This window comes from Adiantum capillus-veneris, chromosome 11 (genome assembly GCF_014529385.1).
Source record: "Adiantum capillus-veneris isolate H3 chromosome 11, ASM1452938v2, whole genome shotgun sequence".
Taxonomy (NCBI): domain Eukaryota; kingdom Viridiplantae; phylum Streptophyta; class Polypodiopsida; order Polypodiales; family Pteridaceae; genus Adiantum; species Adiantum capillus-veneris.
This window is the reverse complement of record NC_140941.1, coordinates 139,088,908-139,160,996: the sequence shown is the minus strand read 5'-3', so window position 1 is coordinate 139,160,996 and position 72,089 is coordinate 139,088,908. Positions and strand designations below refer to the sequence as shown.

Here is a 72,089-nt window from a genome sequence, read left to right as displayed (position 1 = left end):
TCGATCAAAAAACTAGGCAGCCACTTTGATTCACTAATCATTTATAATAGATTGCAAAAAAAGGGTCCATGGATGTCGATTTTCAAAGATTTTTTATCTGGGAGTACACTGTAAGGCCTAATAAGCTCATTGGGGGTTGTCAAAAAAGTCCAGGTATGTATAGTCCTTTGGGCCATTTTCCCTCTCATTTACATTCTAGCCTTTAGAGAGAGAGCTCCGGGTTGTGGATTTTGGTGACCTTCCACGCTCTCCTATGCCCTGTTTGTTGGCTCTTACTCACTTCAGCCATGAGGGGTAAGTTCCTAGCTATGTCTAGAAGCATTTTGATTATCAAGAGTTGTAGGGGGCATGACAACATAGGACAATCTGGGAACTTTTGGGATTGAAAACACTAACACCGGCCACAACAAACATCCGAACTGCACCAAAAGTGAACCATGGGCTCATCACTAGTAGGGAAACACATTGCTAGGGCCAAATATGCAAAATGTGTCAGAAAATATGACCTAGTATCTTGGGTGCAGAGAATATGGAGGACCCAGATCCGGACCAAATTTCACATATATGTGGGGACCATCATTTAGGGAACTGTGGTGGGTTAAGGATGCATTAGAGGCCCAATCATCAGTGTAGGGAAAAAAATGACCATATCCTTACCACAAAGTGACAATTTGCACCACAACGCAAAATATTCATTCGTTTGACCTCCAACTCAAAGGGGGCACTCTATATGTTACATTGGATATTTAGAAACCTTTAGTGGGAACACAGCTAGTGGTTAATGACTCCAAGTCAAGCTTGGCTCAAAGTGCAACTATCAACCTAATCATGGATAACACCAAGTGCAAGAAACACAACCAAGGGCTTCAACCTTCATAATTAACCTAGTAGATGCTATATGGGGCAAGATTAGCACCTAAATTGCAATAATTTGTAAAAATTATCTTATGCGCACTAAAGATGATCTGCTAGGATGGAAGCATATTTTGCACATATTTCCACATTGGCATGATTCCCCTACCCCTCACAAAGCCTACATCACACTGTCACACTTCCTTCATGTACAACTACCCTCAAATGCACTTTACCCGCACCAAGTAGACTCAAGTGCCCAAAATTGACTTTTAGCCTGTCAAATCAAACCAAACTTTATGGGACATCAAGAGTCAACCCTCCACCACCAATCAAGGTGCCCAAAACACAAAATGACCCCAAATCAATCATTTTTATCTTAGGTGCACCTAAGATAAAAGTGTTAAAAGGGAGACCTGACTTGCAATTTGATGACACAAATATGTCCACAATGGTCAAATAAAGCACCTTGACAAGTTTCATCAACTTTGGCACAATATAACTCTATCAGTCACCAAAAGCTCAAAAAGTGGTAAAGCAAACAAAAATTTGTGCACAACTCTCACCACAGGTGTCCCAATCAAACTTTTTGCATATCAACAACAACCCATAGACTTTCTATGCATTCAGTCTCACACCAATTTGCATGCACCTACACCCATCTATATCTAAGGAACACCTAAGATAAAATTTTCCAAGATTGTGCATTTTAGAGCTTATTTCTGCCTTATTAGCTTTTCTACTTGGATGGGACTTGCTAGACTTCGTCTGACCAATCAGTTATATGATGCTCTGCCAGGTTCACTCTCATCTACTTCAGAAGCTCCAAAGAAGAAACCCATGAAGGAAAAAAATGCCGAGCTTCCAACATACCAGTTAGAGGAAGACTCCCTAAAAGAAGAAAATGTCACCTGGTTGGCAAAAGAACAGCTAGAAAGTCAACATGTCATTGTTTACCATGTCACTGTTTACCATGAATCATTCAAAAGCGCACAAGGATCCAAAGTGGAAGTTTAGATGTTGCCAAAGGAAGCTCAAGATCTTGTCAAAAAATAGGCATTCAGGCCACTTTGGGAGAAAATTGGCCTTAAAGATTACCTCAAGTGGGAGCCGTGCGGTCTGGACTACACAAGAGGGCTTATGAACTCTTACACAACATCACGGAAGAAGGAAGGGCAGCCATCTTAGACTTGAACAACTCTCCAATTGAGGTACACATCATAGAGGATCAGGTTTCCAAAGCCCTAAAGCTAAAAAGAGGAGGAAAACCCGTGAGAGACTAACAATTGCCCATTGATGTCATTTTCACCAATTGGTCAACCTCTTTGTCAAATCTAAAGCAAAGAGAGGTAGAGCTGGCGCTTTGGCTCTATCTTAGTACTTTCATTTCACTGCTAAGAGACCTCATAGATACACGGTTTCAAATCATGTCATGGCTTCCACTTTCACACAAGCTTCAAAGAGAGAACGATTTATAGAAGTGAACCACGCCGAATATATTTACACAACTCTCACTCATGTGAAAAATCCATAAAACATCACTTTCTTGGGAGCTCCAAAAGTTCTAACACGGATTGCTTACCATGCTATAGGCCAAGCAAAGCATCTACTGCCTACCCCGGAGAAAAATCTATGGCTACTGAGCAAGACTATTGAAGAAGAAGGAGTGCAGGCAAGAGCTCCACTAGTGGCGACAAGACTGAGGACAAGATTAGTCGATATCCCCAGCCAACAAACATCTATTGCAACAAAGACTGCAAAAAGCGACAAGGAAGAAGAAGAGATGGCGGAGGAGGACACTCCTCTTGAAAGAAAGAAGAGAGAAAAAGGGAAAGCTAAGGTAGATGATGCAAAAGCCTCAAAGCGTCCATGATATGCATTAGCAGTAGAGGAACCAACCCAGAAAGCAGCAAGAGTGGAAAGAGAAACGGCGGCTTTTGAGCTGGAGAGAGGACTAAAAGGGATTTTGAGGAGAAATGGAAACCATCTCATAGAAGGATCAAAATTTGAACCAAACACCCCATGTTCAATATGAAGGACGATCCTTGGGCCTGCTTAGAACATCTCTATCACCAAGAAGAACATCAATGACAGCAGGCCAAGGCACAAAAAAAAGATGATACACTGCCTAGAGAGGACTCACCTAAAGTACAAGTCAACCCTGCTGAAGAGGTTCCATATTTCTCTCCTCCAAGAGGACCACCACAACCGGAGGACACAACACAACCACAACCATTAGAGACAACTCCCATTGCTAGCAATATGGAAACAGAATTGGAACTGCCCAAAGAAACTACCAATGAGCAAGTGGATGAACCAACCATCCCAACAGAGACACCAATCACACAAGAAAACGATCCAAATGAGCCAATCATAACCAAGGACCATGACACATCAACAAATCAACCTAAAGCGAGTAGCACATAAGGTTGGAGAGTCTAGAATAGATAGATGACACAATCAGAAGATCGATGCCAAGAGAAAATACATTGTGAAATCATCTCAAGGACAACCCTACAATAGCCACACTATAGGGAACAAATGAGGCATATAAAGTGGTGGAACAAAAGGTTAAAGACCTTGAGGTGGAGCTAAAGCTAGAGCAAATGCAGAGAAGAGAACTCTCCATTGGATTTATGCATCAGGAGGAGAGATATCAAAAGAAAATTGACCAACTTAAAGCGAAATTGAGCAAAGCTCAAGAAACTGCCATGGCACGTGCAACCACACCAGGGGAAGAAAAAATAGATTCTTCAATGCAAGATAAAGACACACTACAATTTATGGACTTTGAAGCACCTACCGCCGAAGAGGCCAGTCTCCCGAGCTAGATATTTCTTATGATGAATTTGGACCCTCCGCTCAACTGAAAAGCTTAATTGTTGAGGAAGAAGCGACATTAAAGAAGCAGGTGGAAGAGGAGACTGAGACCATCTAGAATGAAGCCATGCAATGGGAAGAGCAAATACTACACTCCATCAATGTCAACCTCCTCACACCATCCAATATCAATGAGGCATGGCATCAACAAGCTCTACCTTGTCCCCTCATAAAGTTTGAAGTACTCCAAATCAAAGAGAGACTATTCAGTGATTTCAAGTGAACCCAACACTAGCACATCCAAAATGGTGGGATATCTAGCTAAACCGGCACCCTAGGTATCTTATTTTGTATAAAAATATGCCAACATATATCAAACAAGATCTTGTGCATAACTTGGTACCAAGAGTCAGAAGCTAGCAGCAACATTTTGTCCTCCAACAAAAGAGGCCCACTTTGCTCAACTACCCCAGGTTTCCACCACCCTAGAATAACCAGCCCACAGAAACATACATGGTGGAAACACTATCCTCAACCATTCAACTGTTTCTACAAATTTTGTATTTAGCATGCATCATGCTGGTAAAGATTACTAAAATGCTCATAACCTGCTTGAAGAGTTTTCATCATGCAGAGCAAACAGATGCAACATGGATGTCATTCCACGAAGTCACCACAGGCTTATGCTATGATTTATCGGGCCAGCCTTCAGAAGATGTGGTCCATGGATTCTATGCTAGGGTGATGTTTCTACCATCCTACTATATGTAGACATTTGAAGAAGCATTCTACACGGGCTTTTTCACTTATCGATCCAAGATCTTTGCCCCATCACCACCAACCTACGAGCATGATTTTTCAGTTACTCCACATTTGAGCATATAAACAAAATAACCATGCAGTTTATGTCCACTGAATATAAAGAACTCCACCTTAGATACCAACAAGGTCTTCAGAAGCATGCATAAAGTACTGCAGCAAGGAAGCCCGACAACTACTTAGCACCCTAAGTAGCTGTGTTACGAACAACACAGGCAAGGAGGGGGAAATGTTAGCTGCTCAGCTAACAAGAGCTAAAGAAAGAGCATCAAAAGAGACACCACTTATTTTTTAAAGCCAATTGATTGTATTAGACCCTTTGTATTATTGACAAATACCGTAGAGTCCAAAGCCATTGTAATATTATTGATTTCCAACGAGTCTAAAGGGGTTGAGGGTCTCTAAGTTGATTGTATGCGTTTTTAAGCTTTGTATTGAGCCCAAATAGCTAGGATTCCATTCTTTGAACCTTGACTAAGGTTTAAAAGCCAACTATTGTAATTAAAACCTAAGTTTTTTGGATAATGAAAGTAAGCGTTTGCTGCAGAAGCTCAACGTGAGTCTACTATTTCTTCAATGCCTCGAGTCTCTCTTGTATGGTGTTGCATTGCTACTTGGAGCATACCAACATGTTCTCAGGTGAAAGTTCTTCCATTTAACGCAAGTTTCTCGCAATAAAAGTGTATTTCTAGTCGTGCTATCTATGAGATGTTTATGCTTCCTACGCACAATACATGCACCAAAATTGGTTTTTAACTTTAGGGCGATAAAGCACGTCTAGAGGAAGTCGTAGAGTGCTTTGGGTACCAAAACCAGTTGACCTAAATACCCGGGGAGGTCACCTAATAAAAATGTAAACTATCATGTGAGTTCAACAGAAGGGAATTTAAAGTTCTTGAAACTTACATAAATATATATACAGAAGGGAATTATTTTTTCAAATTTGAAAAAAACTTACAGATTTTAAAAGAAAAGGGTACATTTTATTCTTAACAAAATTCACAGATAAGGGGTTTTACAAACATGTCTTGAACGCACGTGATATGGTAGTTTTACACATAGTGAACCCCCCGAGCCTAAATAGGTTGTTTATCTTATGCACGGTTTTGTCTGAGTGTTAGAAATGACATTTGAGTACATGAGAGCATTAAGGAAACTCTACCCATGCTAGACATTAAGTTTCTCTGCATTCAGAGACTTGTAGCTATGCCAAAACATCGGAACAAGCTTGCAATAAGGAAAGTAGTTTTTGATGTCTGACACACATTTGAAACTGAGCTAGGTAGGAGCGACTTAGACTTGGGTTTCTTGAGAGATTAGCTATCACTTGCAGCCTCCATGTACTAGTTAGGTTAGCTACGTCCCACGGATTGACAATTTTTATTTCTATGGTTCTCGCTTGGCTAGCATCGATATGGTGAGGGTTGGCAGCCGACTAATAGCATAACAACACCAAATTTGGTATCATGGATCCCCTAAGGTACTATGCAAGCACATTAAAATCACCCTTCATAGTATCAAATTGGATCCATAGTACTTGATTGGGTATTTTAATGTAAATTGCATGTACCAAACTGGATCCATAATACCAAATTGTAAAAAAAATTTGATACAAAAAAGCGCAAAAATTGGTACTATGCATCCACTTTGGTACTTTGCAGGATATACTGAAAGCACCAAATCTGTTTCCAAAATCCCATTTGGTATTATACTACCAAGTATGAGTGGTGTCCATGAGTACCAATTTGTTGTGGGTTCCTTAAGGTACTATGCAGACACACTATAAGCACCCTACGTAATATCAAACTGGATCCGTAGTACCAAATTGGGTTCTTTTTTGTACACTAGATAGTACCACACTAGAAACTTTTGTGCATACTATATTGTACCAAATGGGATACTTTTTGGTATACAAAATAGCTTCAAAATTGGTAATATGCATCTAGTTGAGTACATTGTAGGATACACTATAAGCACCAAATTTGTTTCCAAAATCCAATTTGGTATTATATTTCCAAGTGCAAGAAGTGTCAAAAAGTATCACTTTGCTACTATGGATCCTCTTAGGTACCATGCAGACACACTAAAAGTACCTTGCATAGTACCAAATTGAATACATAATACCAAATTGGATACTTTTTTCTTGATTGCATAGTACCAAATTGGAACTTTTCTAGATACAAAAAAGCGCCAAAATTGGTACTATGCATCCAATTTGGTACTTTGCAGGATACACTGAAAGCACCAAATTTGTTTTTTCAAAACCCGATTTGATGTCACACTACCAAGTGTAAGTGGTGCCCAAAAGTACCAAATTGGGATTGTGCATCTATACTTTTGGGCATTGCAACCAAAAAATTGTATTGTGCATCATGTTTGGTACTATGCAAAATCCAGAGAGAAGCACCAAATTTGGTGCTATGGAGGTAGAAATTGGTACTACAATTATTGCTGCCCAAAAAGTACCAAACTGGTACTATATGGTTTACAATGCCAAGGATTATTGGAAAAAAACTACCGCTTTGGTATTGTAAAGCCAAACATGAGTGTTGCCCAAAGGCTACAGATTTTGTACTTTTCCAATAGAAACCCCCGGGGCGGTCACTTTTTAGAATGTGTATGATATCAGTGAGTTAACCGGAGAGGATTATTAAAAGACCAAAATGTATAAAAATGTATACATACAGAGGGGGGTGGGGGTTTTTTAAATAGGCTCATAGTGTAAGTATAGCATGTATATTGGGGTATTATTAATTATCTCTTGAACGCACGTGATATAGGGGTCTTTTGATAAGTGACTGCCCCGGGTAGAAACCAAGGTCATTAAGGATTGCATTGCAAGAAAAACATATTACCTAAAAGTCATCTAGAAGATGTATGGGATGGTTGATGACACCTTTTGCCTTGATCTTGTGCTTAAAAATATCCTTTTTGTTAGGTAAAACTTTCATCTTGGATTTCTAAAAAGTGGTCACAAGATATCTAGTTTCACTTGTGATACTTGTATGCAGAGGCAATTGTATGTGGCAAGCACTAAGTGGAAACACTTCATCCTCATATTGCATTTCTAATTGATTACTTGCTACCCATTGATGAATGTTAGGGTAAACCCAACTTCTGACACCATGTGGGAAAGCCCTCTAGCTACCTAGGAAAGGATAAACATTGACATAATCCAATAGCAATAGGATGCAACCCATCTAGAAATGATTGTAAAGCACCAAGCCTATAAAGAGTCTACTTTCTAATCAACCAATTGTATTTTGAGTCCTATCATTTCATATTCTCTCTCTCTCTCTCTCTCTCTCTGCTCTTGCTCTTGGCATAACCTAAACCTAATCACCATCTCTCTAATCGTAACCCTAACACTATGATTATGCTAAGTATTCACCCTCCATAGCTTAACACTAATCATTGGTGATTAGGGAGTATGCTTCCACATCAACTAACTCATCAAGTGGTATCAGAGTCGACGATTTTGTACCTAGCCCTATCGCTTAACTAATCTCTATTTGCATTATCTTAATAATCCAAATCCCTAAATGCCACTTGGGCACAAGCATGCTCCACTACCCTTTGTGTAAAGTGTCAGCTTTGTCCTAGAGTACTAGAGTATGAGTCAAGGAGAGGAAAGGTGGAATTATCCCACATGCACTGATACAAGGCTGTAGAGCTACTTAAAGCTCATTTCATGAATGAATAAACACGTCTATTCTGCATTAAATCTCTCTTGTTCATGGTGAGCTTATAATGGCTTAGCAACAACTCAAGGTCGTGTTTATGAGTTCAAGTTAATTAATCTTGGAACCTATTCGCTTGAGTGATAACCTAGCTTACACACACTCACTTGTGTGCACGCTGTTTATATTTTATCCACCCTAGCTACCACTATCCCATTCCCTTCAAGTGGTATCAGAGCACCAAGTTATGCTAGTTAGGTTACTCATTACACATTTGTGTGATTAGCATTCTCTAATCTTTATTTGCATTAGCTCAATAATCACAATCCCTAATCACCACTTGGGCAAGAGCATGCTCCACTACCCTTTGGCAATTAGGTGAAGGGAAATTTGTATCTAGCATTGTGCATGTGCAAATTTTGGTGTACTTTTGTGATTGTTTCTAGCTTGCCTTACCGAGCTATTACCCCACCATAATCATAATTGACTTGTGCAACTAGTGTGTGTGCAAAGCTATTGCCGAGAGGCATCCATCAAGTATCTACTTGCTTTAATCAGGTAAGATACGCTCAATTATTTGGCCAATTAATCTTGCATGATTAGTGTTATTTTAATTTTTGGAATTCGTGCAACATCTCATGCTTATGTGTGTGTGTGTGTGTGTGAAGCCTCAAGCATTAAAGACCATTTACTTTTTAGGGAGTCCCCTTGTGAAAGGTTGCCGGCAAAGATCAATGGTGGTGAGAATTACCCAATATTAGGGGGCAACTTGCAAGGAAGTCAAAAGGTTTAAAGCCTTTTAAAGGTGGGCTTCCACACATAGCATATCCATGGCATGTGCTCAAGCCTATTTGACAAATGGTTTCTGGTCCACAAAGGGGAAACTACACCACCTGAAAAGGTCTGCCTCTATAGGTTGTCACCTGTGAGGATTTGAGGAAGACCCATCATCAACGCTCCACCAGCTCGATTGATGAGTCAAGCGGGTGCACTTGATTTGGCTTGACTAATCCGGGTGCACACACAGTTTTTCTCACCTTCCATAGCTTAGTCCTCGCCATTTCCCCAAAGTTGTGTGTAACGAGATGTTGATCAAGGCTCCAATTGCCCCACATTAACTACCTGTAGACTTCTGATCTAATTACCCGGCATCACCCTGCATGCTCATCCTCAGTTGGACCCCACACTAACTTGAACTAATGCCACCCGAGTGCTCTGCTGTTTACATCGTTGATGTTTGGCTACTACCTACTATCGGCCATCCCTCACTTGTCAGGTCGTATTGCAGTATTGCTGCACTCCCGGTTCACCTATCCTCATCAGCGTCACCCATTCTTGCGGTGCAACCTTGCCCAGTTGCCTTTGGCTTCATGATCCCCAGTGCATGCAACCACACTTGCGCTCAGTCCTTTGCTGGCCTGGCCATCAAAGCCCCGTTCAACCCTATAATTGCGCCGCCTGCAACAACTCCAGCGCCTCAAAATCTCACCGGAGCACAACCAGCGCCGCTATCTCCCGTTCCTAGCTGCTCGGTAGAGGTGAGCCCCATAAGCAGCAGTCCCATGATGCAGTATGGCCCAAGGTCCTCATCTTGGCAAGAGACCCTTCTTGCAGCCCAGCTCAAATAAAAAAAGGTGCTTGAGCCTCCCATCTTAGGGGGCGCTCCCCACAAGCCTTGGGGCAGCAGTTCCTGTGTGAGATTCAAAAGATCTCACCCCCAACACTCCATAAGCAAGGATAGTTTCACACAATACATAACCGGAGTTCAAAGTCTACACAAAGGCAATTTCCCACATTATGGCAATAACCCAAAGCTTTCCCATGTACCATTTCAAGCCCGATTCAAGGTTTGAACCCAAAGGCCCCAAGAGTTGAGCATCTCCACGAGATTTGAGAGAGGCATCTCCAAGCCAAATACGACAAGGGAAAATGAAACCGTGAAGGGTAGCTTCACTTGTGAAAGAAGTACTTCATGCAAATTCAAAAGGGAAAAATTCTCGTTAGAGCCGAGCAAAACAATTTTGCAATGTATGATTTTATATCTATCACCAAGGATATGTGCAATTGTAAGGAGCTTAGACACCGGCCTTTGAGAGTCTCCAAGTGCAAAGCCACTCCAAGGCACCATGGGGAAATTTGGGAATTTCACTTCAAGGGGACTAGGGAAAATCAATAACAGCAGCATTAGCATCCACGTTAGTTTTGGCATCAGTAATTTTTGCATTGTACTTGTTTTCAATAACGCTCTAGAAGCCTAATTGCACAACAAAAGGGGGAAAGAAGCATTTGTTCGAGGGAAAAGACCATAAAGCAATTGAAGACAAAGCATTGAAGAAGACAAAGGTGCTCTTGGATTAGAGCGAAGCAGACATTTTTTCACAATTGTGCTCTTGGATTAGAGTGTTGTTTTGGCTCTTGGATTGGAGTGTTATAGTGCTTGTCTCCTGGATTGGGGATAGTCTCTTGGATTGGAGATGTTATTTTGCTCTTGGATTGGAGTGTGCCAAAGATGTCAGTTTTTTCTTCAGTTTCTTCCTAGTCCAAACCTCAAGGGGAGGATTGCAAAGTGTGAGCTTTGTCCTAGAGTACTAGAGTATGAGTCAAGGAGAGGAAAGGTGGAATTATCCCACATGCAGTGATGCAAGGCTGTAGAGATACTTAAAGCTCATTTCATGAATAAATAAACACAATTCTATTTTGCATTACATCTCTCTTGTTCATGGTGAGCTTGTGATGGATTAGCAACAACTCAAGATTGTGTTTATGAGTCCAAGTTAATTAATCTTGGAACCTAATTCGCTTGAGTGATAACCTAGCTTACACACACTCACTTGTGTGCATGATGTTTATGTTTCATCCACCCTAGCAAGCACAATCCCATTACCTTCACTTTGGTGATTACGTGAGGAGTAATTTTGAATTTAGCATTGTGTGTGCGTAATTTTTTAGTATTTGTGCTCATTTTTAGCCTACTTCATCCCAAAATTGCTCTTATTAGAGCCACTATTGGCTTGTGCATTTTATGTGTGTGCAAAGTGCTCATTGGTGCCATTGTGTAGAGGCATTGAATGCCAACATTGCTCATGTCTTGATGTCCCAATTGAGTGCCCAAATTATCCTTGCTTTCAACTTTCAAATGAGTGCTTCATCACTACTTTTGGATATCTTTAGCCCATTAATTATGCCTCCCTAATTATAGGTGTGTGTTGAGATTTATTTTGTGTACACACTCTGCCAAAACCATGGCAGATTTACATTGTCTAATTTTGGTATACTTCACATCCAAAAGGCTTGGCTTAAGTGGCTAGGGTGTAGAATTGGGTTATTCTTTGCAAGGTTCGGGGGTCAACCCTTGTCAGTTTTTACTTCAAGAAACTCGGTAGACAGACACCAAGGGGCATAGTATCAAGCTTATGAGCCAAGGGCGGGTCCGTTAGCCGGGTCCCATCTTGCTAGGAGCTCCTACCCCCCGCACCCTACCACCCTTTATTGGCCACAATGTGCCTACCAAAGGTCAGTTTCCCACCACCTGTTGGCCACAAAGGGGAGACCAAGTTGGCTCCAAGCCCTCATTCTCACCTGCTGCAAAAAGTCAACAAAGGTAAATTGTCCAAAGCTTTGCACTCCAAACATTCAAAGGCACCACTGTAGAAATGTATAAAACTTATATGTGTATGACGACACAATACACATGTTGTGCACAAACTTAAATATGTATAAAATATTTGTGTCCAAAAGCACACAGGGGTTTACCTACACATTGAGTGTACGGTAAGACCGCTCATTATCATGAGCACAAGCACACACAAAAGTGCACAAAATGAAGTGTATATGTGTTTAACACTATTCAAGATGGAGATTACATCCTCAACACAATGGACCAATGAAGATAAGAAATAAGAAGATGACAATGACATGAAGAAAAAGACAACAACAACAAAATGAAGATGAAAGAAAGAACAACAAAATTTTACGATGACAAACCACTTTGCAGATTTGAAGATGGCATTAATGACACATATGGACTTCCAACATTAGGGCCACAAACACATACATAAAACCTTTTGAAAGCACCATATTTCTATTTTGACCTACCACCTAGTTGCCTACAAATCTCTAGGGGAGGTGCACATTTTGATCCTACACCCAATTGAAAATTCTCTAGGGGGGATTTTGTGACTTTGGTCTTACACCCATCTGACAATTCTCTAGGCAAGACACTTTTGTATTTTGGGTGCTACATTTGACTCACCAAAGGATGCCCATATATGAACACATGAACCACAAAACACATGAAATCTTTGTAAAACCCCAAGTTTGGCTTAAGGGGGCATTTGTTAGGGTAAGCCCAACTTGTGACACCATGTAGGAAAGCCCTCTAGCCGCCTAGTAAAGGATAAATATTTACATGGTCCAATAGCAAAAGGATGCAACCCATCTAGCCAATGATTGCAAAGCACCAAGCCTATATAGAGGCTACTTTCTAATCAATCAGTTGCACTTTGAGTCCTATCATTCTCTCTCTCTCTCTCTCTCTTATATATATATATATATATATATATATATTGTATGTATGTATATATATATGCTCTTGGTCTTGGCATAACCTAACCCTAATGACCATCTCTGACCTAAACCCTAACCCTAACACCATGGTTAAGCTAAGGCTTCACCCTCCATAGCCTAATGCTAATTATTAGTGATTATGGAGTATGCTTTCGCATCGACTAACCCATCAATGAACACGCAAGATAGTAACAATTTTGGACTAGTTCATTGACGTTGTTCTCTGATCACCATTGTTTGCTATCATCATCAAAGAGGTTCTCTTCACCAAAATCTCACTTATAGAGTGGGATTTTTTCAGCTGAGTCCATGTGTTGCAAATGCTGAAAAGAAGACTCAATTACACACATTTGAACTCCTCAGCTTGAAAAATGGTTGATGCATGAGCTGCTCTAGAATTTTCAATTGTTCTATTGTTGTTATTCCTTGGGTCTGCCGATGCCAACATCTAGACATGGCTTTGCATACTTCCATCATCATGTGTATATGCACACACACACACACACACACACACACACACACACACACACACACACACACAGAGCAGTAGAATCTCCTTCTTTACATGTTGAAAGTCCCATCCACATTTGCACCCACATTGATCCGTTATGGGACGTTTCAACAAAAGACTAAAGTATAAAACCTCCGAAAATTTTCACTTTTTTTTTTCTCCTTTATTTCCATTTTTCCCTGTTTTACTTTAGTCTTTTTCTACTTAAGGAACCCAACAAGCCTATGTGTTGTCAAGGACAACCAATTTGGTACCGTCATCCCTTTCTTTCAGGCATGAGGGATTTACTTTTGTGAGGAATGGACCACCCAACAACAAAAACATTTAATCAACTACCTCATCCAAGAGGAGGAGGAAACCAATGACCCCAAGTAAGAGCTCAAGCCAACAAAGGTCCAGGTGCTCAATGTGGAAAAAATCGTGTAAATCTAAATGTTCATACTATAATCAAATATTAGGGAGCTAATGAACAATTTTCAATAATTCAGACCCTAGAAAAGTATCAAGGTAATCATTTCACTGTATTGGGAGTGCACATTCTTTCATCTCTCTGAGATGCATTAAAAATTTTCACTTTGCGTGAACATCCTGATACTGACCTTACAATGGAATTAGCTATGGGTAGGAAAGTTCAATTTTACACTTCAATAGGTCAAAAGACTTTAGCTCATTTTAGAGTCTTATCCAAAGGATTCTATGATATAATTTAGGGATAGATTGGATTAAAGCAAATGATACTCACTTGCATTGTAAACATGCTTCAAAATGAGCACAACTCTAGGGTTACTACTACTGGAAAGCGAGGACAACTTAAACTTTAACTTGTGAGTTCAACTAAGTTATTGAAAGGCTATAGAAATAATGAGATAGTTTACATAGAAAGGCTTAACCTAGCAATGAAGAAGTAAGAAACACCCGAATCTGAGTGGCTGACCAAATTTGATGATATGTTTTGTGAAGAACTTTCACAATTACCACTTAAGCATGAAGATGATCATGCAATTGAGCTTATTCCGGGAGCTCAACCGATTGCTCGTAGACCATACAAGGTGTTAGTATCAGGACATTAGGAAATTTCAGAGGTCATTTGGAGGGCCATATGAAGAGAGAGAAAAATAGAGCGCGTCCAATGAGCACGAAGGCTACGTTACGTAGGAAAGTACGTGGAAAGACTCAAAAAATAGGAAAATAGCATAAAACTTTCACGAATCTAGGATTGTAGCATCGTAATTTCCTTCCTTTTACCGAGCTTTTAGGTGCTTGCATGTGGTCCCACTTCTGATATTCTCTTATGGTCATTAACGTACTGGAGGGTGACCATTAAGCCCGCACAAGATATTGGAATTCTAAAACACTTTCCCTCCATTAGAATGCTTTCAAAGTGAATCTCCCTCCACTAAAGCTTTTCTCTGAGAGCTATGGCGTCCACGTCTTCTCGCCCAAGAGGCTCCAGGTGTTCACTGTCTCTCACACCAACAACCAACAACTGCACTTTGCCTAGAAGGCCAAGTAGTAGCATATCCTCAATTACAATACCAGCTTCAATAAGTGCAGAGAACCAATGGGTTGGACAAAGGATAAACAAAGGTTCATGGGTCCTCATGCAACCAAGAAGACCCAAGAGGTCTAGTGGTATCAACGTTTACCGCTCAGCATGGAAGGCCAGAGTGTTGGATTTCAAAGTTGAAATCGGCAAAAGATCTGTAAAGGAAGTTCTTGTTCAGCATGTGTTTACCCATCCTGAGGTGATAGCAAACAGTGGAAATGTATCAGATATACATCAACCACGTTGCAATTGTAAGTAATCTTGACATGTCACCTTACTGATACTCTCATTATAACTTTTCTTATATATTTTGCAATGTTTCTCCCGCTTGTTATGAGCAATGTCTCCATTCTTCACAGCTCAATTACATTAGATTTGTCATTTGTACTTATTGATACTCTTAGTTTAACTCTTCTTATATATATTGCAGATGTTTATCCCTCTTCTTATGAGCAATGGGAGCCTGTGGAGTGCATAATAGGCCTCTTCCATGTTGTTCATGCCCACATTGGTTCTCTATAGTATTCAGGGAGGAGCAACAAAAGACTGGCTGATGAGGGAATCTTTTTTTATGACCACTTTTACCAACTCAGCTGAGGGAATAAGAATGGCATGTTGGTGAAAGTGCCTCTACCAACCGATTGGAACACTGTGGACTGGCCAGTTCCCGAGGAAACAATGGTGGAGGCAATGCGAAGTAATCTCTATAAGGATATACAAAGGTCTCTACGTAGCTCTATTCCCACCAAACTGGTTAGAATTGCAAACTTCTGTCCTGTTGCACTCTTCATAGAGCTGTTTCATAGCTACAACATCCGAGTTACGAAAACTATGTTCATGTGCAAGTCATTTCAGCAGTCATCCTGTGACAAACTTCTTGACAAAGGATGGTATGCAAGGAAGAGATTGGTTTACGGTGCGAGGTCGCGCTTGATACTCTAGTTGTCAAGTACATGATTGCAAGCCAATCACTGTTACTCTCGTTTTGGTATATGCGATCACAAATGCTCAACGGTAAGTACATTCCTATGGACCAGGTTTCTGCAGGTTTGGAAGATAATCCTGCTGTGGATGTGGAAGTGATTGATAAAGAGCATGGCCTACTGTTGGTGGTTACAATAAGGGAGCTATGCAGTCTTCAGTATTTGCGGCATGACATAATTGAAGAGTCAATGGACAAGGACCTATCAGATTTTTCCTTTTTCCTAGCTGGTCGTAAGGTGATGCGGCGAAGGGAAAAAGATATTTTGTGCAAAGAGTTGGATGGTCGGGTTGAAGTAGTGTCAATGTAACAGATATTCTTGTGAACCCAAGTGTATACAAATGACTTTCAAGACATGAAGTTTATTGAGCTCATTTTTCAATTGTGCCCTGTGAAAAAGTGTGCTTGAAATACATTTCTTTACCATGTCAAATCTCTCTCTCTCTCTCTCTCTCTCTCTCTCTCTCTCTCTCTCTCTCTCTCTCTCTCTCTCTCTCTCTCTCTCTCTATGTTAGACAAGACAAAGACATGATAGAAGAGTCATCTTAATTCATTAGAAAGTACAAACTCGTCCGTGAACAATGGACTGAGATACAATTTCTGTAAGTATGGAATCAGAATGTCTTCAAGGTAAAAATCGAAGGAATGCCCCTCGAAAGAAGGTGGTGAGACAGTTGTTCCCGGCGGATTTAGTTCTCCCTTTTCAGGAGTATCATCAATTAGTAGTGTATTAGTTGCATCAAAGGGTACACCGATTTGGCTAAACGGTTTGTACAAAAGAGGTAAGTGTGGTTTTTTAGGGTGGTAGTGGCCCTCAACGGTAACGCATTTTCTTTGATCATACAAAAAGGCAAAATCTGACGTGTGAGCGTGGCATACACTGCAAACTATTGCAACTAGTGGCGACAAGTTTTGCCTTTGCATTGAAGACCATATGGCAACTCTGAAGCGCGGAAGAAGAAACTGAATAAATTCCTTGGTTCCTGGACGAACCACGACTCGACAAGTTCCCATCCGAAACGTTTGCAAATCCTCAAAGGGTCCTCTGTCAACGAGAGGCACCCGCATCAGCAGCAATCCATTGACGTCCAAGATAATCAAACTCTGTAAAAGTTGACAAGTACATATAAGTAGTTAGAAGCTGAACATATTTTGCCATACTTGAATAGACATTACCGGAACAACCGTATCTACAGGTAGCAAGGGTCCATACTGGGTCTCTGTAGTGTTCATGTCGTTGTTGCTCTCCTCTGCTTTATCTTCATAGTCATCATTCACATCTTCATCAGGGGTCTCCCCCATGGCTCTTTCTGCCTCATTCAAGGTTTCCTCCAAGGTCTTTTCCTCTCCCTCGGTTGATCGGCTTGCCTCATACATCCTTGCCTGATCCATATCATTTTGCTCATCCCTAGGCCTGCTTTCCTCATCCATATCCTTTTGCTCATCTATAGGCCTGCTTTCCTCATCTTGGGTTTCAGCCATAGGCTCTTTTGGCTCCTCCACTGGCTGACTTGGCTCTTTCATTGTCTCCTCTGGTTGTACACTAGCACCTTCCATATGCTCATTTGACCTTTCCTCATCCTCGGCTCTTTCATCTTCTGCTGATATGACCCCCTCGGCCCGTTGTGATTCCACTGTATCGGATGTAGGGGTTTGTCGTGGTGGCACGTCATGTTTTGTTAGATCAATAGTGCGGTCATCCAAGCCGCTATCTTCAAGCTCTCTGGGGCTAGACATAGTAAGCAGGTATTGTATTAAACTTACCTGGTATCTTTGCAAATAATCATATGTGTAGTTTTTTAAAGCACTCTGCAAAATTGAAAGACCACATGGTGAGAATTCTTTTATAGACTAAACCAAAACTAACTGAATGCATTGCCAAATGGGTACCTTAGTCATGAAAGGTTTTAATGCAAAGTAGCTTTGCAGGACATATTCTGCATGGAGAAGACATCTCCAGCCGCAAGAATTTCCATCGGTTTGATTTGGGACAGGTACATCTTTGATTGGGGCCTTGTATAGTTCATACCTTCCACATAGCTTGCCATAGGCAAGCAACAACCTCTTTATACAACTGCACAAAGCAATGTCAAGATGTTAGCATGAGGCTTCAAATTTACATGGATATCTATAAGAAACACTTTCTGATACAAAACACTTACAACCTAATTTCAGGGTGGGTTCCTTTTATTGAATTGAACACTCACACTGCTGGTTGGTCAACATCAAGGCATATGAGACTCCAGTGATGGTTGTTCTCATATGGAAAGATGATGACAGTAACTTCCAGCATAGCACAGTGGAGAAACCAACTCTCAAAGGTCCCAGATGGACTGTTCTTTTGTCTAATAATCACTGACATTTGTGGATCAAGAAGAAACACCTCTGTGTGGGTGTGCAGTGGGAGTTGACTTTTGATCAGGCTGCAGAGACTCTACCTGAGTTAGCAAACCTATTATCTGAGTTTTCAAAGCTAGCAAGATAGTAACACTTACTTAAGACAAGCATAGATAATTGTGTCTGAAATATGAGCATTTGGATTCTGCAATAAATTAATGTCCACTTTTTCCAGAGCTAGCTTTCTGGCTCCATCTACAAATGGTATCTCTGCAAGCAAACCATCCTTCATTGAAAGTAGAGTTTCTTGATTGCTTGCCTCTATGGACAGGGTCACATTGCACTTTGTTTGCCTCTGGGACTCCACTGCTACTTTTGCTTTCTCCTTAAGCTCTGCTTCCCTCATGTCCTCTGTTTGGCGAGCAATAGTCTCTGCCCTTGCCCTTGTATTCACATCATGTGTGACATCTACAACTGTGAGTTGTGGCACTAGCTCCGGGGGGTATAACAAAATTTCCCTCATTTTCTTATCCTTGCAGACATTGGGGACCAGTAGTTTGTCATATCTCCACCTTATTCTTTTCAGTGTCTCACTATCTTTTTCCATTATAGTAACCCTGTGGGCATGGGCTGCAACAATGGTCATGTCACTGAAGTACTCCAGTAGGAAGTCCTCTGCTGGTTCCTGTAGAGCCATTAATGCCACCACCTTCCACCTTTTGGTGCCCCAGGTAGCTTCATCACATATGGACCTCACCATCCTCTGGAAGGGCAGCTTTGGTATGCATAAATCTACACATTTCTGTGCCTTTCTGATTTCTCTGAAAAGTCCCATGCAGGTTTGCAACTTCTTCATCCTTGGCCCTTTCAGAATTTTATTTGGTTTTCTAGGTCTTTTCTTTGGGGTTGCAGATCTGCTACTTGCTTTAGATGCTAATCCTGGTCCCTTGCCTGCCTTCCTTGCAGTGGCTTTTGTTCTAGCCATTTCACTGTACACAAAAAGAAGAGTCTCTCTCTCTCTTTCTCTCTCTCTCTCTCTCTCTCTAGAGAGAGAGAGAGAGAGAGAGTGAGAGAGCCCATTACTAAAGGCGCGCGCGGAGCACGTTTTTACCTCAACAAACACCTCCGCGCGCCGTTAGTATAAGGTAAAATAAATACACACACACACACTCTCTCTCTCTATAACACTCAGACATACACTGGTCAATGCACAGTACTAAGAGAGAGAGAGAGAGAGAGTGAGAGAGCCCATTACTAAAGGCGCGCGCGGAGCACGTTTTTACCTCAACAAAACACCTCCGCGCGCCGTTAGTATAAGGTAAAAATAAATACACACACACACACTCTCTCTCTCTATAACACTCAGACATACACTGTCAATCACAGTACTAACGGCGCGCATAGAGACATGCACCACCGTTATGCCTCTCAACGCGCGCCTTTGGATAGAGAGAGAGAGAGAGAGAGAGAGAGAGAGAGAGAGAGAGAGAAGAGAGGGTATGCGTGTGTGTGTGTGTGTGTGCGTGCCTGTATTTGTGTGTGTGTTGTAAGTTATATTTTTGTGTGTGGTGTGGTGTGTGTTGTTTGTATTTTTTAGATTGTGTCTGTGTGTTTGTGAGTGTGTGTGTGTGAGTGTGTGTATGTGTGGTGTGTGTGTGTGTGTGACTGTTGTTGTGGGTTGTTTGTAAGACTGTGCTTGGTACTGTGACAGAAACAGAGATAGAGAGATAGAGGCAAAGGCAGAGGAGAGGCAGACCTTCGTTATGTCGATGGTCGGCTTTGCTGTCGGAGACGCAGACGACGGCTCTTGCACTCTCTCTCTCTCTCTCATCTCTCTCCTCCTCTCTCTCTCTTCACTCACTCTCTTTCACGAGGTGTGGTTTTTCTCTCTCTTGACCTCTTTATATGACGTACAAAAGTATACGGTCTCAATAATGACGCGCAACGTGTGACAACATGCAAATATACTCTAATTTATAGTGACACGTGGGCGCCGCCGTGTGTATCCGTTATAAGTGTGATTTTGAGAGAGAGAAAGAGAGAGACAATAGAGAGAGAGAGAGAGAGAGAGAGAGAGAGAGAGAGAGAGAGAGAGAGAGAGCCATAGAAAGAGAGAGAGTGATAAAGAGAGAGAGAGAGAGAGAGAGAGAGTGATAGAGAGACAGAGAGAGAGAAAGAGAGAACAGATGTGAGAGATAGAGAGAGGGAGAGACACAGATTGAGAGAGAGATAGAGAGAGGGACTCCTTACTCTCAGAGAGAGAGAGAGGGAGGGAGAGAGACAGAGTCAGTTTGACACACAAAAAGCAATGGAGGAGACACCTCCCTTGGAGTTCCTGCAAACCCCACAACAAAAGGTGATCTCTCACTCTTTCTCTCTGTATTTCCAACAGTTGGTACAAATTGTGTGTGTGTGTGTGTGTTGTTTGTCTAAACAAAGAAAAACCCAGACTGTTGTTCAACACACACACCTCGACACATACTTCCATAGACAGAGACACACACACACATACACACAGACCACACACAGATATATACACATTCTCTCTCTCCCTCCCCTCTCTGTACACGTTACTAACGGCGCGCAGAGCCAACCAAACACTGGCTCCAGCTCTCTCCGCGCGCCTATAGTATAGTTATGACTCTCTCAAAGGCACGTTTACATCTTTACGCGTCTTTCCCTCAATTGCACTTAAGGCGCGCGTAGAGAGTTGCAAAAAGCACTTTTTCGTCCTTGCGCGCCTTTAGTACAAATAGACACATACAAAGAGAGAGAGAGAGAGAGAGAGAGAGAGAGAGAGAGACTATGTGTGTTTTTGTTTGTGCTTTGGTGAGAGACAGATATATATAATATATATATATATATATATTATATATATATATATATAATATATAATTTTATATATCTATCTGGAGAGAGAGAGAGATACTTGTCATGTTTCTTGATGAATAGAATTAAGGTCCAGTAGGCAGAAGAGGCTGAAACCTGATCTAGAGCTTGTGCCACGATTTCAACCCTTGCAGGCTCAGTTGCTTAATGTATCTGCCAAAAGAGCCGTTGACTTTTGTCAGGACATATCTGAAGAAAAGTCAATTGGTGAAGATCAATCAGAGAGGTCACCAGGGCAAGAGGATCCCTCACCCTACAAGGCTGTGGTGCCCTCTACAGTACTTCTGAAGAAAAATACAAGAAAGAGGAATATAGACTTCTCAGATGATGCATATGTGCTAGAAGGAAGTCCCTGTGCAACTAAATGTAAAGACAAAGAGGATGTGTCTTCTCTGGAAGACCCATCTGCAATTGATGAGAGGCTGTTTGATTTTGCAGCATCTTGTGGTGTTGGGGACAAGTTTGATCTAGTTCATTCTATGTTTAATCCAAAGTTTGACATTGAAGACCTGTTAGCTCAGCACAGTAATTTCTTGCAGTCCTACAGAGATAAGTTTGAAGTGATGGTGCAGGTAGGGAGGGTTGTTCTGCCTACTATGACTCTTGTGCATTTAAATGACTATGGTGGAAAGGGACAGGGACTGAAGAAGTATAGGAAATTACCACCTTCTTGCCGACATTCAGCCTGCCCTTTGCATCAAAAAGAATGCAAACTCATTCAGGAAGCCTTTGGCTTTATGATTTACCTGAACAACCTGTTTGGATTCCTCATGTAGAATCCTGATGAGGTGTTAGAGGAGCAGGATGCAGCACCAGATGAAGAATGCGAGGAGACAACTCATATGCAAGAAGTCGAGGAGGTTGAAGACACAGTCGACCTTGAGGTTGAGGCAATTGAAGTACAAAGAAGTAAGATGCTCTCTGTGAAAACCACAGAAATCAAACTTCCATTGGATGTCAGTAACTTCACTGAGAAGCATGCTCAGATGATGTTGCCTGTTGTGCCTGACTTCAGGATTGGAGACAGGACCTATATCTTCTTACATGATGTGCAAAGTGTCTTTTATTTAAGGGAGGATTTCTCCCTGGCTATTATTTCCAGAGTCCAAGAGGAGAGGAGTGGATTTGTTTCAGAGGATAGTAGTGATGATGAGGCAATGGAAACATCCAGCAATCCAATGGAATGCCTTCGAAGATGCTTTGAGAAAGCTGAAAAATACAAGGAGACACTACCTGATGAAGCCACCTTCCAAGCAATAAGACAAAGCCTAAGACCATCAACAAGTAACAAAGAAGTGGAGGATTGGTTTAACCTTTCAGGTCAGGGGTCAACTACATCTGTAGACCTGTGGCAAGAAAACCTCTTTCTGCAGGATGAGAGCTTCATGGTAACTCTCTCTCTCTCTCTCTCTCTCTCTCTCTCTCTCTCTCTCTCTCTCTCTCTCTCTCTCTCTCTCTCTCTCTCTCTCTCTCTCTCTCTTTGTGTCACTTCTGACATGGTATGTGCAGTCTTGGATTGCTGACAAGGATGACTTCCTTCGGCGTCGGACAAGAGAGTATCGAGGAAGGGATGCGGCCCTAGCACAGTACCTTTCAAAGCTTTGCGAGTCGCCGATAGTAGTTTTTCACAATTCCATGTCACAAGAGGGTTCAATAGCAACTTACACATTCAAGACACTATCACGCTTCTTGGGTGGACCGGTGCTGCCCAAAAGTGCAGATAAAGTCATTCTTGTGGACAAAGTGTTTGCTAGAGATTGTTTTGGTTACTGCCCAGGCTATACAAGTGGTCGGGGAGCGTATTACTACACCTACACAGCAATGGCACTAGCTCTTGGTAGACAAAACCCAGATGAACTTTTAGAGTATGGCAAACATCTCATGATTCGTTACAAGGGTGACGTGCCAAAAAACAAAATTGAACCTTCAAAATCTTGATACACTTCAAGTAGTAATTGTATAAGATCATGTATTACATAAATTTTGTACAATGTCATCCACTCAGAGTATCTTTCTCCACTTGTGATTCACATACACCATTGTCTCTCTCCACCTTCGTTGACTTTCACGAGCTCCGGAGTTGTTGTATGCCATTGATCTTTTAACTTTTTGTTGTTGTAAATGTCTGATGGCTTGTGCTGTTGCTGAATTTGCCAAGACTTCTTTTGCCTGCATTCGATGAATGATTCTACGATAGAACCATTCAAATAGTTCTCTCAAACTGTTAGCCTTGATTCGAGAGCCACCATGTCGTGTGTGCCTGAAATAAGCATTTCTCGCCATGTAATGAGACTTTTCCATCCCTTGGGTATTCCATATTGCCGGGTTCCCATACTTCTGTATAAAATATGGTAAATGATTGAAGATGATGTGCTGGATATGAAAACAGATTAGTTAGAATGTTTTAAAGTCACATATTTGCACATAAGAGAGAAAGAAATACATGATAATACCATGTAGTGAGTAATCTGGGTGTCTGTCCATGCTGTCTTGAATGATTTTTTCAGAAGGTTGAGATTTTCCTTGAACTTGTTCATATCACCTTGTGACCAGTCATCTTTGTCGCACATCAAAAATAGGATGTCTATTGATCGCCAAACCTCAGCCTTCGCGTTACGAGTAGTTGGTTCGTGGTCTTTGACTGCAATATGTAGCTTTTTCCAGCTCTGATACTCTACCTTGCTAACATAAGATGTGTTATATATTTTTCCATGTTTTGTTAGCTTTGGATCTCTTGTACCTTGGGGCTTAGATAAAAACCTCCGTGCCTTCACCCCACCGATGGATGGTTTGCATGGGACATCCTTCTCAGCAGTTGATCTCTTTTCATCCCGCTGGATTTTCACATTGCCACCATGAAGCCCCATATCCGACAGTACCATTTCTAAGCACTGCAGGGCTACTTGTCGTTCTGCGGAGTTCTTAATCTTCCAAGCAAACCCGATGTATAAGTAGACCAATTTCTCCACAATTCTACAAAGGGCATGCATTGTACAAATGTGGACATTCACAAGTGGTATTTTCAAAACCGGTCGAAAAGCAGGATCCTCAATGTGACATGTTGGAGCTTTTCTCCACCACTTTGGGTCCATGACCTTTGCAAGCTCCATGCAGAACAAACACGGTGACTTTGCCATTGCACCCATTCCACAATTATACATGCACTTTAATGTTTTGAGGTCACCTGCAAGATGCCACTGAACTTGAAAGTCTCCCCTTCCATCTAGACGTAGTACCTCTCCCTGGTTAGTCTGTCGATCAATCACCTCCGGAATATTAGTTCGATGGAACACCCAATATAGAATCTCATGATCTTCTTTCTTTACCTGCAACACAAAATAAATGAGACTTAAGTAGATGTGAACATTTGAGCTTACCTGAGAATCTCACTTACCTCAAACGCACCAAGCCACCATATGTTAGATTTTGATTGAACACTAAAATATAAAGGATCATCACTGGGACACTTTGAGAGGGCTCTATTCATTAAAGTAATAGTAACACGCTCTAGCTTTTTCTCTTTAACAAGCTCACACTCATCCAATTTTAACACAAAATGTAATACCCCACGTGACTCTTCAAATGTGATGTTGTAAAACTCCACCATTCTCTTGTGTAATATCCGCAGGTCCATAAAAATATTGTTGAACTCATCATATGCCATGTTTGCTCCATGGCCACTGTAAGTTGCTTTAATATGAAAGGGCTGTCCAAGATAGTCTCCCTGTGCCTCATTAAGCTGAAGCCTCTCTTTCCAAACACTTGAGGCTGATGGTAGAAGTTTGGATTTTATACCCTTCCTAACAAAGATGGATGAGACAGACTTTTGGATAGCCGAATATCCTCTTTTGCTTACACCAAGTGAATCAAGTGTGCCTTGTATCTCTTTTGCAGGCACTGAGTTCTCTGAAATAAAGCGGTCCACTACATTTCGTTGTAGGACCTTAAACTTCTTGTCATGTACTATACCTGCTGCCAGGCTTCTACTTATAAGTGGCTTCAATCTCTTTTCTATATTGGCTTTGGGGTCAATGTTTTCCTTGTCAGGATAGATTGAATCTCTACATGAAGACAATGCATAAGTAAATAACAGAAAATTTGCTTCACTAACACTATTTAGGCACATGAAAACAATGCATAACAAAAAAAAACAAAAAGATTACTTAACTAAGACAATGTAGCCAACCAAGAAGCATCACCTTAATGCTCGGATTCTTTTCTTGAGACCTCCTGATGCAACCTGCAATGTTTCAAGATTGCGCAATTTCTTCTTTCGGATACGACCACCCAAGATGGTGTCCTTCATTTGACAACTTCGCACCTTTCCTTTCAGTTCTTGTACCTCTGTTTTATGTTGCAAAATGGTAACCTGATCTGTAGAATGTAAATGTGAAAGGCGAACAATCTCACATTGTTGAGCTTGGAGAATGCTCTTGTAAGTTTCAGCTTCTCTTGTAAGTGATTTACAATAACCCAGAAGGCCCTTTTCTCCATCACCAGCAAAGGTCAATAAGCTTGTAGGATTGACAAACGGTGGAGACGCATTAGTCATTGGTTGTTAGCCTCCTCGTCCAGATATATCGTATGTGTTTAGTGCTCTTAGTATTGAGGCTGAGCTCTGAGCGTGTCTATGGAAGCGGGAGGTATATGTGTGTTTGTTTTACTGCGCTTAATCAATGGTTGGTACTCATTGTCCAAATCAATGTGAAGGTGATATTTGGCTCATTTCTGGGTAACATTTGTGCCATTTGAGGAGTGCGCCATTAGCCAAATGTGCAGGTTTAATGGAAAGTGAATAGCGGCTGCGCCTTCGTCCCTCCATGTTAGCCTCATTCCCTCCATATTGACGAGGTTCATTCAATGCAACTGAAAAGAGGATTATCCCTCAATCACTACGAACGAATGTTCAGAAGAGTAAGGAATCTACTTAAAGTACACTTTTTGAACTTTTACTATGAAAGACCCAGCTCTTTTATTTGCCATTTTTTCTAGAGAGAGAGTGCAAAAAATACATTTTCTTAGAAGGCCCTCCAAATGACCTCCGAAATTTCCTAATGTCTATAGAACTCAAAGAGTAGCTTAACTTCTGACCAAGGTTTCTTTTGACCTAGTGTTTCACCACCGTGGAGTACTCATGTTCTTTCTAACTGAAAGAAGGATGGTGTTCTATGATTTTGTATCAACTATCGTGGAATAAATTAGGTAATAGTCAAGAATAAATATGCAATTCCTAGGATTAAAGGGTTACTTTATTAACTACATGGGGCCTCTATCTTCAAAAAGATTAATCTTAAATCTAGATGTTATCAAATCAGAATCAAGGAGGAACATATAATGTAAAGATAGGATTCAATACTTGATTTGGCCATTATGAATTTACAGTTATGCATTTTGGACTTACAAATGCTCCAACAAATTTCAACCGCCTTATGATCAATGTGTTTAGAGAACATCTTGATGATTTTATTCTTATCTTATTTGATGATATTCTGGTCTATTCAAAGAATAAAGAAGACCATGAACACCATGTACGGTAAGTGCTTGAACTTCTATAAAAAAAAATGCTTTATACTAAGCATACCAAATGAACCTTTTTCACTAATAGAGTGGAATACTTGGGATTCATTGTTTCTAAGGATGATTTAAATGCCCTCCCGACTATCTTCTCCTCTAAGGATTGTATTATAAATCCAAAAAAAAAATATCCCCCTCTCGCCCGAAGTGCTCACACACATGCATATAGGCACATGCATGCACACATCTAGACAATATGCACTCGCTAGAGAGAGAGAGAGAGAGAGAGAGAGAGAGAGAGAGAGAGAGAGAGAGAGAGAGAGAGAGGCAAGGGGGGTTTGGCGGTCATTAGAAGCTCTTTTTAACTTTGAGTCTCATACAGATTTAGGGTTAGAGCCTTGGCTAATTGATAGAAAGGGACTAACTTTATATTAGAACCACAAAATTAAATTGGACACAAGCTACTTTCTTAGAGATAATACATATTACAACATAGAGAGAAAAATTGATAATAACATTATATTTACGGAAGAAAAGTTGGTCAAAAATCGTTTAAAAAAATTGTACTTTTAATGGAACTAATCTAGATTACTCAAAATATTTGGCTAAGTATTAGGCTTTTACCTAGTAGCCTGGTACACAAGTTTCAAAATTCAAAACAATTTTCACAATTCACAATTTGATACTATCAAACTATTTTTCCAAAAAGAAAAATTAAAAAACAATAGACACAAGATTTTTTTAAAGACAAAATGCATACTAAACTCCTTGGAACCAAATCCAAGTCTCACAACTATGGATTTGATTATTAGCATTCATAAAGAAAAAATTACATCTAAAGTTAGAGCTTACCGTACATATTTGCCTCCATTTTGGACATCCTCCCCTTGTGTTGCCTGCACCACCTAATCCTCTTCTTTAGCTCTTTGCTTCTTTTACTGAATCAAAATTTGGCAAAGGCTTTGGGCTTACCTATATCCCTTTAGCTTCTTGCTTCAACACGTAAGCCCTTCTCTAAACACCTCAAAATGTGATGAAAGTGTTTTCTCCACTCCCCCTTTATATTCAACTACCCAAGGAGTCCTTTTGCTTTGCATTCTTCTTTATAAGCATGTGGATCTATCTGTCCAATTTCTCATTTCCTTCTAGAGAAAACAAGGTGAGGAGGTATGAAGGTTTGCTAAGTTAAGGGGGGATGAGGGAGAGTAATTTTAAATAAGTGCCTACAATCACATGAAATTTTTTTGTGTTTTAATTCAAAATTGTATTTTCTATTATACATACATAATCACAAATTGTTTATACATTACAAAGGGCCCCACTTTAATAATGTGAAAGGTGCAGCTTGCACATTAATATTTTGAAACAAAGTAAAATGAGAAAGAAGCAAAATAAAAACAATAAAATAGAAAGATGCATTGAATTTTTTGGAAAAAAGAATATTTTAGTGCTTTCTTCATAAGAAAAAAGATAAATTTAATAAGAGAAAGCAATAAAACAAGTTAGTGAAATGAACCTTTATGAAGTCCTTAAATGTAAGACTGTCAATAGCTCACATCATGGAATTAAACTCCTATAAATACACTCTTTGATCCAAAAAAGTGAATGCAACATTGAAAAATAGCATTTAAAGTACCATCATTTCTTTCTATTCACAAGACTTTTAAGCCCCGTTGGGGACACTTGTTTAACAATGAAAATTTAACCACCTTTACCATATGGATATTGCGGTCCTTAGTAGGCCAACAAGGCAATCTAGAAAGATCATTTAGGCATGTTAAAACATATAACTTTCATAAAAAAGTTTTTAAAACCATAAAATTTTCCTTTAAAAGTCCAAAAACTCTAGATCTAGGTGAAGAAAGAAGGAAAAAAATTTAAAGGTATAAGAAAATATGATTATCATAAATTTGAATCTCTTATGAAAATATATATGAAACATGTTATATGTAAATTTTAAGAAATAGTATCAATTTGTCTGAAGAAGATGATAAAATTGGATTTTCTTGTAGAGGAGCTTAAAAGAAAGTGTGTATTTTACTACTATGATTTTTCAAAGACATTTAAATGAAAGAAAGGTGATAATAAAACTCAACAACATGAGGATTCACGAGGTCTGCAAAAGTTAAGAGGGCATAAGAGTTTTGGGGAGTACGTATGAATGAGTGCTTACAAAAACTTTTTTTTTTTGTGTCTCAAATATAGAATTGCATTGTCCATTATACACATATAATTACAAATGGCTTAAACATTACATAAGGACCCACTTAAGAAACAAGGTAAAAGCTCACATTGGCATTCTAAAACAAAGTAGAATGAGACGGAAGTAAAATAAAAACAATAAATAAAGGGACACATTGAATTTTTTTAAAAAAAAATTAATGCTTTCATAAGAAAAAGTAAGTTTGAAGAAAAGGTCTTCTAGAGTCTATGAGGAGCTCACATGGTAGAGTAGCTGCAGCCTGCTAGGCTCGCATGAGTTGGGTTTGCTTTGGGTGGCCTACAATAGGGCAGCTACATCTGCTGATTGAGTTGGATTCAACAAAGGTCTTAGAAAAGGGTTGAATCTTTGAGGGGCTTGGAATCCCTTCCGAGGGAGGATATTAGCCCTTCCTTGCTTGCTTCAGTAGATCTCATCCCTCAGAGGGGGGGGGGGGGGGGGGGGGGGGGGGGGGGTCGGTCACTATACATAAAGCCTATATATCACGTGCGTTTAACTATTTATAAAACCCCATTAGCTGTGAAATTTTCACCAATAAAAGAAACCCTTTTCCTATTCAATTTGTAAAAAAAATTAAGCTCAATTTTTCAACGCCCTTCTATTTGTAAAAATCTGAGAAAATGTTGAAAAAACTAATCCCTGATGTTGAACCCACATGATATGTATTTTTTTATTGTACCCCGAGTCGCATCGTCCCCCTCATTTTTGGCTACTCAGGAAAGGTCAAAGCTCATGTCCCTACCAAGGGGAGATTTTTGTGACAAGTTATTCTGCCCTCGGGTCGGAAAGGTGTGCAGCAAAGGTGACAGCTTTTGGCTATGCATTGGTGGCATCGATGGCTCGAGAAGGATGGGGTACAACTCTCCTACAATAGCTCACGGCAATTCTGGGGCTACAATATGTTTGCAACCTAATTTTGTGACCCCTTTGGTGTCCTAAAGATTTTTTTTTGGCATGCTTCTCCTGTCATCCTTTGGTAGTTGGTGTCAGAATATCTATACAAGGTGATGGAGATGGAAGACTCCCCCCTTATGCAGCTTGTGCTTGGTAGGAGTTTTCTTATGAAGGTGGATCCCTCATCAGATTGATTCATTATGTGCACTTTTTTTTGTTTGTTGTATTGGGATCATCTCGAAGACGATGCCTTTTGGGGATGGTAGTCCTACAATTCATGGCAGCCTAAGGATGAGATATATTTGGTGTTGGCCATTGTGCATCAGGTTGAGTAAGACTTTCTATGTCATGTTGCAATTGTTTTGGCTTGATGGCTCTATATGAGAATGGTAATGATGTATGGTTTTTCTTTTATTAATATATTGACAACTCACTCTATTGAGTGAGTATTGCTTTTAAAAAACTAGTATGTGACCTGCACGTTGCTACGGCTAATTAGAAGCAAAGATAAAATTTGTGACACTCTTCTCTAGCGCTCAAAAAAACCCAGGCTTAGTGCAATCCCACCTACAGTTTTTGAGATTTACTTCTAAATTTTAAACTTGAAGGTGAGAAACCTACAAAATTTAGTGTAAAAATCTTCTAAACATTTTCAGATACAAGTTTGCCAAGTCTTTGGAGAAAAGTGTTTTTCTAAGCAGTGATCTTCTCCCTCACCTTCCCTCCACTAAGGTGGAAACATGTGCAAATATTCTCTATGCATCAATAAGGTAGTGCCAAATATATTCTTGGATGCTTCATTATTAAATAGAATTATCCTCATGTATAGAAAAATGGAGGATATGACGTTTAAAACCTCTGAAAAGACAATCCAATGAAAATCTACCCACATAAAAGTGTTTATTCTTGTAACCTTCTTGAAACTTAAAGTAATTGTTGATTGCTTCAAGTTGCTATATTGTTCCATTGAACATGCTATTCTTTGATGTTCATTTATTGGCAAGCAACTTAGGGGACGTGATATTTTTTTTTGCTCTTAGCATGGCCCAATTATTTAGGATCTATAGATAGGATGTATAACCCTAGTATACATGATGTATAATTTATGAGGATTTGTAAGACTTGTATATCACATAATATCCCAATTATAATTTCTAAGATTATATTGTTTGATTAGCCAAGAAAATGCCTTTGATGTTATCAAAAAGTTGATGCATGAATTCATCCCTCTCTCTCTCTCTCTCTCTCTCTCTCACACACACACACACACACACACACACAAAGCAAAAGGGATCTTCACATACTACATTGTTCTTTACAAAGGAAGAAAGTGCCATTGATAGCTTTCTCTCACAATACTTTGAAGTAATTGGCCTTGAAGATATTTGCTTACCTAACTCTTTATTCATCTAATTGGCATTGAAGATATTTTCTTACCTAACTCTTTGTTCATCTAATTGGCCTTGAAGATGTTTTCTTACCTAACTCTTTGATCGCCTATGTGTTGTGCTAGGTAGTGGACATATTTGATATGGTATGTGTGTATGCATTGTAGGGGGGGGGGGGGGGGGGACTAATGGCATGTATAGGCTCTCTAGACTTATTTATTCACATATCATTGTTGAAAAAGAAAAGAGACATCCTTTCTCTCTCTTAATAACTTTGTAATAACAAAAATAAAAGAATTTTTTCATAATTGTTTTGTAATTATAACTTGAACTTATAGGCAATGAGGCCCCAAGTCATTACTACACTCAAATTTTGTTTAGTCATGTCAACATACCTTAACATAATGCTCAAAGCTATCCTCATTGCTATGCTAACACACTCAATCTTTTCAAGATCCATTATGATGTCATCTAAAGTCTTGCAATATACCATGTTTTGTTCACCTACCTACATTAGTAGACTAAGCTCCATATAACCTTTTACCTGTGGTTAGTTCCATGGTTTTTTGAAACCTCTAAGATTGAGAGTGAGGGAAAGAAAGAAGGAAGCCCTCCTTTGGAAAAAGAAACTTTCACCATCTCTAGAATCAAGTGCAAAAGGATCCTACAAAGATGTACCAATCATTGCAGATCGAGTGCTCTTGATCTTGGAAAGTCAACCTCTATGGAGGAAGAAGTGGTTTGAGAAGCGACCACAAGATGTAACAATGTATAGGATGCACTGCAGCATCTCAGGATTGACCCTGCATTTTTCCCAATTTTTTGATGGTAGTTCTGGGATAGCTACTTCATTTAGAAGAGTCACACGCCATTGGTACTAAATTACCCAGTGCTATCAAAACCCATCAATAATTATAGACCAATGGAGTCATATATGGTGCACACTATGCAAGCAATGATTAGATGGGAGATGTACCAGACTTGACACGCTAGATGCTCACCAAAATTGCAAAGATAATAATCACGTGCATTCAAGCCCTTGACAACATTGATGTAGCAAAACACACCTGGCAGGTGTTTCTCAAAGGTACTAAAGGTATTGCTTGAAATATAGAAACTGAAGTACCCAACAGAAATATACTTATGAGCATGTATGATAGGATTATGTTTCTACCCTATCATTATATGCAAAATTTTGAGGAGGCATTCATGACTGGGGGTTTTGAAATAAATTCTAAAACTTTCAATCACCTCACTAGAGATCTGCAAGCATGGCATATTGCATACCAGAGTGCAGTGCTCAACAAACCATTCAAAGACATATCAATATAGGTAGATATAGTGGCTCTGGGCTGTGAAGTTCACACACATCATGAAGACATTAGAGAAATGGTAGTTCGACTACTAAAGGTCAACCGAAAAAGCTTGCAAGAGGATGTGCAAAGGCTAGGAAGAGAGAAATGTTTGGTAAAAACACTTAACGAGTGCCCTCCTAGCCAACCACACCTCCTCTATGCCCACAATTTTATGTACTCATGTTATTTTTTTGAAGCTATGTATAAAGAAGACATCATGATTTTTGAGCCTCATTTTGTACGCTCTGAGATGTAATTATTTTGTCCTGAGCCCTAAAATCATTGTAAGCCCGTTATTAGCCAAATAAGAAGTCCTAGGTATAAAGCTCAAAATCTCTAGTTTGAAAAGACGATTGTAACATTATCTAAAGTTTTTGGAAGAGCTTTGTACATACGATTGAGAGCGGCAACTCAACAGCACATTGTAATCAGCTTTTCTCTTTCTCTAGTAATCAAAATTCAATTCCAAAAAGTGCATTGTGTTCCTTGTCTCTTGCCCTTTTGTTTAAGTATAATCATTCTCAATTTTGTTGTGGTTCGTGACTACCATTTTGTGAGCTAAATCTACTATTTTGAGTGCATAAATAGTTGTTTTTTGACATTTTGACCATATAAGTAGTTTGGTACCACAATTGGACATTACAGTGCTCTTTTTGGATCATTTTGTAGAAAATACCAAGGCAAAATTATAATAAATATCTACCATCTTACATAGTGTGTGATTTGCCCCATAAGTATACTACATGAGAAAAACACTACAAAGTTGTTTTGAGAATCAATATTTAACTAAAGAATTGGTTCTCTAATACCATGTCTACAAAAGTGTGTGTAGATTCTAGTATGTGGTGCATAAATCATATTTCAAGAAAATAGTTGGATCTAAATTACATGAATATGTGGTGTTTGTAAGTATATAGAGTGGCACATAAAGTATTGTGACCAACAAAATTCAATTTACCTAGGGAAAAAATCATTCAATATGAGTGGGTAGAATAAAATAAGGAAAAAAATAGGGGACACTAATGTTTCTATTTAAATTGTAATAGATTTTTTATAAATCGGCTTTTTCCTTGCATATTTAATTTTTTCCCATTGGTAGCTTTCGCAAAAAAAATCCGTTTCACATTGTTTAGAGCATAGAAACGACCTATGATTTTTTCCAAGTTTTAGGATATTATAATGTCCACAAGACACTCTGGTGTCTAGGTACCAAAGTAGTGATAGGAGAGTGATCCTAGACCATAGGGCAGCCTTTCTAGATAGTTCTGTTGCAGTTTTCATGACCTGGATTGAGATTTGGTACCTTGTCTACCAGACTTTATAGGATTTTTTCCCTAGGCCTAATATTATTACCATATACATGTGGTAGTGATGTGTGTGAACACTTAGGACCACCGGGGCATTTTTTCCCAGGTTTTTTCCCCCGTGCATTGTATATATACCCATTCATTCTAGGGCTATCTATCTTTCCATTGCACACTAAGTAATATACTCTCTTTTGTGTGTCTTGAGCTTCCTTAGTCTTCTCCAAGCCGTGTGCGTTTCCATGCAACCCTAATTCCAACAATTGGTATCACAATAGGTTTCATCCTCTTGGGCTTAGTCGCCAGTAGCTCCAGCACACGCCTGCTCACCTTCTTTGATTTCAATGAGCTTTGCGAGCGTTTGCAGGTCGACATAAATTTCGGGTAAGCTCATAGAGCTTAGTTTGCTCAGATTTTTGTTTCGGGCTCATTTTGGCCTTCGTTTCCACTGCAGGTAGTACTGCACATGCTATTTCGTCATTTTGTGCAGAATTTTTTTCAGTGCCGTTTTTTGTATAACAAATCCCTTACAGTCTTCTACGGTTTGTGCTATATAGCACGTGTTGTTTCTCCTCTTTTCGGGTAGTTTTCACATCAGGTGCAACATTTACCATGGCTGACAACAACACAGATTTGTTCAAGATGTTTGTTGTTGAGGATAGATTGGATGGGGACAATTATCCTATGTGGGCTTACATGATGCAACATGTTCTTGTGTTAAAGGGCATCTGGGATATTGCGCAAAGCATTGATGTATGCCCTGGTTCTGAGGATGTTGCATGTCTTACTGCAAGGATTACTACTGCTAGAGTTGATTTGCCTATGACAGAACAAGCTCATTTGGGATGTGAAGGATGCACAAGCTCATGCGTTGATTGTGTTCTCTGTGAAGTGCACCATTACTCCTCACATTCGTTCAACGAAACCTGCAAAATAGGATTGGGATATTATGGCTGGTCTTTATGCAAGTCGCAAAATGAAGCAAAAATTGCATTTTGCAGCGTAAAGAGCTGGAATAAAAAATAATGCATGAGGAAGATGACATGGACACTTTCCTTGTTGGTGTCAAGGATATCAATGAGCAACTTATTTATGCAAGTGAAGTCATTTCAGACAGTTTCCTTGTGCAGACTGTTCTTGATGCCTTGCCAGATTCTTGCCAGACTTTGGATAGTACTTGGAGACTCATGACCCAAGGAAATCTTGAAGTTGTCAAGTTTGATGCATTGTGTACATTACTGTTGCAAGAGTCACTTTCTAGAAAGAACAAGACTAGACATCGTGCATTTGAATAGTCTTTTATTGCTGCTCAAAGAAAGGGTGGTAATAGCAATGCAACCACTTCTTATGGTTCTTCTGCTAGCAGCAAAGTTGTTGGCCAAAGAGGCTAAGAAGAAAGAGGGTGGTTCCACTGCAAACGTTGGTTCCACTACAAATGCAGCTATTGTTGAGTCTTCTATGAAAGGAGACTGTGATGATGATGTTGATGCAGAATAGGCTTTTAGTGCAAAGTGTACCTACAATTCTGTTGTCCATGATGCATGCATGTCAGTTGTTGCTGCAGATTCACATGTGTGGTATTTTGACAGTGGTGCTACAAAGCACATTACCTCACATCGTGATTTGTTCACCTCTCTTGAGTCTTTCCCTCATGGGAATTCAGTTACTTGTGCCAACAATGCCTCTTATCCAGTTTAGGGAGTTGAAAAGATTGTACGTGCTGCTACAAATGGCATTTCTTTTACACTTGTTGATGCACTTTATGTACTTGGGATCAAGAAGAATCTTTTGTCTGTATCTGCACTTGCTAGACTTGGTCTTGTAGTCAAATTTGTGGATGCCAAATGTACAGTACATGATCTCATTTTTGGTAATGAAATTGTTGCATCTGACATTTTATGCCGTGGGCTATATAAGCTCACTTTCTATAACAAGTGTGGGCAGAATTTTGCAAATGCAGCTTTGGATTCAAAGGCTATTTCAGATGCAAAACTTTGCCATGCACATTTTGGTCATTTGAATTTTGGCAGTTTGTTGCATTTGCATAAGTCTGATATGGTTGCTTCTTTACCGCCTCTTGAAGCACCTGTCAAACACATTTGTGAAGGCTGTATTTTGGGTAAGATGCAACGTTCTAAACTTCCAAAGGATGGTTCAGTTAGGGCCACCTGCTCTGCAGGTTGCAACTTGTGCATAGTGATGTTTGTGGTCCCATGAAAACTCCGTCCTTGGGAAATTACCTTTACTTCATGAATTTCATTGATGATTACTCCAGGCATGCATGGGTATATCTGCTTAAAGAGAAGTCCGAAGTTTTTATGTGCTTCAAACAATTTCTAGCTATGGCTGAAAATGTCTCAAAATGTACTATGGGCACCCTCCGTTTGGATTGACGGGGGGAGTATATGTCTCATGAATTTAATGCATTTCTGGCTGGTCGTGGGATAAAACACCATTCTACATTTCCTTATACGCCTCAACAAAAAATGGTGTTGCTGCGAGGAAACACAGGTCACTTATGAAAATGGCATGATGCATGGTCAAAAGTCAAGCTTTGCCGCATTCTTTTTGTCTTGAGGCCATCATGTGTGCTACTTATGTACTAAAGAGGTGTCCTACAAAATCTTTGCAGTCTATTACTCCATATGAAGCATGTCATGATAGAAAGCCAGCTTCTATTGAGCACATGCGTGTTTTTGGTTGTTTGGCATATGCTTTGGTGCCACAAACACATCACAGAAAACTGGATGATAAGGTTGTCAAATGTATTTTTGTTGGTTATAGTGCTGAAAGAAAAGGTTACAGGTTGTATCATCCACAAACAAAGCGTATATTGGTTTCATAGGATGTTGTGTTTGTGGAAGATTCTGTTCAGCCCTTTGATGTCATGTACTAGAGACAATATTGTAAGCTCACAAGACATTTATGACACTTTGTTGCCTCTTTTCAGTGGTGGAAGTACGGATGTAAATTCCAATGAGGCAAATGCACAGCCTATGGGGGTTTCTGAAAATGTTACAGATGAGCCTATTACTGATGTAGATGTACATGATGTACTTGATGAGGAAAGGGCTGAAAATGAGCAGGCTAGAGGTACGCCAAAATGCATCATATTGTTATGCTTTGGATGTGTCTAGCTTACATGATATTGAGGAACCTCTATGTTTTGATGAAGCATAGAATTCAAAAAATTGGATGGCTACCATGCAATCAGAATATGATGCACTTATAGAAATTAACACATAGACTTTATGTGATTTGCCTCTAGGAAAAAAAGACCATTGGTACGAAGTGGGTTTACAAGTTGAAATGCAAGCCGGATGGTGAGATTGATCGCTACTATAAGGCTCGACTTGTTGCAAAGGGTTATGCACTAGAAAAAGGCATTAATTATGAAGAGAATTTTTCTTCCACTTGTCGTATGACTACTATGCGTTTTCTATGTGCATTGGTAGCTCATTTTGGTTGGGATGTACTTAAGTCACACATTGTTACTGCTTTCTTGAATGGTGACATATTTGGGGAAGTTTATGTAACACAACCTCATGGTTTTGTCACGAAAGGACAAGAGGATAAGTTATGAAAATGTAACAAAGCTTTGTATGGGTTGAAGCAATCTCCTCGTGCTTGGTATGAGAAGGCTGACACTCATTTGGTCAAACGAGGCTTTGGTAATAGTCCAACAGAAAGCACATTGTATATAAAACGTGAGGGTGATGTACTTCTCATTGTGGGTCTTTATGTAGATAATTTACTGATCATGGGACCAAATGAGAGACATATTGTTGAATTTAAGGCTGATTTGAATGCTACTGTCAAGATGAAATATTTTGGGGCTGTTGCATCATTACTTGGGCATACAGTTTAAGCAGTGTAATTGTGGTATTGCCTTGCGTAGTTTGCTGATCACTGGACCAAATGAGAGACATATTGTTGAATTTAAGGCTGATTTGAAAAGTTACTGAGAGACATTGCTATGTAAGTTTGGACTTGAGGATTTCAAACCTATTGCCACTCCCATGGAAACAGATTTGAAGTTAAGTCTACATGATGCTGGTGATCCTACTGATGTTACTCTTTATTAAAATTTTGTTGGTTGCCTCATTTATGTATGCAACATGAGGCCATATATTCAGTTTGTAGTCTCATAGGTCAATAGATTTATGCATAGCCCAAGGTCTAAGCATTGGCAGGCTGTCAAGAGGATTTTTCTCTACTTGAGTGGCACTTTACATCTTGGCTTGTTTTATCAGAAGGGGGGATCATTGCCGCCAGACTTACATGCTTTTTGGACTCAGATTGGGCTGGCTGTTTTGACATGCGAGTGTCCACAAGTGGTTTTTGTTTCATGCTTGGCAGTTCATGTATATCATGGTTGAGCAAGAAGCAACCTACTGTGGTCACTTCTAGTGTGAAGCTGATTAGAGAGCAATCTTCACAGCTACGGTTGAGTGTGTATGGCTCATACGCCCTATGGATGATTTGTGTGTTGGACAAGAGACTGCCGACACTATCTACACTGATAGTCAGAGCACATTGGCAGTTGCGAGGAACCCAATTTTTCATGCTCGCACAAAGCACATTGAGGTGCATTACCACTATGTCAGGGAGAGGCTCTTAGCAAGAGAGATTAGCCTTGCTTATGTGCCAACACAGGACAATCTTGCAGATCTTTTCACAAAGGCATTATCTCGTGAGAAGTTCAAAGCTTTCCGCAAAGCTTTGGGATTACTCCCCTTCGTGGACTGATCATGTCCTCAGGGCATGCCACTTCCCTTTACTCATGTGCCAGCTCTCTTTCACCATATCACTCTAGGGGGGATTTGTTACCATATACATGTGGTGGTGATGTGTCTGAACACTTAGGACCGCCATATCATTTTTTCCCTCTTTAGGAGGTTTTTTCCCTGTGCATTGTATATACGCCCATTCATTCTAGGTATATCTATCTTTTCATTGCACACTAAGTAATATACTCTCTGTTGTGTGCCTTGTGCTTCCTTTGTCTTCTCCAAGCTGTGTGTGTTTCCTTGCAACCCTAATTCCAACAAATATAGCTCCTACTAAAGTTTTGTTGCATTTCAAGATCATTTGTTCAATGAAATGGCGTGATGTCCTAGAGCGATGAGACAGGACATAGGAATTTTTTTTAGACTAGAGAGTGATAGATTTGCTAATGCTAATGATAGCTTAGTTCCATAGGTTCCCTTCTTGAGGTTGACACCATCAAAGAGTCTCTTTGCCCCATCCGAGTTGCTTCTCTGAGTATTGACATTATGTTAGTGCTAGATAGCTATGTTGTAGACGTTTATTCTAAAAAACCTTTTCTACCTCCTAGAACATTCCCCCCACCACCACCACCAACCCCATCCCCAACCCTCCTATGTAACCCCCATTAAACGGCCTCTTCAACCATCCTCCAAACCCGCCCTTGAAAAACCTTTCCCTTTATCTAAAAAACCAAAATTTTCTCCTTCCCCCAACACCCCCGCCTATCCTTTGTACCCTCTCAAAACCCTCAAACCTACACCCATCTCCCTTGGTTCCTCCTCTTCTTTTCCACCACAAAAAATCATCAACCACCCTTACCCGCACCCACACAATAAGGATCACTCCCGTTATAATACCACCCACCACAAGGCAAACCACTCGGCAAACCACTCGGGAAAAGACAAAGGGAGGAGGGATTAGGGTTTAGCCACCCATACACTTGGGTACACCTCTGCTTCTCTAAACCCCCCCTTCTCCCATATTTATGGATTTCAAATGCCACTCCTGAGCCCCCACTTCACGAAGGAAGAACAAGAAAAGAGCGCTACACTAGCAATTTGCACTGCATGTGCATGTGATTGCTAAAGCAAGCTAAAAATCCCACAAAAAGAAAGCCCATGCATCCTTTTGACACACGATGTCATGTCCATCTAAACAAATTTACAAAAAAACTGGGTGTCTAAAATGAGCACAACATCATGAAGATCCTTGCCAAAGGTATTGGCTTTCATAGATACTCAGGGTGCAAAATGGCAAGTGAGGACTCCCCTCACTTATTCAAGGAGTTCTCGACAATCAGTGGCCTTGTAGGTAAGGTCTGCAAATGGGTTCAAATGACATGAAAGATAGGGTTCTTCGAGAACAATGTGCTCTTTGGAGGGAAGATGATGGAAAGCCAAGCGTTCTTAATCTACACACACAAACTGTTGGATTTTGCTATTTCTAGCAGGTTTGGAAGACTAAAAACCATCGGATTTAAAAAAATGACCACTCAATAGCTACCTTCATATAGATCATCTAAGAAAGCAAAGAATTGATTATTGCTCTTGGAAAAAGGAAGAACTCGGACAAGTGGAATTGGACAAGTTTCACCATCTTGATCGTTAATGGTAAGCGGTTATGGGTTTTGGCTAACCTATGGTTGGTGCTTTGTAGCATTTGGAGAGATCGTGAGATGCCTCAAGGCTCACAACAAGCTTGAGGTTACTTTGTACATTTCTTGGAGATTAATACATCTTCCACTCACAGTTGTGTGTTTGGCCAAAAAATAAAAATCCTCCTCTTGTGAGTACCCTATGATGTGTCTTACTTTTCCTTTGTATGAATCCCCCGTGCTCTGCAACAACTCAAAGAATGATTTCTTGGGGGTCGATGTAACCATTATGAGTGCCCTTGATTTAGACTTTCATTGATGTTCAACCTGTAGTGGTAAAATAGCATATATTAGCAAACAAATTGTCTCTATATATTGTTCAAACTGATTATTTATAAAGAATGTAGAATTTTTGAACTGATATTCACGCCTTTTGGTAGTTGGATTATCAAACTCCATTCTCATAAATTTGATTTTAATTTTTGCCACACTCACACTTGTGAATGGAGATGTTATATTACTCCTGCCATGGTAGAGTAGCAAACACCTATAGGCAATTCTTTTTGCACTCGTTGCTAACTCTCAAGCTGTACCGTCAAGGTCGCTGGTGGACAGGGGGCAGGTGATCTGAGCCATCAATCACATGTCAATTATTGTGAGGAATCCCACCTTTGAACCACTAGATGCTTGCAAAGTCAAGCAACAAAAAATCGCATATGGCTCGCTTATGTAAGATAGCATGTATGAACAAAATAAGGGATTTATAACTAGGTACATTTATACCTATTCTTGACACGCGCTATATGGAATTTTTACATAGTGGACTCCTCGAATCTATAACTGGCTCCTCTCCCAACAGAATGGTCATGCATAGACCATTCATGTAACATACAATGGCTCTTGGCGTCTGCCGATCGCCATGTGGTCACACATATTACAGGTAATGGTCACCACGATCATTCCCTACCCCGTCAAGGTCTGGGGTCGGGGGGTTGTGCATCTGCGCCCTCCGTCTACTGGACTTTCTTCTGCAGAATGCAACGCGTAGTTGTGGGATCTCTACCAAGTCAGCACACAGAAAAGCTGCAGGTGACGACCACTCAGCATGCACCAGCTCAGCAGTCGGAATCGTGCCTGCTCATGACACCTCAACATTCGGAATCAAGTCGATGCAACTGTCACAATAGCCAATCATTGCCAACCATCTCAGCAGTATGAATATTACCTCTTGCTGACACCTCAACATGCATAATGGGTAATGATTGTCCATGCAGCTAATCATTGGCTCTGTAATCTAACTTCTATGCAGTATACTAAACAGTGACTGAGTGCACCTGCGAGCTTCAATCCCTGCCAGCGCTGATCAGTGATGTGCTACCTATTCCCTAAAAAAATTGTGTTGGCCCCCCTCCCCCGGATCCTTGACGGTCGGGAATGGACACTTAGTGTCCATTCACTCATAATACCTGCGTCCCCATGGCTCCCGGCCTCCGTCGCGATCGCCAAGGGGTCGCAACAAGGTATTATGAGGAATGGACACTAAGTGTCCATTGCCTACCCCATAATTTCTGTTTCCTAGCTAAAGGAATGTAACTTTCTATAGCTTTGCTTGTTGCATGGTCATGTGTCTACTTTAGCTTTGCGTTTGAAGCTTCTTCTAGCCTCCCAAGACTTATCATGCCTCTACTATATCTAGTGGCAAAAGAGCAACTTCTAGTCAAGAATCAAAGATGCATCACCTCTTGTGCTTTTTTCCGGAAAAATCTTCATCTTTGATAGTTATTGGCAGTTTGGCATGCACCCCACCCTGTTGGTCTCATGACGGGTGCAAAAGATGACTTGTATAAAGGGGCATTCAGGTCCAAGTTTTCAAGAGCAGGATTGAGAATGTAGAGTGAAGGTCACTAAGCAAGCACGTTGACGAGTCAAGAGAGACGTGTAAATTGTGTAATGTACAAAATTCATAATTTCTCGCACGAAAAGCTCTAACTGTGGAGTCTGAACGACGCGTTATATCGCGACACGCGGCCTGGCAATTCATGCTGCCTCCTGCTCTCTCCAACCCTCCCCGCCGCTTCATCTTCACCTGCAGCTGGCCGCTGCCCACGCTGCTATCCACAGCCTCCCCTCTCTCTCGACACCATCTTCTGCAGCTGCCAGCTCGCACATGATGCAGCAGCAGCACCACCTCTCCATGGCCTCCCTCACGCAAGCCACCTCCCTCTTTCGCCATATCGACCCTCTGCTCTCGCCGTGCAAGGGCCACGCCCACTTCCGCAACAGCATGCATTCAGCAAGCGCCCCTTCTCTTCCAGCTACTCTTCACTGCAGTTCCCTTTCTTCCGATGATTGTACTTATGCTGAACGTCGAGCCACAACCTGTCACTCCAGTGCGGCAAGCTTTGAGAATGAAGATGACCACGCCGATGATGATGGTGGTGGTGGGCGTTCTGGTGCTGAGAGGAGCTGGAACTCTCAAAGCAACAATATTGACACGATCTGTAACTTTCAATACTCTATGGTTAGCGCCCCCGCTAATTACCCGCTCTTTCTTGACCTTAATGAGGAAGCCACGTCTAGCCTGCCACTCATGATCAGCAATCAGGCTATCTTTTGCAGCCAATCCTCGACGCAATTCTTTGTGGCCTAATCCCGAATCAATTACACCGGACTTCGTCCCCACATCCCCATCTCTCAACTCGTCATGTGTAATTACTGTGGAAGATGGGCCATTGACCAATGTGAGCCTGCCACCTGTCCACCATTTCTCACGCACCAAAAGAAAATTGAGTTCTGGGGATTTCGACAAGTCAACAAGTAATTATAGCCCTTCCAAGTGCCATTTTGCCAAACGCAGGTATATATATATATGCCATTAATATTGAGCTTTAACAATTTTCTAATCAAAACATGAATCGTTTTCTTCTTGGGAAAAAATTAGACTCATTTTTATACCCATCTTTTTAAACTTTGAAATCTTTATCTTCAGGACATTAAGAAGTCAATCGGTCGAGAGAGTGCGAGTGCCTGCCAGAAGTGCAAAAATGTCAGAGATTCCTCACGACAACTACTCTTGGAGAAAATACGGTCAAAAGCGCATTGCAGCTTCACCTTATCCCAGGTACTACCACACTACCACCGCAGTGACCGCATACACGACTCACAAATATTTGAGAGATAAGATCACGAGGCCTCCGTACTGGGCAAAAGATGACCATTAAAGAAAACCAATTTGAACCATTTCTATTTTATCCTCTGTCCCGCAATCGCCTTATTTGAGACAGTCAAAAGGCACCACTACGTGGTAGACTTGGTCAAGGGGAAAGAGGGAGCTAGTCTCTAGACTCGATGGAGAGAATTGTGGCCTAGCAAATCGAAAATTGTTTGGTCCAAATAGGTACTTTACAGTGATACAACGTTGGCCTTTAAGATAGCCCGTTTCTAACTGTGCAAAAGAAAATCATTTGCCATGGTATGCCTAGTTGTGTGTGTCCCCAAAGCATATTTTGTGAAACAGAATTGAAGTTTCATAAAAGCGCCATCATTAAATTATACTTACGTAAGTAGTGGGAAAGTACCTCTCTTTAGAGTAAAAGCATTTATAGTTTATTATTGTACATTCTTGGCATGCATAAGGCTATAGGGAAAGTGCCAAGAGACTAAAGCACAAGGGGTCTTTAATATTGAACACTCCATGATGGGATCTCGAGCACGCAACCCACACACAAACCTCGAGCATGATGGACAACAAGCAAAAATGTGTCGATCAATGCCTCCCCCCCGCCCCCCCCGCGCGCTTGATTTGAACCTATCACTTGGGCTGTGGCAACACAACCAGCGAACCACATGGGCATTGCGTTTTGTTGTCCACAGAGCCCAAATAAAAATCTATAAAGTAATCCCCGTGCAAGGCAAGGGGGAAGCAAACTAGGACAAAGAAGATAAACTCGGACATGTCTCTTTAAAATAGAATAGTTGACTCTACCGGGCATCTCGTGTGTTTAGCTATCCGTCGTAATCCCATGTCGAGGTCTTCATTGAAGATCCCGTGTTCTTTAGTCCCGAGAGAAAAATTGTGTCATCTTGGTCGTATTGTAATCAAAATAGCCTATGAAATTTGAGAATAGCGGAATTAAGAGAATTAGAGTAAGCGTTTTTGTGAGGCTACTTTGAGAACATTGAGAGTGAACTTAATTAGCAGTAGCAACATAGCCATACATTTAATTAACTTGGCATGAACAATACTTTTGCAAGAGAGAGAGTTAGAGAACTTGACAACAATTGAGGACCGGGTTTTGTGGAGCCGGTCCCCCTCCAATAGGCTTTTGTATTATAGATTCTCCCATCAAGAGACACTTGGTACAATACAATCTTTGTGTCCCTTATGACCTAGGTGATGCAATGAAGATGGAAAGCTTCACGCATCATGAGCATAATATAATCTTTCTAAAAGCATTAACCATCCCCGGCGTCAGTCCCAATGCCTTAAACACCTTCAAAGGTGGAGAGAGCTAGCGGGAAATGAGGGTACTAGGGAAGAGGAGGAAGAAGGACTCATAGGAGAAAGAAATAGTTCCTCACTTATCAACACTCTTCTTGCTTAGCATACATAATAGCATAGTAATGAAGATGGAGAAGATGGCAAGCTTAAGCATTGGAGCATGGCTCTTGGTTGGATTTACAGTCCATAGCCAAGAGTGTACTTTCTCAACAAGCTTGGAGAAGGAGATGGCGCTCTTGCACTTTGCACTACACACAATGTGTGTGTGTGTGTGTGTGTGTGTGTGTGTGTTGGGGAGGGGGGGGGGGGGGGGGGGGGGGGGAGTATACCCCCCAAGCTACCCCGCTCCTTGTTTTGGTCGACCCCCTCTTCTAGCTCACGATGGAAGCTCATTGGGCCTCTTTAAGCCTGGCTAATCACATGCAGAGTGCATATCAAGCAAGCATGCTAGCCTTGGGACAAGTGTCCTCCTTTTTCCTTTGAGAGAGAGGACTTGATAAATGCATACACAATTAATTAAATTGACTAGTTTATCATTGGACCCCTTGAGAGGCCAACCAATAGGCTTTAGGCACACCATGAGGCAACCTAGTAGGGGCTTGATATGTGTCCCATTTGCCTCTTTGAGCAAGGAGTGTCCCTTGGGTGAAGAAGGAGTTGGTCAACACACCCCCTACTCTTGGGGCTCACCCCCTACTTTGTGGGCTCAAGCTTGACTTTTGGAACACCTTAATCCCCTCTAGCACCTTAGTCATGAAGCCCACCTTAGTCATGAAGCACCTCAAGCATCTTAGTCAGCAAGCACCTCAAGCTTGGGCCGGGTTCCCACCTCAAGCACAATCCTAGCTTTCCTAAGGTCTAAAGACTTTTAATACTAATCTTTGGAGGTCTTTAATGAAGATAACCCTAATGTATTTAAGCTCCATTAGGTAGCATTGCTCTTTGACAGACCATCTCTCATTTGGACCCCTTTAACCTTGGCACTTTGTTGAGACAGATCCATAAGCACATGTATATATATTCTAACCCTTGTTCCCGTTTATTCTCCCACATTAAATGATCAGTTTAATATGAGAAAATCATTTGGGTTGGTTAGATATTAGATTTTATGACATTACCTCTCTCTTGAAATCATAGTCATCCTCAACTATGAGGTAGAAGAGATAAATTCTTAGTCATTAGTCGATGTTTCTTAGCGGGTAGAGGATCCCTTTTTACCCTATGAAATCATTCCAAGATGGATGACTAATGCATTTGGTGCTTGGGAGACGTAGCTGCGCAAGCATGTCTGCTATTTAGGCCATTCCATTCTCCCAAAGTAGAGTGACAAATTCTACTTGGTGTTTGAGAGACATCATCATCACAAACATGATTCTAAGCATGCATACTAGATTTAAATTTGTGTACAATGAAAAGAAAATTAGTCTTATAAGACAAAAACATTGGTAATTTAAAAGAAATATGTACATTTTCTCACTCTAATGTAGCATTGTAAGCATTGACAAGGTTCATACTATCCTTACGTTGTATTCCTTGCATCCATCTAGCATCTTCAAAATAATAACTTTTGAACTTAATAAGATACCGTGAGATAATCTTACCATGTTGTAGTACCTTGGCTTCATGCCAAAGGATAGCTTCGGGTTGTAGCACCTCTTCTTGGTCTTCGATTTCTGGAGGGTCTTCAATAATTGGTTCACTTGGTGGCTCTCCTTTGTAGGGCTTAAGTATGTCTAGTCAATTTCAAAAAATGATGCATTAATTAAAATATTTTGAAGATGTTGCAAAGGTAAAGGTGCAAGACGAGCGAGCAGAGGCAAGGAGGGGCGGCCTCAAGCTTCGTGATGAGAGAGGGGACGGGGGGCGGGGGCGCAAAGCCAGATGCTGAGGCATGTGCAAGTTTGCTGGTTTTTTTTAGAGATTTGATGAAGCGATTGCAGTAGCATCTCGGCGTCTTGGTGCATGTGGTTAGGCTTGAGACTCTAGTGACCTATTCGCCGAAGGGCCTGAGTTCAAATCCGCTCTAGTTCTTTTCGAAAGTAAGGTCCTCCGCTCATACAGGGGAGCATCAGATTCATAGGAATATTTGGTAAAATGAATATAATAAAGAACGTACCAGTATGTATGTATGTATAAGTAGGCTTGCATGAAAGCATTTTGTATGAGACAATGGTTGGGCAGCTTGAGTTGATAAGCCATTTCATTGATTGGCTTTAAGATTTGAAAAGGAACATAGTATCTTTTTGCTAGTTTAGCATAATACTTTTGATAGCCCATATGACTTTTGCCCATCGTTTGCCTCAATCGAGCCTTGGGAAACTTAAGTAAGACCCAATCATTTTCTTTACACGCTAAGGTCCTTCTGCGCTTGTTAGCAGCAGCTTTTTGCCTTCGTTGAGAGATGGATATAGCCTCCTTAATATTTTGAAAAGATTCTTGTAGGTCATGATTTTACTCACCAGCAGCGAAGATCTTCTCATGTACTTTAAGTAGCAAGGGACTTTTAGGTCTTTCTTCTATGATTTCAAAAGGTGCTTTTCCCGTAGAAGTATGGACAGTATTATTGTACGCATACTCTACAAGGGGTAAGTACTTTTTTGCATTGTGAGCGTTGATCTACTTGGCTAACATAAGTCTTTAGTAGATCGAGTATCGCAAGATTGACTATCTCACTTTGGCCATCCGTTAGGCCGAAGAGAAACTCAATCTTGTACCTAGGTTTTCAAAGAGACCTTTCCAAAAATTACTGGTCATTGGAGGACCTCTATCTAACACGATGATCCTATGCCTCGTGCCTGAATCTTGATGCCCGTCGACAAGGCCCTGGGGCCATAGCACCTTCCACGAAAACACCTTCCTTGGTTTGATTCTCTCTAAGTTGGGAAACTTTGACATTAATGAACTACAAATTGTCCTTCATTGTGTTTATTTATTGCCACAATGATTCTTTTCTTTTCTGATGTAAGCTCAATAAGATTCTTGAAAGACGTGCCGGTATGGGTGTGTGGGCACAATGCTCTGTAGCTAATGCAAAGCATCATATTGCAAAAAAGAAAAAAGATTTTGTGAAAGACAATTAGGAGCATTAAGATATTTCCCAGCCTTTCCAAATCTCTATTAAGGAGCAATCTCTCTGTGCTTTAAGGTGAAATTGGGTAGCCACTAGGTCTCCCTCTTTCCAGCTCAGCCGATGACGTCCCACAAGTGGGTCAAACGATTGAGTCCTTTGTTGTTCACCTTTCTAGAAATCTCTCTCCAGTAAGGGTTCAAAAGTATGCCAACAGATTAGGAGATCCAAGGGGACTAGAATGTTATGGTCTAGAAGTATCTGGGTAACTTACCCCATTCCAAAGCCTCCATCGCTCTGTTGTACTTGCACACCAACTCACCCATTGTGCCGCTTAGTCTCAGGCTGGTCCACTGAGGGGCTAATAGTTTGTCATGAACCTCAATCCCTTTCCATCACCCCCTTTTGAGTAGAGATTTTGCTTGGTCCATGATATTGTAGGTCATAATAGCCATGCCTAGTCTTTTTGCACAATCGAGACCACAAACTTGACACAGAGGGTTGAGGATCCCTACACCACCTTGTTCCACTGGTCTAGCAACTGTGTCCCATCTTTCCCATTGCCAAGGCATCGAGGCTTTGGTGTTATTTTTCCATAAAAACTTTTTAATCGATTTCAAGAACTCTTTCCAAATACATTTGGCTATTTTGAGGAGCGGGTTAGTAAAGGCAATGTAAGGGATCATGAAAGAGTTGATCACTTTGACCCTGCTAGGGAAGGGAAGAAGCACATACTCCCACCTTCTCATTTTGCTCCTGACCCCCCCCCCCCCCCCCCCGCCCCCCAAAGGGGGATCGTAGATGACCAAAGATCTTACCTTTCAAGACAATCTCTCATGTCCAAAAGATGGGTCGAAAGTGTCGTTCTGAGAAAGAGAGGTCAGCCTTGATTCATCAATATTGCACTTCGACCATGAGGCAACGACAAAAGTCTGCACAATCTCAAGCGCCTTCCACACAACCTAGGGGCAAGCTTTTAATAAGAGGAGTGAGTCATGTACAAATAACTTCACCAGAAGATGGTTGTTGTCGGGAAAGGCCAACCCTTGGATGTCCCCTCTCAAAACTTAATCTTTGAGCATAGTTCCTAGAGGGTGCGAGCTGATGGCGAACAACAAGGGGGCAAGAGGGCATCCGTGTTTGATTGATCTTTTGACTTCAAAAGAGCCCACAATTCCTTATCAAGTTTCCCAAGCTCAATAAGAGGAGATCATGAGGCAAGTACAAGAATTGGTAGACAAAGGGATGGTGAGGCCTAGATCGAGACTAGGTCCTCTCTCTTTTGTTCTCTAGTCCTTTTAGTGCAAAAGAAAGATGGTACTGCTCACAAGGTGGCTAGTGGAAAGGTCTGGAGATGCATGACAAGATGCTTGCCCCGTGTTGGGCTAACCTAAAGCTTGGAGGCATAACATGTGAGCTAGTTCGAAAGTATAGCAGAGCAGCTGAGGCTCAATAACTCACTGGAAGCCTTGGCTATCTAAGGCAAGAAACGTCCTTCTAAACCCTTTTTTGAGGGAGGTGGCCAGAAAGATCAATAACAAAGGACTATGATGACTAGCCAAATTTGGGATAGAAGCAACAGAAGTTGAAAAGGAACATACCAACTCCACCTCAATGGAACAAAAAGATTGTTGTTCAATAGAGTTTTATAAATGCTGGTTGCTTGCCTGTATTTTAGTTTCAAGTGGAAGGCCTAGCGGTGGCCCACGAATAGACATTTCCTAAAACTACAAACCAATGTTGTACACAACATCCTTATGGTATCACTAGATTGGTTTTATCCCCTAAACAAACAGTGGGGTAAGAAATGGCCAGAATCAAGATGAAGGTCAATTGTGAAGAACATCCGGTACCCACAATGGCCACTAGGGATGAAGGTTGAAGGTCCTTTGGGGAGCCTTGCCTATTGGTGTGAAGATCCTAGCCAGAGGTATTGATCCAAATAGGTGCTTTCAATGCAAAACGTTAGGGAGGACCAACCTCACTTGTTCAAAGAGTGCTCGACTATCTGTGGCTTGGCAGCAAGGAAGGTATGCAAGTGGGTTCAAAAGTCCTGGAAGGTACGGTTCTTTAAGAATGACCTATAAATAACTAGTTTCTCAGAGATTATTCAAGAAAGCAGTGAAGCAATCATCGCCATTGGGAAAAGAAGGAACTCTGAGGAATGGCTCAAGACTATTGATGCCACAATGATTGGTTAGTTGATGAGTTTTCTTTAGGTTGATGAATGTTAAGCTTAGACTTTCATTGATGCATCTTCTAGTGTCCTGGGGTGGTCCCCCTATTGGCCGATGTATCTATGTTGCTAAGAGAAGTCATGGCTTGTCACAAGCATGACTACAATTTGTAATTATTGGTTTTGCTAATATAATCAACTCACCATTGTGAGTTTTGCACACAAAAAAAGTTAGGTTAAGACCAAGGTAAAGCAAGACAACTATTCATCATCCTTCTTTTTGCAAAATTCCAAACCTGAGACATGGTGTGTGATTTCATTTTCAAAGGAGTCTTTGTTTCACGTGTGTAGATGCTTAGGAATGTTTAATTGAAATATATGAAGTGGGCTGCAAGTTGAAGTCAATTTTGGAATTTTTGCAGGGGATACTACAAGTGTAGTGGTGTAAAGGGGTGCCTTGCAAAGAAACATGTGGATCATGCCTTAGATGATCCTAGCATGCTCATTGTCACTTATAAAGGTGAGCATAACCACCCTACAACACTTTGATATGGGGGTTCTTCCAAACACAAAGATCCTCCTCGAGCCATTTTCCAAGAAAGGCAGTAAAGAGACTCTCTCACTCTCATGTTTAATAGAGGGTGGTTTTAGTGACAAATGGATCCCTGAATTTGAAGAGCCCAATTTTGATGAAGCATTTAGAAGAATGTTATGCACTTGGGCACTATCACACATGAATGAAAATATGAGCTCATGTGACCCACCTATGATGGTTCTTGCTCGCTCTTACCAACAATGTGCGTCTGTTTATATATATGTATGTGCGTGTGTCTATCTTCACATATCTCCCCATGACACATAATGCATTCTCTCTATCTCTCCCTTGTCATCCCTCACCACCTCTCTCTCTCTCTCTCTCTCTCTCTCTCTCTCTCTCTCTCTCTCTCTCTCTCTCTCTCTCTCTCTCTCTCTCTCTCTCTCTCTCTCTCTCGGAGTGGTCACCTACGGCGACAAAAAGACTATCAAAGTAACAAAATCTCTTTGGTGTCATCTACATTGGTGGTGTGTATGACGGTGGGCTACATTTGAGTCACCCATCAACCTCTCTCTCTCTCTCTCTCTCTCTCTCTCTCTCTCTCTCTCTCTCTCTCTCTCTCTCTCTCACACACACACACACACACACACACACACACACACACACACACACACATGGACATGCTAAATCAATAATAAACCAAGATTCACTAGCTAAAAATAAAACTCAATGAGGTGATTCATCTACTCTACAACATCTTGCACTACAACATCCTCTACAGAAGTAGATAATAAAATTGAAACCTCATCCCAGCCCCTTATGCAAGCGGAGCCCACCACTACAAATCCATCTCAAGCCCCTCAAGAGCCACTTAAGGAACAAACAAGTGTATTCCAGACTCTACAAACCTTGGCCTCAAATGTGCCAATCACAATTCCAGAACAAAATACGGCACTTAAGGCAAACAAAAGTATATAAGTTATGGCAAGAGGGAGAAGAACAAACTATGCTACCACAAGAAAGGGTAAGAGAAAAGTCATCACCACTAACCTCCTAACAAGGAGGAATCCACTATTCCCCTCCACAATGCTTTTGAGGCGTTGCAAGAAATGATACCCCTGGACATCTAGGAGTCTCCCCTAGAAGCATGAGAAGCGAGGGAGTATGGGGGCCATAGTGGATGTGTTGTTGAGGAGTTTTTTCCCCTTTCCCCATGAACCCTATTCTCCAAGTGACCTCCTGTAATGTGAAATGTATCAGGACAAAGGAGAAACAAGAACAACTTTGGCACATGATGAGGAGAAGAAGGCTGTCCTACTGGTGTTTTCAGGAGCACCACCTTGATGTCATCTCTCTAAGAAAGTAGAATCTTTGGGAAATCCTTATTTTCTACGATACTATTATCGATGGATCTAGTGGGGTTCTGACAAGAGTTCATAGGGACCTCAAGCCAAAAATTGTCTACTAGCATCTATCCGAAAGGTCATTGGGTGTGTCAATCAAGCTAAACGATACTAGACTGACGATCATCAATCATAATCGACCAATGATTCCAAAGTTAAAGGAAACCTTTGGAATGACTTCTCTCAACCACAAATTAAGGGTTGCTTAGTGGAGGACTTTAACATGGTGTGATCAAGGCAAGACCAGAGCGGTCCTCAAACATCCTCTCAAGGGGTGAGCTTAGGAAATGGTTGACTTTGGAGGAGGAATGAACGCTTGCTGATTCCTAGAAGATTGGTCCTTGGAGGGATGTTGCAGTGCTCACCTATCATTGTCAGTCAACCCAATCGGATTCCAGGCTGGGCAGGCTATACTTCTTGCACTATACTTCTCATACAAGATTATCGGATCACTTCCCCCTTCTTGGAATGTTGGAGTTTATGGCAAGAAAATAGTAGCAACCACGGGGAAGGAAGAAAATGCTAATCACTTGTCCAAACTTGTTTAAGGATCTTCATTTCAAGGTGCTGATGTCTCAATCATTCAGTGAGATCAATCAAGATATTGCAAAAGAGAGAGAGGACCCTAGGAAAAAGGCCCACAAAAAAATCTCAAACTGCAAATAGGAAGGTTGGGCCAACTGTGAAAAAGAATAGAGCTCACGAGGTGTACGTCCTTACCTCTTGTTCAAAGAGATCAAAAAAGAAAGTGCAAGGCAGCGCTTTGGAATAGGAACATGTTGAATGACTGAGGATTAAATAGAACCTCTTGACCAGGGATGAAGAGGAGATAAACACACTCTGATTGCACAACAAGGAGAGTCATATTAAGAATGAGAAAGCCAATAGGAATGCACTACTTAGATCTATTAAGGTGAAAAAAATACAAGCCACCATCACAACATTTCTTGAAAATAAAGGTGGGAAGATCACCAACCCGGACCAAATGACTCAGATGATACTTGGCCATCTCAGTAAAATTATTGGGAAAGAGGGCTCTTCCTCACCTACAATCAAAGAGTCAATGACTAAACAGTTTTTAACAACACCAAGGTTGGTGGACAAAAATAATGCAGGCTACTTAGAGAGAGTTGTTTACCTTAGAATAATTTTGTTCCACATTGAAGAAGATGGGCAAGAAAAATTTCCAAGCTAGGATGGGATCACCATTCAATTTTTCTAGTATTCTAAAAGGATTTGGAGCTGTCCTTTTTTACCATGATTGACAAACATTCATCTATGGCAAGCTAGAGCCAAGTGTGAAGAAGGGACTAATCAAACCCATCCCCAAGCAGGATGCCTATTCTCAGCTTACACACTAGAGAACAACCATGTTGAGTGTGGTGCACAAGGTCTTGGAAGAAATGATTGTTGAAATAATGTCTCCTATCTTGACAGAAGCTCCCCCCCATTAGCGTGGATTCATTAAGGAAGATCAATATATGACAACATACTAGTAGCCATGGTTGGCGTGGAATATCCCACGTTCTCTAAGCAAGAATGTATACTCATTCAGCTAGATTTGAACAAGGCTTATGATAGAATAATGTGGTCCTCTTTGTAAGGAATGTTGAGCCACTTGGGGTTTGGACCATGAATTTTCCAAGTAGTGCTCACCCTTGGCAAAGGTAGCTCATCCGATCTTCTCTTCAACTCAAGATTGGTCGGCTCATTTGATGTCAAGAGATCCATTTGATGTCAAGAGATCCATTTGTCAAGGTTTCCCCTTGGCCCCTCTTTGGTTTGTTGCATGCACCCATCCTCTAATAGCTTTGTTGGAGCAGGTAGTAGCAAGAAGACAGATCCAAGGATTAAAAATTCAAAATGGAAACCAGCTAATAATTAAGATATTTGAAGATAACTCATTACTATTTGAAGATAACTCATTAAGATATTTGAAGATAACTCATTACTATTTTTTCAACCTGAACATAACAATTTTATAAAGGCATTGGAAGTGGTTCAGATTTTTGCAATAGCATCCAATTCCCAATGTATTGTTGAGAAGTCAAGATTGATCTCCCTCTTTGAGGATGACAATCCTGACTATGCTAGATGGATCGGAGAGATTATTAAGAGGGGCAAAATTTTTAGACACTTGGGAGTACCTATGGGGAAGAGGATGACCTTCAAGCTTTTGACTGGTTTTAGGATAGGCTAAAACAAAAGATGAAAATATGGGAAATTATCCTACTTCCATTTCATTGCTGGGCAAGACTCATCAACACCTCCTTGATACCATACATTACCTTTGACTCTTCATTTCTCCAATTATGTCAGGGGAACTGGAAGGCATTCCTCAAGCCCATCAAGGAGTAACTATGAAGAAACAAAGTAACTGGAAGCGCGATGTGGCAATGGGGTAAGTGGGAGGCCATAGCCAAGACAAAGAATCAAAGAGGCTTGGGCATCCTAGACCCTTCCATTCACAATGAGGCCCTATGTGCAAAATTGTTTCGGACTTTGGCCAAATGTGGCCTGTATGGCTAGGGAAATGGTGATGAATACGAATTTGAAATCTAGAGGTGGAAAATAGTTAAAGATTAATATACAAAATATAATTTTTCCACACAAAGGAAACTCATTGGAAAATGTTGCAAAGCTGCCTCCACACTCATCTAGTCTCTTCATTTGGGATGAAGAGACCACATACTAGAAAAACATTGCTCTGCACTGATCTCCTTGGGGCCCCATTTTACAAGGTTTTGTTCTTGATTTCCATTGGATCGAGATTCTAAGACAACTCAAATGTAAGATCCCCAATTTTTGGGTCTCTTTTAAAAATTAAAAAAATGGATTCTAATGTCCGTTTTGTCAAATTGTGGATTTAAGATGCTTGATTGTTGACAGTATTGTAAGGTTCTAAAGTAAAAAGCAAAGTCATTTCCATGTTGCAGTAGGTCAGATGGATGTTTGGTTCAATTTTGGGAAAATCTGCTATTTTTAGCTTTTTCATGCTTTTTATGCTTTTAGGTCCTTTTTTTGCAAAAAGTAGGGTCAGGTCCTTAATCTACCTGTTCCGGAGAAGCTATGGTTCAATTTTGTAAAAATCTGCTTTTTGAGTGCTTTTCACGCTATTTTTAGCTTTTCATGATTTTTAGTGCTTTTTAGTGAAAAGCGAGTCTGCTTTCTTATTCCAGTGGACAAGAGAAACCCGTGATTCAATTTTAGAATTTTTTTCGTTTTACGCTATTTTTAGCTTTTTGTGCTTTTCAATGTTTTTGAAAAGCAATATGCTTTTTAGGATGACCTAAGCATAAAAATATTTATTTTGGTTTCCGTAGGATTTAAAAATGATCACCCGGAGGAAAAATGGGACTAAATGAGATTTTTACGGGAATTATTTTATAAAAAGCAGTACCATATATACGTCGGGGCAATACGGGAAATTCATAATTATGTCGAGACATCACGGTGCGACATAGTCTAGCCAAGGTTCCATTAGTTGGCCGGATACTGATCAATTTTACTTTAAAAATTGGATAGTAAGTGGAAGAGTTGCGAGCCAAAAGCCAAGCCATGTTTTTAACAAAGTTTCCAAAAGGCTTGCAGCTATTCTTGGGCCAAAAACTAGCGCTAGTTTTCTGCTTGGGACTCACTCCAACCTAGCCCACTGCCTATAAATTCACTTGCAATGCTCAATTTTCAGTGTTGTATGTTGCATCTACTATCGCAAGGCAATACGTAACTATTATACCGAGTGGTGCAAGCTCTTCATCATCATCTCCATCAAATCTTTTCTCTCGTTTACGAGAAGAAGAAGAAGAAGACAAATGATACTCTCTCTCTACTTTCTTACTATCTCCTCTCTCGTTTCACGATGTACGCGCTCTCTGAAAGCTCTCGTCGTGACAAAGGATACTCTCCCTCTACTTGCTTACTATCCCCTCTCTCGTTTCACGATGTACGCGCTCTCTGAAAGCTCTCGTCGTGAACACCTCTACGTAACTCTCATCACCTCTCTCTTGCGGAAAAGCAAGAAGCCTTTTGACAGCCTCTTATCGATTCTAAAGCAAGGTGAGAAGCTCTAAACTCCATAGCCATCATCATCTCTATGTGTGTGTGTGTGTGTGTGTGTTGTTTTTCATATGCCAGTGCATGTATGGATTTTCCAAGTACGCATGAATTTTGCCCATGATTATTTCATCATGTTTCACACATTGATTTATGCACACAATATGTTTATGATCACGTGTGTGCATAAAAAGCGCCTTTTGTTTCACGTCATAGAAATAGTAGGAACATTGTTTTGGTCATAACTCACAAACCTTTATGAATCAACCCTAACCCTTTAAACTAGAGATAAAACACATCATTTAGGAAATTTTATCTCTTCGTTTCATGTGAAAATCACGCACGAGCTAAGAGATATGGTCAAAAAACACTTGGATGTCTAGGGTAAAGGGGCCAATAAAAAACCGGGTCCCTGTTGCCCCGCCTACTTTATGTCTTTCAAGACCGAGAAGTAAGACACAAGTTCCCGCATGGTGGGTTTGTTAGTTGAGCATGAAATGAAATCATAGCCGTTGGATCTAGATTCAAGTCTTGTTGGCTGCTTTGTCTCATATTATACCCCTAGTGTGGCTTCCCATTCACACCCAATTTTGATACACACAAAAATTTCGTCATTGTCGTGCCTCACGCTCGGAGCTCCAATCATGGTGCAATTTCTACGACAGGTAGGCGTTGCTCCGCTCTTCCAATCGTGTCCATTCAGCCTGCAAACAAAGCATTCAACCGCCGACAATTTGCTTTGCAGCTTAGGTGGCCCTAAGTTGGCCCCTTTACCCTACTGCACTTAATCAAAATTTTGGACCCCGGGCTCCTTGGAGAACCACTCACTATATAGATTCACCGAATGGGAAAACCCACTTAACCAATTGAAATGCTTGACTAAACTTGATGATAAATGTATTCAGGTCTCCGTTATCACCTAGGGTATGCGAGTTATCAATCATTCCATAACCAGTTTTGCCTACACGTGTAGGGGTGCTACCAAGGGGGAGTACCATATGATGTCATGAGTTAACTGAGCCGCTTATGTATGATTTATGGTTTGTTTTTGTGATTTGATTTCATTTATTAGATGTCCATAAACTTGTGTGAGGGTATATGGTTAGTCAACCTGAATCGCATATGCATATATAATTAACGTGTCTTTCTTTTTGGGTTATCGTTTGTTGTGTGAGTATCATACATGTAATGTGATGTGATAAAATTCTAGTCTATAGTATGGAGCTGAGAGTGATGCATTGATTTGAGGTCAAACACAATCATTTTCATGTTATGCATGCTCCCAAAAATGGCAAAAAGTTGTTTTTTGCATATGTGTGAAGTTATGGTTTATGGTCGACCTAAGGATCGGAGTTGTTTTGCATCATGTTTATGGTGATGGAATGTTATCATATGATTTAGGGAACCTTATGGGTTGGCGTGGATACCTCATGTGCATGGGTATGATTGCTTTCCACCTTTTTAGGTCAAAACTAGCTCCATGTGCTAGAAAGATGAAGTGTAGATATGGTGCATCAACTTTGCATGATTAGATGTTGTCAAAATTGGATTTTTATATCATTTTCAGCTGCTGGTCGGAATTATTTTATGCATGAAAAGATCATGTTTTAAGAATCATGTGTGTGGACCGGATCCGATTGACTACTGTAACGAATATGCCAAACTCCAAGTGTGGGAGTTGGTTCAGTGTGAGCATGATTTGTGGTTAAGGACTGAGATTCCCTCATGTATTATGGTTGTAATTTTTTTGGTAGAAGTAGGTGTGGCTCTTGGTTTTTTTCCTGGATATGGTTATGCTGTCGAAATGCTTCCGAAAGTTTTACAACAGCCATGTTATGTTCTAAAGTGGTTATGCAGGATTGATTGTGCCTCACCCGAGTTGGGTGGAGTTCTCAACCACGTGATGTGATTGGATTATCATTTATGGTTTTAGGATTGGATCATGAAGTGATCTAGATGGTTTATGGCAGATGTGTAAGCGTAGAGACCCTGTACAGTCTAACTACTTGGAAAGGATTGTTTGTGCATATAGAAGGTGCTATTGTGATTGGACTCATGTATTATGCTTCTCATGGTAGCATGGCTACAAGATTAGGATCACCTAGATCACTTAGCCTTAGATAAAAGGGTCATTGACCTAGGGCTTTGCTAAATCGGAGTGTTGCCTAGGTCTTTTTATTTTTGTTAGACTCACCTACATGGTTGGTGCGTCGGGGGTTGAATGACCTACACAGATAACACGTCGGGGATTTTGCCTTGGATTTGCCTAAACACCCAATGCTGACATTGAAGAGTCGTGGTGCCTAAATTCGTATGGTTGGTGTGGATACCCTACCACCTACTAGTACTTGGGATCCTTTCAGAGCTCGGGTTCATGAAGGGAGGTGAAGCGCGGCCTCAGCTTATGTCTGGATCAGGTAGGTTGGAGGTGTTCTGGCTCACTCCCAACGAAGTGAAATTCTCTCTGTTCGTAGTAGAGCAGAATGGATGGGTGGACCGATCGATCCCTACATAGGGTCCGGTGCTCTGCTAGTTATTTTGTTATAAACTTTTTGATGTTATGGTATACCCAGATTTTGTCATTGCATTAATATATGGTTGCTTGTTTCATTTAGATGGGGCATTTAAAGATTCTCTATTTTAATTCTCTCATGTCTCTATGCACTCTATTTTGCCCTCCAATATATTCTCTCTCTCTCTCTCTCTCTCTCTCTCTCTCTCTCTCTCTCTCTCTCTCTCTCTCTCTCTCTCTCTCTCTCTCTCTCTCTCTCTCTGCAATGCAGTGTACACATATATTCACCCTCCACAATGTCATTTCCCTTGAGTATGCTTTCATTCATAACACCCATTCAGGGGTAGCACTAGTCGCTAGGTGACTCTGGATGTAGTCTGGTTCATGGCCTAAACTCCATGCTTGGTCGGGCACTGAGAACTCCTCCCCTATGTAAACTCTTCTGCAACTCTGATGTATATTGAAAATTTTATAAAGGTGTAAATTGTATATTTTGTGCATAGACCCGTGGGGAGGGGCATCTCTCACCTGGTATCAAAGTCAAGTTAAGGTTATGGGAATAGCCTAAAGCCTGATACTAGTCGGGTTAGTTATGCATCTTGCACGCATTCATGCATGATGTTTGGGAAAGGATATTGTATTCATGAAGCATCTATAAGTAACATTGGTTGGTGGTACCTGCTTGACTTGTCTTCTTGAATGGAAGTATTTGGTTTGAATTATGGTGAAGTGGTTGGAGTGTTCAACAACGGCATTGTAATTTCTTTGAATGTTCGTTTTGTAGTAACAAATGGCTCTCAGAGTGACGTCTGAATGCTTTAGCCAAGGGAATGAGGTTTTGGTCTTAGTGTTCAACAATATGGCAACACGGTTATCAAGAGATGAAAGAGAACTCTTTTACTTAGAAATCAGGACCAAAGTCTTCGACATGCCAGGAAGCACAACTTGTTGGAAGAGTGTTGAAGGTAGTTATCTTATCCCCCACCAAGAACCCTTCCGTCAATTCTTTATTTACATTGACGATAGTATGAGAGATTGGTTTGCCAACCTCAGGTTACTTTAACTCAGGATGTGATTAGGCCTAGAAGACATGTTCTACTACTGGGTAATGCGCTCCCAAATGTTAAGTATTTCCAAGGGAAAGAAAAACTAGAAGATAACTATAGACCACGTTGTTGTCTAGGAGATCTAAGAGAATACCTTGTCATGAGAGTTAAATAATATTTAGAGCGTTGGCTCCAAGGCATCCATAATATTGTAATGGAATCATGAAAATCAAATTTCAACGAATAAAAGAGGCATAGACTCAATTTTGGTTTTCATGTGTACTAAGTTTTTTCTCTCCTTATCTTGTTTTTAGATGGATCTTCTCAATTGTCTAGATGAAATCCTAAGTGATTTTGCACAAAGGGTTTTTTTCAATTACATGGTCGGATTCAATATCCATCAGAAAATTGAAGTGGTTCGAGCTTCAAAGGGAACTAGAGACTACCTTGTTGCAAACACTTATGTGGCATGGGAGTTATATGTTGAAGCCCAAACTGAATATCGAACACAAGTGTCTGATAGGTTTATGACCGATCTACAGCTTTGGGTCAAAGAAAAGATCCAAGAAGGCGATGTCAAAGTACAAAGATATGTTATTTACCTTGTTGCAAACACTTATGTGGCATGTTTGCTTTTGGACATACCGAGTCGAGATCACATTCTTAATAAGAAGGCTCTTATGCTAAACCAAAGATACGGCTTCTATGAGAAGGTCATGAGAAGGTCATAATAATCAGAGTTTGGAAGAAGTCAAATGGAGACAACCAATTCTATTATGTACCCCAAGATTGGTTCAATAGTGTCTATGGACCCATTCTCAAACACAACCCTCACAATGTCACTACTAACTTTGATGACTACAAGAAGCCCAGATGCATTAGTGACTTTTCCCAAGCACAACCAATAATAGTTAAATCGAGTAGATATTTCCACATAGATGATGTAAATGAACAATATGCTCAAGTAAACTGCTTTAATGGAATACCCCCCACGGATGTATCACAAGGAGAGGAATGGTACAAAAAGGAGACGTGAATTTTAGTGCACAAGTTGAAGTTATAAACTTTGAAATTTGAGATGTGAACAAATATAGGGGTAGAACCTCGGTTGTAGGAACCAAGAATTGGTTCGTAGGGCCCTTTCGTATTCATGTATCTTCCTAAAGACAATATGTATCTTTTTGGTTTTCTACGGTCATAAAAATTTGATTTTGATATGACTAATGTTGTTTTGAGGTCATAATATTTGAGTTTGAATCTTGGTTTTGTCATCTAACTAACTTGAGTGATGGGGTGTGTGTGTAGATGACTGATCGAGGGATATGGGCGGATATACTCTCCTGCATTATGGTGGAGGAGCACCTTCAAACAGGAGTGGAAGTGCAATGACTTGTCACTACCACGCATAATGGGGAAGAGAAGAAAAGTTTACTATCTACGGATTGTATTGTACCTAATACATTCCGAGCTTGGTACCATTACCCTACAAGAAGCCCTGCGTCTAGACCACCTAAACATAAACCCTCTCCCATTGAAAGTATCAAATGGATACAATCCAAGTTGACAAAGGAAACATGGATAGCTAGGATGATACCTCCCTTAGTAAGGGCTATGGGATGTTTTAACATTGTCATGTTCAATGTATGGGGCCGTCAATGCCAAACCAATGACCAATTCCTTTAGCCTGGTACCTTGGAAGTTGTTCTTTGAATTTTTTGGAAAGTTGCTAATCCACAATCCTCACCGTGTAAAAGTTTTATACAATGTCTATAACAGACCCAGATGCCTTGCAGATTGTTGAGATGTCGAGCTCTACACCTTGAGCTGGCATCCACTACGGGTCTTGGCCGCTTACGGCATTTACTCACTGGCGCGTTAGGTGACCGACACGGAGGATCTCTGCCAGTGATTCTACAGCTGGACTACACTTATAGTGCCAGCCTAGTATGCTTCTAGCGAGTTCACACTTAGTGACCGCATGTACATATGTGCTACTTTTCAGCTTTAGCATTTAGTCATTTTGTACTCTCTTTTCTGTGAAGAAGAAGAAGAAGCTTTCCATCTCTGTGTGCTTTGTGCTTGTCTTGTGTAGCTCTCTTGCATCCTCATTCTTTACATGGTATCAGAGCCTGGTGCAGGCAAGAGAGGCTAAGAGAGCAAGAGCAGGTCTCCAAAGTGCAGTATACAGAGATTTACTGTACAAGTACAGTGGTTGTGAAACGCTTGATTGTGGACACTCGTTGAGTGTAGAAAGCGTTACAGGAACCACGATAGCAGGTTCAACAGATTTGCAGGTTTTTGCAGATTGCAGCTATTTTGTCTTAGTGCTTCAAGATGTCTGACGGTTTCAGTCAGATTGTTACTGAGAAGCTTGAGAAAAATAACTACCCTGCATGGAAGTTCAGAATAACAAATTTCCTAAAAGGAAAAGGTTATTAGGACTATGTAGAAGGAGACAATGAAAAGGAACCAGAGATTCCCGAGGCAAATGCTACAGCAGAACAAAGGAAAGCTTTGAGGGACTGGCAACAAGGCCAGAGCAAAGTGATGTATTGGTTGTCTATGAGCATCACAGATGGCATGATGGGCTATCTACAGGATGCTGAAACCCCCGCCATTGCATGGAGAAACTTAGGCAGAGTGTTCGAGGTGAACACCAAGGCCAGGAAGCTTCAACTAAAGTCGGAGCTAAATCAGGTTAAGAGGAACAACCTCTCAATCAATGATTATGCCTTGAAGATCAAGAGTATCATTGAGGCTCTTGGATCTATTAAAGTCTCAGTGGAAGACGATGACATTGTCCGTGCATGCTTGGATGGTCTAGGAGATGAGTATGTACATTTTAGGTCTTCCATGAATACAAGAGACGACATCCCCGTGTTCCAAGATTTGATTTCTATGCTTATTCTTGAGGAGAAGAACCTTGACACATCTTCTTCTCATGGCAGAAATAATTCTGAACAGGCCTTCTATTCTAACTCCAACAGAGGTAGAGGTAGAGGTCGTGGTCGAGGCCCAAGGGGTTGCAGGGGCCAATTTCTGGAAGGTCAATCAAATCAAAACAATACAGGTGGCAGGGGAAACCAGTCTCAAGGCAGGGGGAGTCAAAGAGGTCGTGGTGCAGGATCAAGCAGGCAGCAACATACTCCAGATAGTAGAGAATGTTGGACTTGTGGTGAAAGAGGTCACATGTCACGTGACTGTCCAAAGGGAAAAGCAAGTAGAAAGAGAGAACAGGGCAACTATGCATCTACTAGCAGAGATGTAGATGACAGCAAAAACGAGCGCATGTTTGTTATGCAGCATGTAATGAATACAATGACTGCAGAGAATTCCACCCAAGATGATGTTTGGTATGTGGATTCAGGTGCCTCTAATCACATGACGTCTCGTGGAGAGTGGTTTAGAGATATGCGCAAACCAGATGTGTCAGGCTATGTGCAGACAGGAGATGATACAGCTCACCCCATTGCTCATGTAGGGGACATACCTCTAAATACGAAGAGTGGGAAATCAAAGTACTTAGCAGATGTACTTCATGTCCCAAACATTACAAAGAATCTTGTTTCTGTTGGACAAATGGTTGAGCAAGGTTTGCAGGTTCGCTTCAATCCAAATGGCTGTTATGTAGAAGATTTCCAGAATGGCTGTAAGCTGATCACAGAGGGCAAATGTGTGGGCAGAATGTTTACGTTGAATGTAGACATGCCTGAGGTAAAAGCTGCATTATTTGCACAGGGCACAGGTGTTGTGGCTAATGTTGACATTTGGCACAAACGCATTGGCCATGTCAATGAGCAGAGATTGCGCAGCATGCAATCAAAACAGATTGTAAAAGGTTTGCCCAAATTCAAGGTGGATGGTATGCATAAAGTGTGTGCAGCATGCCAGTTTGGAAAACAGTCAAAGGGCTCATTTCCACATGAGCGCAATGTATGTAAAAAGCCACTTGAGGTGGTGCACACAGATGTTTGGGGTCCAACCGATACTGCAAGTATACATGGTTGCAGGTATTATGTCTCTTTCATTGATGACCATACAAGGAAAGTATGGGTCTACTTCATGCATAACAAAAGTGAAGTGTTTGGTCACTTTCAAGACTTCAAAGTCATGATTGAGAAGGAGACAGATATGCAAATCAAGACATTGAGGTCAGATGGAGGGGGAGAGTACTTCTCCAATGATTTTTCAGATTTTCTGCGAATGCATGGTATACACAGGCAATTTACATGCAGATATACTCCACAGCAGAATGGGGTCGCAGAAAGGAAAAACAGGCACATTGCAGAGGTTGCACGTGCATTGATGAATGAGAAGAACATGCCTCATCATTTCTGGGCTGAAGCTGTAAATACAGCTGTGTACATTATGAACAGGACACCTACAGCTGCGGTGCATGATGTAACACCTGAGGAAAAGTTTACAGGTACAAAGCCTGATTTGGCACACTTGAAAGTGTTTGGCTGCATAGCTTACGTGCATGTACCAGATGAGTTGCGTAGGAAATTGGATCCTAAAGCAGAGAAATGTATTCTTGTGGGATATTCCCTTGAACAAAAGGGGTACAGGTGCTACAATCCTACTACACGAGAATTACGAGTGAGCAGAGATGTAGTCTTTGATGAGATGAGCAGCTGGTACAGTAATGCACATGGCACTATTGGGGCTGATGTAAAAGATGATGTGGTTGTACAAAATGTGAGGCCACAGTCACAGGTTTTGAGTGGACCACAAGAGTCCTCTTCTCGTGGCTCTGTTGAGAAACCATGGAATGGTAGACTACGTACGCAGGTTACTCCACCAACAGGTACAGGGAATGTATCACGAAAAGGAAAGGAAAAGGTTGATCTTATGGCTGATGCATCATCAGGTTTTTCACATGTAGACATGGATTCAGATGGTTCTGAACAAAGTCTTGATGAGGAATTTGGAATTCCGGCTGTCAGGACACCTGGTGTAAGGAAAGTACAAGAAGATGCTAGAGGGCAAAGGAGTGACCCAGGACCGCGCAGATCTAATAGAGTCAGACATCCAGTTCAGAAATTGACTTATGATGGGTATCTAGCGCATCACCAAGCCTACATGGCTAAGGTGATACAGGATGTGGAGCCCACATGTTTTGAGGATGCAGTTGGAAATGTGCATTGGGATGATGCAATGAATGAAGAGATGGCTGCATTGGAAGCAAATGACACATGGGAGTTGGTGCCATTGCCAAGTGGCAAGAAAGCTATTGGCTGTAAATGGGTGTATAAAACCAAGCATAAGGCTGATGGTAACATTGAGCGTCACAAGGCAAGGCTGGTCGCAAAGGGTTATGCACAGACGTATGGCATAGACTATGAGGAGACCTTTGCTCCAGTGGCAAAGATGACGACAGTGAGAGCTGTCATAGCAGTGGCTGCATCTAGAGGATGGATTATGCATCAAATGGATGTAAAGAATGCCTTCTTGAATGGTGAGTTGCAAGAGGAAGTGTATATGGATCAGCCACCTGGTTATGTCGATCCAGGTTACCCAGATTATGTATGCAGACTTCTCAAAGCTTTGTATGGTTTGAAGCAGGGCTCTAGAGCATGGTATGACAGGATTGCCAAGTATCTTGTCAGTATTGGTTTTAGGAGAGCTCATGCTGATCATTCACTCTATGTACGTGAGAGTGATGTGGGGATTGTGGTCATTACCATATATGTAGATGACCTTATTATTGTTGGTGACAATGCTATGGAGATTGACCATGTGAAGGGTCTTCTCAAACAGGAGTTTGAAATGAAAGATTTAGGCGAGTTGCGCTACTTTCTTGGCATTGAGGTGATCAGGACTCCAGAGGGTGTATGGCTATCACAGAGACAATATGCTTTGGAAATGTTGTCAAAGTATGGTATGGCTGATTGTAAGCCAATTTCTATTCCCTTGGATGTGAATGCAAAGCTGAGTGCAGAGAAGGGTGATGTTGTTGAGGATGTCAACATGTACAGGAAGATTGTGGGTAGTCTAATCTACTTGACTATCACGAGGCCAGACTTGAGCTACACAGTAGGCTTGGAGAGTCAGTTCATGCAACTTCCGAGGAAGCCACATTTGGATGGAGTACGACGCACACTTAGGTACGTGCAAGGGACTCTTGACTACGCATTGTTCTATGCAGCAGATGCACCATTAGCATTGTATGGGTATACAGATGCAGATTGGGCAGGTAGCATTGTTGATAGGAGATCTATGAGTGGCTTCATGTTCTCTTTTGGGAGTGCTGCTGTTACTTGGAGCAGCAAAAAGCAGCCTACGGTTGCTTTATCGAGCACAGAGGCCGAGTACAGAGGTGCAGCAGTTGCGGCGTGCGAGGTAGCTTGGCTACGCATATTACTTGAGGACTTGGGAGTGCAAGTGGACCAGCAGATTGTCATTCATTGTGACAACCTCAGCAGCATGCAGTTGGCTAGGAACCCAGTGTTCCATGCTAGGACCAAACACATAGAGGTCCATTACCACTACGTTCGAGAGCGAGTGTTGGCGGGCGACATCGACTTGGTCTACGTCAGCACAGAGGAGCAGATAGCGGATATCTTTACCAAGGCCCTCGGAGCTGAGAAGCTTCGACGTTTCTGGACTATGCTTGGACTCTGCGACATGCAGAGCTCGAGGGGGAGTGTTGAGATGTCGAGCTCTACACCTTGAGCTGGCATCCACTACGGGTCTTGGCCGCTTACGGCATTTACTCACTGGCGCGTTAGGTGACCGACACGGAGGATCTCTGCCAGTGATTCTACAGCTGGACTACACTTATAGTGCCAGCCTAGTATGCTTCTAGCGAGTTCACACTTAGTGACCGCATGTACATATGTGCTACTTTTCAGCTTTAGCATTTAGTCATTTTGTACTCTCTTTTCTGTGAAGAAGAAGAAGAAGCTTTCCATCTCTGTGTGCTTTGTGCTTGTCTTGTGTAGCTCTCTTGCATCCTCATTCTTTACACAGATTGTGCGAATATACACAGCTCCAATGGGTGGGACACATCGGATGTGTTTCCAAAAGAATTTGCTTACTTTGATGACTACTTCGGTTACAAGAAATCAATAGTTCACAGCAAAATGGGAGTACGTGTAACTAATAGATCCCTTACCCAACAATGGTATGATTCACACACTAATGAGAAAATATTTTGACCAAAGATAAAAAAGGATTATGGGTATCACCCGTCCAATATACTCAAAGAATTGGATAGTTATGCTCCATTGGTGGAAGGATGCACAATGGATATTATCGGGTGCATTATGTTAGAGCCATTAGGATTTATTAGAAACTTTCAAGACACTTTTTAGACTTTTTGGAACCCCAAAGTTTTGTGATATGAAAATTGGATTAATTTATTCATTGTTCTTTCTCCTATTCTCTCTCTTATCTTATTCTCAACTATCTATTTTATTTGACTTATAGGACTTTGAGTGGATTATAATCGTGTACTAAGAGTGACCTTGGTTGATATGGTGCAGTAAGTTACCATGCCTCCTAGAGGAAATGCGGCTGGTGTTGACGGAAATACGCCTATTTCTCCTCAACACACCATCATTGATAGAGACATCGATGCTATGCTTCGCAAGTCTCAACCTGAAAACTTTAGTGGGGAAGGCAAAGATATAGGCAAAGTTTTTGAAGATTGAATTGAGCGCATGGACAATTGCTTTGATTTGGCTCATTCAGCTGCATTACAAAAAGCTATTACGACCAAGTTCAAACTAGAAAAAATGGCCAACCGTTGGTGGAGAGACCATTGCACAAAAAAAACAATGTTGGTCCTAATGCAGCAACTTGGGATTATCTTAAAATCCAGCTCAAGAAGAACTATCACAACAAATTTTATCATTCAAACTGTATGAATGAGCTTCTTGATTGTACTCAAGAAACAACAGATTTGGAATCATACTATCAATATTTCTTGACATTTACCAAGTATGCTCCTACAGGGATGACTCAAGAGGTCAAGGTAGCTCGATTCGTGTCAGTGTTACATAATCCTATGAAGACTAGACTCCAAAGGCTTCGTCTTACCAATTTTGCAGATGTCCTTGATGTAGGCAAACCCATTTAATTAGAGTTATCCAATACCGGAAAAAGGAAACTAGAACTTGCTCTTGTTCGTGAAATATAAAGGCCTTGTCTCGAGGAGGAACAAAGGTCTAGAAATCCATAGCAAAGAAGAGAGAACTTATTGTGTATGAAGGCCAAACAAGATCACTTGTGTTAAACTTCTCTTGATCCAAACCCCATAAGTCCATAGATTTTCCATTTAACAATTCAAGCTTCACATGATAGGTGGAAAATTATGAAGGTAGAAACTTCAACCTGACTTGAAATTTTAGAAATTTTAGACCTAGACCATCTACAATTTAGAGGAACTTCAATCAGCAGAACTTTAACCAAAGTCAAGGACAACCTCAAAACGAAGGGAACTTTAGACCAGGCAATCCACATTTTGTCTGAAATGGACCGCCTACCAACAATAACAACAATGGAAATGTTAATCGTCAACCTCGTCCAAGAGGAGGAGTAAATCAAAGACCTCAAGGAAGAACTCAAGTCAACAAAGCTCAAGGCGCTAGAGGCAAAGGAAATCAAGCAAATGCGTATGTTCATGTTGCAAATTTGAACATCAGGGAGTGAATGAACAATTTTTAGTAATTCAAACCCCAGCAGAGTATCAAGGTAATCAATTTACCTTATTGATTGATTCAAGAAGTACACGTTCTTTCATATCTCCTAGGTGCATCAGAAATCTCATTTTGTCTGAACACCCTGATACAGACCTTACAGTGGAATTAGCTACGGGTAGGAAGGTTAAATCTTCTACTTCATTGGGTAACTGGATCTATGATGGAATCCTAGGAATGGATTGGCTTAAAGCCAATGATGCTCACATACATTGCAAAGACACTTCATTGAATTTCAAAAATGTTAAAAAACTCTAGAGTTATAGTTACAAGGAAACGGGGAAAGCATAAACTCGGACTAGTAAACTTTACAAAACGTATAAAGTGTCATAGAAAGAATGAAAGGATTTACACAATAAAGCTTAACCCTAAGGAGAAGAAGTTAGATTCACTTGAACCCGAATGGATAACCGAATTTGATGATGTATTTCTCGAAGAACTTTCACAGTTACCGCCCAAGCGTGATGTTGATCATGCAATAGAGCTTACTTGAGGAGGTCAACCAGTTGCCCGTAGACCATACAAAATATCGGTACCTGAATCTGTGGAACTCAAGGAGCAACTACGTCAAAAGAACTGTGTCTGAAACCAAAGACAACCTTCTAGATTTGGTAGAGTTTTGGGAAACGCGATTGACTTAGCAGAGAATAGGAGCATAGCATCCATAGAAGAGAGTGTAAACCAGGAAGAAAACAATATTATTTGGTATGGACGGTACCCATGCTAGATTAGGACAACTAGCACCCTTGAAAATTGTATATATTTTTAAAATTAAGAAAAAGGGACTAGAAAAACATCCCGCTAATCTCTTTAGGGATTGTTACAACAATAATTATGTCATGATGACTCTGAAGGAGATTGAACAAACCAAGTATCAGGGACACTCAATCCATGAAGTGATCATGGGAACCGTACAAGAAACCGATCGGGATGTGGATCTAAATGCTAGATCTTATGATAGCATGGCCAACCAATAAGGAAGCGCAGCAAGGACTAGCCACCTCAATGGTACTACAACAGAGAAAGAAAGGCAAAAACCGCCTATATAATATGGGAGAAATGAGTGACATGAGGACGAGAAGAGGTCCACATGAGTCACACTTACTGAACAATTGGTTTGAGAGATTGATGGGAGAAACACCACCTTGAAGGGAGAGAGTGGGTGCCAAACATAGTTGTAGAGTCAGACCAGTAGATTTCCAAAAGTGGGTAATAGTAGGACAGGGGACCGATATGCCCGTTTGGCGAGCTTTAGACATGTTTTGAGAGCTGAGTGCATAACCAATTTCCATACACAATTTGAGGCATTTGGGATGACCTTGGAGAGGGTAAAGCCTTGACTTGGTTCCAAACTATACCTCTTGGATTGATCATTGACTTGCCAACTTTGGCCATGAGATTTATCACTACATGTTCTAAAATGGGCATAAAGCATAGTATTGTGGCACAAATCTATTGTTTCAAACAGAAACAAGGAGAAATTGTTAGAGATAGTGTGAGTCAAATGAGGTAGTACATCGACAGATGCCCGGAGGTGGAGATTCCAATCGCGGGATTACTAGTCTCACTGTTTCTAAAGAGGCTATTAAAAAAAGATTTGCATGCTATTTTGTATAACAAAAAACACATGACGTGGGAAGCATGCACTTTACATGTGATAAACTTGAGTGATAATTGTGAGATTTTCAATGAGGAAAGCAAAGCTAAAGATATTCAGAGCAAGTGAAGCACATCCATTGTGCCATCACAAGCAGTCTCATAAGATACAACTCCTACTAACGCGATAGAGGACATGCTTAAATGCATGAACGATATGATGAACAACATGCAAAGAATGCCAATGTGAGGCCCAATGCAGGGAAAAAATTAGTGACAATCTATGGGACAACAAAGGAAATTAAAGTGGTGTGCTATTGAAGGGAAATGGACAAATCATGAGACAAATGAGTGCTACTACAAGCCGAAATATGATGAAAATGTCCAGTATGTGCCAATGAGGAAACAGGGGCAACCCATGTACAAATACCCGCCCAATATGACACCCATGCAAAGATCACCCAACCATGAACGTGGAGCAAACTCAACCAGTATTAGGTCAGCACTCCACTTCTAGGAAATAGACCTATACCAATCAAATACATGGTGTTTGAGGAACAAACTGATGAACATGCGCTAGTACCTGTTACTCCATATCTTGAGACTAGTTCAATAACAATGGGGATAAAAGAAGAGTGGTATAACCAACCTACTCCAGTCCCTATCAAGCCGATGTGACAAGCACCCATTGATACAACACTTGTTTATTTTATTGCAAACTAGGGGGCAAGATCACCTATGATCAAGAGAATGCCCAAACCAAAAAGTGAAAATTGTCACAACTGTGGAGTGGATGACCATTGGAAAAATGACTGTCCTACAGTGAATAAGAATGTGAGACCTATAGAGACCTATTGTGGAGCATGCGAACGCAAGGGTGGACACTTTCATGAGGACTGCCCTAGAAATTCGGCAAACAAAGGGAAAATTGCCTTAAACATAGTTCAAGTGGTACTAAGTGATTCATCAGAAGGGGAACCGATAATTCTAGTTCAAGTGATGACTAGAGCACAAACCAAGTAAAACAAACAGAAAAACAAAAATGGATCGGATAAATCTTGCAATTCCTCCAAAAACTCCTGGAAAGAAAGACGCAAAAGATACGAAGTCAAGAGACAAAAAAAACGAAAGGAGATTGAGGGGAAGATACGGAAGGAGATAGAAGAAAAAATACAGACTCCTTCAACACACTTTAAGGAATCCAAACCAAAATCAGCCGGATCTGTTTTGGTTGACAAAATTTACGAACCAATCAATGCAGCTTTGCAAGATTTTCAAGCTGGACTAAAAACTGGGCAAACGTTAGAAAACCAATGAAAAACTATCCAATGCTTGAAAGAGAAGCATCTAAACTAGAATCTTACAGAAACTTGGTGAAAATCACATAAGCCCTGATGGGAAAACAGAATCCTTAGTAGGAAGATATAGGAGAACCAAAAGAAGCTGAGACCAAAATCCTAGGAGAAAAATCTCAAGAAAAGAAAATGTCAAAAAACTAGAAAAATGTGGAAGTACAACCACCTAAGCTAGAAGTTCCTGATAGTGAAGAAGGATGGGACGGGGTGACGATAGTTGAAGACGACTAGCCAAACTATTTGTGGAAATGAGTTAGGGAAGTGAAAGATGGGAGCTTGACTCTAATATCAGCACCAGTAGAAGAAGTTCAGTTTGACAGATCACCCATGAAGCTATATAAAGAGTTGTTGTACGGACACTGGGGATCAATACAGTTAGACTCTACAAATGTTGAAACCTTGAGAACACTACCGTCTTACCTAGGTGAGAATGAAGAGAAATCAATGGTCTACAAAACAACAAATTGGAAAGGCCAAGACAGACTTTGGATGTGGCTAGTTTACAATCCACCAATCCAATGCACAATCACCTTGGGCAAGCTGCTAAAACTGAGACCATGCCTATGGGAAGATATACAAACTACCATGAGAAGGATGGTATTGAAAGAAGCATCTCCACTGAACCTGGAAAAATTTCAAAAAGAAGAGACACAGACTAGACTTGTCAAGTTGGTACCTATGAATAAGGTCGGGGACTATTGTGAAGGGAATGAGGAAAACATGACCCTTCCAGTACAATACAATGATGTAACAACTATGGCTATTTCAGACAGTGGAGCAGGCATAGCCATAGCAACCAAAGGTATTTGGGAAGCTTGGGGAAAGCCAACAATTAGGCAAACAAGAGTGAAATTGTAATTGACAGATGGACACATAGAGAAGCCAATGGGCCTACTAGGGAATGTGATAGTCACCTCATGCGAGATTGACTACCAGCACACTTTGGCCATTGTAGACTTTGGAAAGAAACTCAATTACAAAATCATCTTGGGAAGATCATCCATGAGATAGATACAATTAATCCAAGACTGGGGCAATGATTATCTCTACCTGAAACAAGTAGGGACAGTCACTCCAGTGAACTTGAAAGATCATTCTTAC

At 40.9% G+C, this 72,089-nt stretch overlaps 1 protein-coding gene across 1 annotated transcript; it reads left to right on the top strand.

Annotated features, from left to right (window-relative positions):
• Positions 1–42,070: 42,070 nt before the first annotated feature.
• Positions 42,071–50,582, top strand: LOC147448108 (uncharacterized). Its single transcript, XM_086524489.1, has 4 exons — positions 42,071–42,543; positions 42,662–42,899; positions 43,032–43,163; positions 50,209–50,582. The coding sequence occupies exons 1-4, from the start codon at positions 42,210–42,212 to the stop codon at positions 50,333–50,335; spliced, it is 831 nt and encodes a 276-aa protein (XP_086380615.1). The 5' UTR covers positions 42,071–42,209; the 3' UTR covers positions 50,336–50,582.
• Positions 50,583–72,089: the final 21,507 nt, after the last annotated feature.

What these genes read in the sequence shown, in the direction of transcription:
- LOC147448108 (XM_086524489.1), top strand. Translation starts at nt 42,210, where the DNA reads ATGATGCAGCAGCAGCACCACCTCTCCATGGCCTCCCTCACGCAAGCC. An exon ending in CAACAATATTGACACGATCT is followed by an intron (nt 42,544 to 42,661) that starts GTAACTTTCAAT and finishes TATCTTTTGCAG; the next exon opens with CCAATCCTCGACGCAATTCT. An exon ending in GCAGCTTCACCTTATCCCAG is followed by an intron (nt 43,164 to 50,208) that starts GTACTACCACAC and finishes GAATTTTTGCAG; the next exon opens with GGGATACTACAAGTGTAGTG.